General features: G+C 37.8%; 1 protein-coding gene across 1 annotated transcript; it reads right to left on the minus strand.

Moving 5' to 3' along the window:
- Positions 1-15,688: 15,688 nt before the first annotated feature.
- On the minus strand, positions 15,689-24,023 carry LOC6050139 (mitochondrial import receptor subunit TOM40 homolog 2). Its single transcript, XM_038263381.1, has 4 exons — positions 23,680-24,023; positions 23,271-23,614; positions 16,299-16,523; positions 15,689-15,896 (listed from the first exon to the last, which is right to left on the minus strand). The coding sequence occupies exons 1-4, from the start codon at positions 24,016-24,018 to the stop codon at positions 15,788-15,790; spliced, it is 1,017 nt and encodes a 338-aa protein (XP_038119309.1). The 5' UTR covers positions 24,019-24,023; the 3' UTR covers positions 15,689-15,787.
- Between the last annotated feature and the right edge of the window lie 48,066 nt (positions 24,024-72,089).

A 72,089-nucleotide genomic window follows, 5' to 3' on the forward strand; every position in this document is an offset into this window, starting at 1 on the left:
TAGTAATGATTCCAGCTAGATTAAAATGGTTGAATTTATTTTTCGCAAAATAAATATTTCAAAACTTTTAAAATACCTAAAGTTTTGTTTGGTGTATCAATATTTTCCTAAAAATGGAAGATCCGAGATGGTCAGCAGAATCCACCCTGATGCTTAGAATTTTTGGACATTTTTATCTACTGAATCTGGCATTTTCAGCATCTTAGTTTTCAAATAATTAAAAGTTATGCTATACAAAGTTAATGCACAAAAAGTTGTCCAACAAATGAGGGGAGGGAGATGAGATTGCCAAAAAGTGTCCACGTGGTTTATGGATGGACCCTAAAGTCACTTGAGTAAAATTTAATTTATTTTTCTAGTCTTTTTGAAAAAAATACTTTTTACAGAAAAAAAATGTTAACATTCATCAGGAAATGGTGACAGATTTTGTGTCCAAAAAATGTGTAATATTATATAAGGATTTCGTGAATATTCATCAGTTTCTGATAAATCTTCATCAGGTTCACATTTTTTAAGTAAAATTACTCAAAAATGTGGTAATATTCAACCAACCAAAATTTCAACCTTCTAAAATTCAACTTTTTTTCTGTGTAAATATTAATAATTAACGACTCACATTAATAAATAACGACTCACATTGATAAATAACGACTCACATTTCAATCTCCGTCAACTCACACAGAATCGACCCATTTTCGATTTGCGTGAAACTTTGTTCTGAGGGGGTAATTTTTGTCCTTGATTACGAATCCGAGCTCCGTTTTTTGATATCTCGTGATGGTGGAGCGTTCGGTTTTTTTTTCAACATTCGAAAAAAGACGTGTTTTTTCAATAATCTGCAATTTGAAATGGTGATGCTTTGGAAATTTGATGTTCAAGAGACTTTTATGTAAAATTAGACACTAGATTTGATGGCGTACTCAGAATTCCGAAAAAAACGTATTTTTAATTGAAAAAAATACTAAAATAGTTACAAAAAATCTGCCATTTTTCGTTACTCAACTGTAATTTTTTGTGGGACGTGTCATTTTATGAAAAATTTAATGTACTTTTCGAATCGGCAAGAACCCCAAAGGGTCATTTTATCATTTAGAAGAAAGTCGTTTATTTTGAAATTTCGTGTTTTAGTAACTTTATTTAGAGTGTAACAATGTTCTACAAAGTTGTAGAGCAGACAATTAGAAAAAAATTACACTTAAACATAAGGGGTTTGCATGTAAGCATCAAGATTTATCGCGATTTTACGAAAAAAAAAGTTTGGGCAGCTTTTTTTCGATTTCGTGTGAGTTGCCGGTGAGTTACCCATTTCAAAAGGGCCAAATAATATTTTTTTAGCTGAATATTTTCAAAAAACTTTTGTATGAGCAGCCCCCAAATCTGTATTGAGACTTGTATTGAGAAATCAATGATGCAAAGAGACGAAAAAAAGCGAAATGCTTGAGAATTGCTCAGTACCAGAATTGCTTGGTCAATTTATATTGATTGAATGCTTCAAGGACCTAAAGAAAAAAAATCATTAAAATCCACAAATTAAAACTGCGGTTAAGTTATTGAAACGATTTCGGCTGCAAACATCGGTCAACCATTTCCCCATTTCAGCCTTCAATTGACATATTTTGCACTATTTGACTGACCCAAAATCGTTGCGTGGAAATGCGCGCACGTGTGGTAAAATGTCACCCGGGGTTTGGTTTTGTTGCTGCTGCTGCTGCGGCATATTGGTGGAAGGCAAAAATTTGCATAACAATGTCCCCGGCACCGCATTATGCAATAAATTAGCATTCACGATTGCACAATCATCGGTGCGTTAATTTTACTGGCCATTTCCGGGTACCGCTTTTCCGAACAATGTGAAATTGTGGGGGGAAAATGGGGGTTGATGAACCCCGGGTTTCACACTCACACCAAGTGTGCTTTCATGAAAAAAATGAGATATATTGTAACTTCAACAGAGCATTTGAAACCATCCATTAATAAAAACAAATGTTTCATTTTTTTATCCAAAACTACACATACAATTGTGTCTTTGCAAACTCTGAAATTATGATAGAATTACAAATAAACAGCTGTTCTCCTAACTAACAATGTTGAGTAATTCCGTAGCATTCTCCGCTGTCAAATAACCCCCCAAACTCTAAACATCAATTACGTCCGACGAACCACCGGATAATTACCACACTTCCCAGCTTGATGAGCTGTTAATGGAGTGCGTCACCGCCAACAACATGTCCGGAGTGCAAATTAGATGCAGATTGGGTAGGGCGCGTAGTTTTGCAAATTTTGGGACTAAATTTTGTACAGCGTTGAGCGTTGGATGTTCCGGCCGTGATTGAGCGTGAGGGAGCCAAAATGAAGTACACTAGCTCGATTATAGAGTTTAGTTGAGCATTTCTATTAACTGACGCAACAACATTCTGCATTGCCATGTTGGCACAGTGTGTAGATGACTGAATCAAATGTAGGTTATTGAGTTTCAAACAAGCCAAGTAATTACAGAAACAAGACTGGAAAGCGGGGAAGTTTTTTTTTTCCTGACCTGAAACAATTTGAATGTAAAAGTAGATAAACTTTGTTGTAAATTCTTTTGTAGACCATATTTATATGGATGATTCAAAACGCATATCGATAGATTCAATTACTTTGAAGATATTGTCATCAGGGGTGACACCCCCCAAAATCAATGTAACCCCTGATGACGGTACTAAAATGTGTGTAACAAAATCAGGCAGCAGATAGCAGGCTTTGCCGACTGGTTAACCTTCGGGAGGTCGCGCTAGTGTACTTTGTACACAACTTTTGAAAATTGTTGAAAAACAATGTCTTTTCTTTATTCAAAATGCGTGAAACCCAGGTGTATGCTCAAGTTACACATTTTTCTACAAGAAAACATATGAAAAGTCAAATTTCTGGAGTAAAACCTATTTTTAATGATTTTTTGAAAAAAAAAATTTTGGGTGAGTGTACAAAGTACACCGGCGCGACTGCTCGTGTGAGCTGCTTTTGTGCAAATATAAAATATTTGCAGTAATTTGAAAATAATTCCAAAACTAATGCTCTAAGAAGCAAACAATGTCCAACAAAATTTTAGGAGAGGTCTTATAGAATACCATGAATAACCTGGCCAATCTATGGAAAGTCACGGTGGCCCCCGGGGATGTTCCGGAGGAGGGACAATTCCGGAATTGTGGTCCACCGGACATTATGGGTATCAAACTTCAAGATTTTCAAAGATAAACAAGACTATTGACATTTGGAGGACCATTATTGACCTGACAACCCTCCAGATTGTCCCGGTTACCCCCGGGGATGTTCCGGAGGAGGGACAATTCCGGAATTGTGGTCCACTGGACATGATGGGTATCAAACTTCAAGATTTTCAAAGATAAACAAGACTATTGACATTTGGAGGTCCACGAGTTACCTGACCACTCTCCCGATTGTCCCGGCTACCCCCGGGGATGTTCCGTAGGAGGGACAATTCCGGAATTGTGGTCCACCGGACATGATGGGTATCAAACTTCAAGATTTTCAAAGATAAACAAGACTATTGACATTTGGAGGACCAGTATTGACCTGACAACCCTCCAGATTGTCCCGGTTACCCCCGGGGATGTTCCGGAGGAAGGACAATTCCGGAATTGTGGTCCACCGGACATGATGGGTATCAAACTTCAAGATTTTCAAAGATAAACAAGAATATTGACATATTGAGGACCATGAGTGACCTGGCCACCCTCCAGATTGTCCCGGTTACCCCCGGGGATGTTCCTTAGGATGGACAATTCCGGAATTGTGGTCCACCGGACATGATGGGTATCAAACATCATAAATTTCAAAGATAAACAAGACTATTGACATTTAGAGGACCATGAGTGACCTGACCACCCTTCAGATTGTCCCGGTTACCCCCGGGGATGTTCCGGAGGAGGGACAATTCCGGAATTGTGTTCCACCGGACATTATGGGTATCAAACTTCAAGATTTTCAAATATAAACAAGACTATTGACATTTTGAGGACCATGAGTGACCTGACCACCCTTCAGATTGTCCCGGTTACCCCCGGGGATGTTCCGGAGGAAGGACAATTCCGGAATTGTGGTCCACCGGACATGATGGGTATCAAACTTCATAATTTTCAAAGATAAACAAGAATATGTACATTTTAAGGTCCATGGGTGGCCTGACCACTCTCCAGATTGTCCTCGTGACTCCCGGGGATGTTCCGGAGGAGGCACAATTCCGGAATTGTGGTCCACAATTTGGTTGGGCGAAAACTGCGCCACCTGCTGCCAAAATCCTGAAGCGATGTTTTTCCCCATACATTTTCGCGATTTTCCCCATACAAACTACAACAATAAAAAGCGACCCCTAAATGTTAACCGATTTGGCTCAAAATTGGCACAGTTGCTTATTACTAAAGAATCGAGCCAGGGGGTAACTCTTAAGATTTTACATATTTTTTTATTTTTTTCTTGTCACCCTTCTGGCCAACCATATTTCGAACAACGCAAAATTATACGGTCAGCAGATGGGGGGAGGGTGGGGGTTAGGAAATTGAAATTACAGGCTACGGTTTCAACATTTCAATGAAAAAACTGTTTTGAAATGCATTATTCACCTGTTCAATGGTTTAGCAATCATAAGTTTCCAATAATTCTTAGTATTGACGAAAATTTTATTTAACAAGCCCAAATGAGCTAAATATGATAATTAGTGCAGAAAAAGGCGTTTCAGATTGTTTTGAGTAGATTTGACTTCTATTTCCATTGAGATTTTCCAGTTTCATGAAAAAAAAATTGTCCCCTGATTATTCGAACCATTTTTGAAGGTAAAAGAGGCGGGGCGACATAAACTTTGAAAAATATTTGCAACGGCCGTTTCGGACAACAGAACTCAACGCGTCGGCGTTATTTATTTGAGAAATACTCAAGAATAGATTTCCAGATATTCCAGAATTATTTTTGATCAAACAATATAAAAACCTAAACTCCCAAGCTCGACAAAAAAGGGGGAATTTGTATGGAAATTCCCCCTTTTCTCGAGCTTGGGAGTTTAGTTGTCAATGTCAAAGTTCACCATTTTCAACATCAAGTACACTCATGATGTCCAAAATCAGTTTTTGACCGACCTGGCCACTTTGGAACCGGGTCCAGTAACCCCGGTGAAACCAGGAATGTGGCCAACCACGCAGATATTCCAGAATTATTTTTGATTAGGCGATATTTTTGTTAAAGTTCACAATTTTCAACATAAAGTACACCTATGATATCCGAAATCATTTTTGAGTTGACCTAGCCATTTTGGAACCGAATATTGGTACTCTGATATTTCAGATTACAACGGAGTACCTGGAATCAGTCTAAAAGTGGCCAGATTAGTCCAAAAATGATTTTGGACATCATGAATGATCTTTATGTTGAAAATGGTATTAGTAAATTCATAACTGTAGCAACATCTAAACACGACACATAAGCATTTGGACAGCTTGATCTATTTTGCAATTTCTGAAACAACAGGTAACAACTTATGAAACCCCGAGGTGCTGAAAGGCCAAATATTGCTTTACACTTCGAGTTTTGTGAAAACGTAACGTAATGCTTGAGAATAAGCAAACTTCAATGATTACCAGCACTTTTCTTCTAAGGGTCCGAATAATATATGAGAACAGTGTTTTATAATCAATAGTTTCACAAAAATATAATATTGATGAGACATATTTTTGACTAAATTTTTGACTAAGTTTAACTAATATTGAAAATATTTCTAATGGAGCCCAAACATGTAAAAGATAATAATCAAAGCAGGAAAATGCACTTTGAATTAGTGCTTCCATCCCGGGAATCCCCGGGATTTTTCCAAAACCGGGAATTCATGAATCCCAGGATTTTTGTATTTTGTCCCGAAATTAGAAAAAAATTCAAATTTTGGTCTGGAAATTCAGATTTTGTTGTGGAAATATATGAACAACGATAAAAAAAATTAAACATAAAACCAGAGTTTTTATCAGCATTGATTTGACTTATAAAGCAAAATTGTTGAAAAGACTACGTATATTCATGATTTTAAATTGAAAAAATAATATAATTTAAATTATTTTTCATGAAAATTTTTTGGCAAATAAAGGCGAATGTATCGAATGTTTTGTCAATTTTTTGCATAACGTTTTGATTTTTTTTATTGATTTCAGTTAAAACAAAAACAGAACAGAACAATTAGTACACCGCTCTTCAAATTAATTGGTCTAAAATCTCCTGTACCTACTGAGACGTAGTCCCGATTTTCCCTAGTTGGCAATAGCGACTTAAGATATTTTGTAAAATATTTTTTTATATAAAACATGAATGTCTAAACTTATCTAAAATTTAATTGTCTGGTTTAAATTTATTTGTTGTATTTTTATTTGTTATTTTAGGCATTTAAAAAGATTTTTTAAGGCTGTTCTAGTCATGCCATACCAAAAAACATATTTTTAAGGGACTTATTTAATTTGAATCATATTGGATTAGAAATTAGATTAGAAACTAAAGCACAACAAAGAACAAAACAAATCTTTCAAGCTATCTAAAAACTGTTATTCTTGTTTAGATTGAAGTGTAGAATATTAACAATGAATGGTATTGTTCTAATGCTATGATTTTAAGCTTGAAAAACATGACAAATATTTGAAATCATAAATTTAATTACTGTTTTAAAAATTTCCATGGATCCCAGAAATTCCCGGGTTTTCAAAAATATTTTTCCCGTTTCCCGGAAAATTCAGAACCCGGGAAAATTGGACGCCCTACTTTGAATTCTCGATTAAATTTTCAAAAGGCCCTATCTGCATAGGAAACCCATGAGGGATAGGTTGTTTTGAAGATTTAATCTAGAATTGATTTTAGTTGGAGGCACTTCTATTTCATTGAAGATTTTTCAATCAATTGATGGCGATTGCTACGCAGATTTTTTTATATGGAAAATTGTTCAAAAGGGAGGGAGGGATGGAGGGGGGGGGGGAGAGTGTCTCTGGAACAATCCGGTGGTTGGTCAATTTACCAATGGATTCTAAATATTAAAGTTTTTGTTTATCTTTGAAAATCTCGAAGTTTGATACCCATCATGCCCGGAAGACCAGAATTCCGGATTTTCCCTCCTACGGAACATCCCCGGGGGTCACCGGGACAATCTGAAGGGTGGTCAGGTCACTCATGGTCCTCAAAATGTCAATAGTCTTTTTAATCTTTGAAAATCTTAAAGTTTAAAACCCATCATGTCCGGTGGACCACAATTCCGGAATTGTCCCTTCTCCGGAACATCCCCGGGAGTAACCGGGACAATCTGGAGGGTGGTCAGGTCACTCATGGAACTCAAAATATAAATAGTCTTGTTTATCTTTGAAAATCTTAAAGTTTAAAACCCATCATGCCCGGAGGACCACAATTCCGGAATTGTCCCTTCTCCGGAACATCCCCGGGGGTCGCCGGGACAATCTGGAGGGTAGTCAGGTCACTCATGGTCCTCAAAATGTCAATAGTCTTGTTTATCTTTGAAAAACTTGAAGTTTGATACCCATCATGTCCGGTAAACCACAATTCCGGAATTGTCCCTTCTCCGGAACATCTCCGGGGGTCACCGGGACAATCTAGAGGGTGGTCAGATCACTAATGGACCTCAAAATGTCAATAGTCTTGTTTATCTTTGAAAATCTTAAAGTTTAAAACCCATCATGCCCGGAGGACCACAATTCCGGAATTGTCCCTCCTCTGGAACATCCCCGGGGGTAACCGGGACAATCTGGAGGGTGGTCAGGTCACTCATGGTCCTCAAAATCTCAATAGTCTTGTTTATCTTTGAAAATCTTGAAGTTTGATACCCATCATGTCCGGTGGACCAGAATTCCGGAATTGTCCCTCCTCCGGAACATCCCCGGGGGCCACCGGGACAATCTGAAAGTTGGTCTGGTCACTCATGGCATTCTATAAGACCTACCCTACAACTTTGTAGAACATTGTTTGGTTCTAAGGACAGTAGTTTTCAAATTATTTTGAAATTTCTGAAATGTGTACAAAGTACACGACGCGACTGCTCGTGTATTTTTTTTTACGCGACTTCCGAAAGGTTAAGCTATCCGCTTTGTTAGCGGATGATTCCCATCTGCTCCAACTTTCCATCGGATGGGGAAGTCCTGGCCTTGGTGCATTCCAGGTGTGGGAGTCGTCTTCCTGCTGTAAAGACAAATAATTGCGCACATCAAAACGTCTGCTTGATCATGACGCATTTTCTTTCCCGGTAAATGTAAACAACTTTTTGTTACGATACAAAACGAAACTGTATTTAACAGAAACTTTTTATTCGCGTTAAAACTAGACTGTATTTTGCAGTAACTGTACGGAACCGAACCGTTCTGACATGTTCTAAGGTCTGTCAGGGAATAGGGGGATGGCGTCGCTATTTTTAGACCACACGGAGATAAAAGAGTTCCCAAAATCGTGAACAAGCGTTCATGAAAAAGGGAACCACGAACAAAGTGTTCGAATTTCATGGTACGTTTTTCAAAATCGTACCATGGGATTTGAACACATTGTTCAAGGTTCCCATTTTCATGAACGATTTGGGAATTCTTTTTTCTCCGTGCATGTTTTCCACTTTTTCTCTATCGAAACCGACTACTTCATCGACTTCATTTTGCTGGGCGAGATAGAACGCCGTCTATTTTTAAACGATGACTCAGCACTTTTCCACTCTTGCACTTAAAAAAACCAGATGGCAGCACGATGTAACACCACGTCCCTATGGGACTGATCTTGGGATGTTTTCCTAATCTAATCTAATCCAATCGAACACAAGCGCAGCCAGTCCGAAAAAAGCATCCTGGAAGAACTTGTGGTAAGATTACGCCTCAAGTCCTTTCTTGTCAATATTAATGATTACAGTACATCCGAGTTACCCCGAAAATGTATAGCAAAAATTAAAGCGGCCAGGCCTACTGCGTTGCATTAACCGCAGAGACAGATTCTGTGAACGGATCACATTTCACAGAATCATCAGGGGAGGAAGGATGCGTGGACATACCGTACCAAACGCTCCGAAACAGTTGTGGTGTGGTGTGTAAGTGTAAATTTGGCAGATAATAATATTTAGGGGCAGGGTGGGGGGGAGGGGAGGGGGAGGAAATGTGGATAGGAGAAAAGGAAGGTGGGAATGGGATAATATGGATACATCATTTGATCAATAGAATATTATATGAAATAAGAGAATAAAATAATCTATCAAATAATGATAGATAAAATGGATAGATCTCACCAAGTCAAGATTCAACAGCTCCAGCAGGGTTTGGACTTATCATCAAAAGCCACTTTAATCGTAATTCTTCTAAGACTTCTGGACTTGAACAGGACTACAGTAAAGAAGCGGGCAGCAACAATCAAGGTTTCAGTTCTTCCAGCAGCAATCCTGGTACAGCTCGACCGGCAGCAAAGGCATAAGACGCCGCAAGTTGGTACTTCTCACCACACGATGCATTTAGTCTACTACTGCTGGCCGGATTGGTAGATTGGAACAGGAGCATGATGACCACTTCATAAAGTGCTCCAGCTGTTGCTGATCCTGCCTTCTTATTCGTGTAATCGTCACCCCCATGAAGAGCATCAAGCCGACGAGAAGTTGATTTTCCTCAACCGCTACCACCATTAAAATTGTACAGGAACTCCGGTTTAAAAATTGAAATCGAACGTTTTAAAAAAAAATCAAATTCCAAAAATATGACAGCGGAAAAAATATACGTCTGTTCACGCTCCCAGATTACTTCGATCCCTCGCTTCAAAAGGTGTTTTGTAGATCTAATCTAATCTAATCTAATCAGACCCTAGCGCAGCCAATCTTTCGAAGGGATCCTGGAGAGTGCCTTAGGTTAGATGACGCCTAGCACTCTTCTTGTCATTTATTAACATTTGTAGTGCGCCATTGCATTAGAATGCATTGAAACATCACAAGCGTTAAAGCAGCCAGGTCTACTGCGTAAAACCGTATCGCAGAGATGACTCGTAATTGGGTTGAGTTTGAGCACAGAGTGTTCGAACAACAACACAAATCTGAATCGACAGGGGAGGAAGAAGCGTGGGGACACACCACCATATGCTCCGAGATTTGGTTGTATTCGTTGGGAGCACCATGCTAAGATGGTTTGGTACTCCGGGACCCTCTGGGATGGGACATTGTATTTCCACGAATGCCCTGGACACTATTTGCCGTGGTTATAGCGCCACAACTCGCTCTCTGCAACAGTATTCCTAATTCCAGTCGACGCTCACCAATTTGTCATGGCCTAGTGGTTAGCATTTTTGCTTACCAATCCAAAGGACGGAGGATCGAACCCCGCCTCGAGCGACTTTGATTTTTCGTTCATATTCATATTTCAATTTATGTGTTCTTAACTTTCTCGTTGGGAGCAGATGGGAATCGAACCCAGAACCATTCGCTTACAAAGCGAATACCATGACCAGTCAGCCACGGCCGCTCCCGCTTCAAAAGGCGTTTTGTAGATCTGAACAAAATCTACAAATTGCTTATAAAAGATTTCAAGAATGTTGCGTCGTTCCAGAGAAATCGACAATTTAGATAGACGTAACGCACCGCGTAAAAAGAGGTTTCACCGTATTTCGAACAAAAAAATATTTCGACGACAAGGCAATGTTTCCACCTAATTTAGTCTGCACTGCTTTATGTAGAATGTTATCTATGTGTCATCTTTTTAAAGAGGTTTCGGGGAGGCCGGAATAATAAAACACGCGGTTTAACTTAGCGAATAGAAAAATAGCGTGTATTCTCGTTTGGTTTTGTCACAGACTGGTAGCGGAAGTGCAGCTGTCAAACAGCAGCAGCCCGCGTGTGCCCAGTGGGCTTGAGCGTCGTAGGGGCAAACAAAGTGCGGTGGTTGCCAACTTATCACCCCTGCTCAATCACAGCACGTCTCCTCCAATCCCAGCTTGGCGCGAAGATCCTTGAAGACAGCTGCCGATAGACCTTTGGTCATGATGTCCGCTTGTTGCTCCGCTGAGCGCACGAACTTGATCTCGATCGTCCTCTGCTGCACCAGCTCCCGCAGGAAGTGGAACTTGGTGTCCACGTGCTTCAGGCGCTTGCAGTCTCGAGAATCCTCGGCAATCCTGGTAGGGCTTCGACGTTCTCAGCTTCTCCTCTCCTTTCACCAGCCTCAGCCGGTGCCCCATCGGTGTCGAGATCGGCTTGCAGCCGTCCATCCGGAAACGCTTCAGGAGGCCATCGAAGTAGTCGCGCTGACTGATCTTCAGAACTCCTTTCAGCTTGTCACGTTCAAAGCGCATTCCTAGGAACTGCTTGATCTCACCTTCGTCCGTCATCTCGAACTCCTCGGTTAGCTTCTGCTTGACCGCTTCCAGCACTTTCAACGACGTTCCGGCCAGGAGGATGTCGTCGACGTAAAGTACCAGGATCAGCTTCTTGTCTCCAGCTCCTCGGGTGTAGAGACACATGTCGTTGGCGCTCCGGACGAATCCGAGTTTGCTGATGAAGCCATGGAATCGGTCGTTCCACGCTCGGGACGCTTGCTTCAACCCGTAGATGGAACGGTTCAGCTTGCAGACCAGACCATTCCCCTGCTGAAACTCTTCCGGCTGGGTCATGTAGATCTCTTCAGCTAACTCACCGTTCAGGAACGCGGTCTTCACGTCCATCTGGAGCACGAACATCCGATTCTCGTTGGCCAGCGCCAACACCGCCCGCAGCGTGTCCAACTTCGCCACCGGAGAGTAGGTCTCGGTGTAGTCGAACCCGGGCTTCTGCGTGAAACCTCTGGCGACTAGTCTCGCCTTGAACCGGTCCGGTTTCTCAGCGTCGCCCCGCTTCACCTTGAACACCCACTTGCAGGTAACGGCTTTGCGTCCTGCAGGCAACTTGACCAGCGTTCAGGCGTTGTTGCGCTTCATGGAGTTCATCGCGTCTTGCATCTCAGCTCTCCACTCGTGCCAATCGTCCCGCTTTTTCAGCTCAGGGACCGAACTCGGGATGTCCTCGATGAAGTTCATCGCGTTGAGTGCAAAACTGGCGTACTCAACCTCGAAATCCTTGTGCCAAGCGGGAGGGTTCTTCGGTCTTTGAGGTCGGCCGCTGCCATCAGCTTCCTCAGCTTCGGGTTCATCGGCAGCACTGCTGAACTCGTCTTCCGAAGTCTCTTCTCCATCATCGGCACAGCTCGCGTCATCGACGCAGCTCTCTTCATCGGATTCAAGTGGCACAAACTGCGAGTCGGGTTGCGCGACCTGCTGCTGCACCGCGACGGACTCCACGAAGTCCACGTCGCGCGCCGTGACGACCGTCCGTTTCTTGGGGTCCCAGACTCGATACCCGTTGTGTGAGTACCCGACGAGCGTTCCTTTCCACGCCTTGTCGTCCAGCTTTCTGCGCAACTCCTTCGGGACGTGGACGAACACATCGCTGCCAAAAACACGAATGTTCGACACGTCCGGCTTCTTGGACTCCCACAACTCGTACGGCGTTTTCTTCATCTCGAGAGCAGCAGTCGGGCTTCGGTTCGTCAGGTAGGCCGCCGTCAGCATGGCTTGCCCCCAGAACTTCTTGTCGACGCCAGCATCAGCAAGCATCGCCCGCGCCTTCTCGACTAGCGTCCGGTTCATGCGCTCGCTCAACGGGTTCATCTCCGGCGTGTAGGGGACAGTAGGCTCCATCCGGATCCCTTTTGCTTGCAGAACCCCTCGAAGCGCTTGTTCCGGTACTCGCCGCCGTTGTCGCACTTCAGCCGAGAGATCGGCCGCTCGAACTTCGCCGTCACCAAGGCCTCGTACTCCTCGAAACACTCCATGACCTCGTCCTTCGAGCGAATCAGGTACACCATCACGAAATGGGTCCAGTCGTCGATGAACGTCACAAAATATTTCATCCCGTCGAGTCCCTCCGGCGATACAGGACCACACACGTCGGTGTGTACCAATTCGAGCACTCGCGACGATCGACGACCTTCACGCGGTGGGTGAGGCTTCCGCGTTTGCTTGCCGACAACGCACGATTCACACACGACGGTATCGTCAGTCCCGGCGGTACTGAGGTCGAGTCCGGATACCATTTCCTTCTGCACCAGACACTTGAGGCTTTGCTCGTTCAAATGTCCAAAACGACGGTGCCAGAGCACGAACCCCTTCCGCACGCGACCGCACGTCAACAGCGAAGAATCGTCCGTACCGTGCCGAGCCAGAAAGTTCATTTCGTACAGCTTGTTCTGCACAGTAGCACACGCGACGATTTCGGAACCACTGTACACTGTCGCTTTCCGTCTTCGAACACGACGCGCATCCCGGCTTGTTCAACGCGCAGCACCGAAAACAAATTGCAGCGCAACTTCGGCACGTACAACGCGTCTTTGATCGTACAGTTCACTCTCTTACCGTCCACGACCGCAACCACCTTCACCGTGCCGGAGTGCTCCGCCTGGATCGTTTCACCGTCCTTGGCCACCGCGATCTCGATGGGCTTCTTCAGACGATGCAGCTCACAGAACAGCTCCTTGTCCCGCACTAGATGGTCCGTCGCACCGGAATCGATGAACCAGCGCGTCCGCGCCTGCTGGGGGTTCGCCTCGCTCACGAAGCAAACTTCCTTCCGGTTGCTACCGGAATCCGCCACGTTCGCCTTCGACTTCTGCTTCCTCTTGCTCTGCTGCGGCTTCTTCTTCTCGGGACAGTCGGCCACCCGGTGGCCCTCCTTGTTGCAGCCGAAACACTTTTGCTTCTTCTGCGGCTTCGCCCCGTGAAACGCAGCATCGCTCTGGGACGGGGTGGGCGATTCGATGCCCTTCTTCGTCTCTTCGTCCAAGAGCCGGTTCTTGACGAAATCGAGCTTGAGGTCCTCCTGCGACATGGTTTCCAGTGCCGTCACAGCACCGGAGAACGCCGATCCCAACGAGATGAACAGGTGGCAAATCACGTCGATCTCCTCCAGCTTCGCGCCGGCGGACCGATACTCCCGGATCAACTTCTCAAACTGCAAGAAGTGCTGCTGTAGCTTTCCTCCATCGTAGCGCATCGTCACGATCTGCCGTTGGATCCGCATCCGGCTCGCGACGCTCTTCCGCGCGTGGATGTTGTGCAGCTTGTCCCAGATGTCCTTCGGGGACATGTCCTCCTCCAGGTGGTCCATTTGCGCATCGCTGATCCGCGCCATCAACTGCGAACGGCAGTGACGGTCCTTCCTGATGCGCTTGTCCAGCAGCTTCATCCGGGCCGTCTTTTCCTCCGGCTTTTCTCCCTCTTTCTCCTTCAGTTCCGCCACGTCACCCACGTACGACCGCACACATTCCAAGAGCTCGTGCTCCTCCAGGAACGATAACATGCGGAGACGCCACGGGTTGAAGTTGGACTCGTCCAACATCGGCACCTGCACCGGAGCGGGTTTTGCGTCCGTCATGACGCCCGACGATTCCGCGCACTTTTTCCGTTTGACCGAAACGCGACTTGGGCCCACAACCTAAAGAGGTTTCGGGGAGGCCGGAATAATAAAACACGCGGTTTAACTTAGCGAATAGAAAAATAGCGTGTATTCTCGTTTGGTTTTGTCACAGACTGGTAGCGGAAGTGCAGCTGTCAAACAGCAGCAGCCCGCGTGTGCCCAGTGGGCTTGAGCGTCGTAGGGGCAAACAAAGTGCGGTGGTTGCCAACTTATCACTTTTAACCATTTTTGTGAATGATTTTGCTTGATTTTAGCTTAAGACGGCTTGAAGTGTTTATAGTTTCGGTAATTGTTTCATTAGACAGCAATTCCACGTTAAACCAGCAGGATGAAAATCAAAAAAGCTCCGATTTGGCTCAGATTTCACATGGAAGCTCCTTGGGCTTCCCCGGGGCTACCCCCTGAAAACTAAGATTGGCCTATCACTAGGCTAAATTCCAAATTTGAGCTCATTCTGACCACGGGAACCCCTACTTTTAATCGCTTGAAGTTTGTATGTTTGAGTTTCTTACCTGTGGTAGTTATCCGATTTTTACCATTTCTCAAATGTAGAATCTTCAATGCATATATAATAATTTTCCTCAAGACATCATATTTTTAGGATTTTTTTCCCGCGAAGTTATTAGAGCCCATAACTGAACATGGTGGTTCCATATCAAAAACAGAGTTTTCTGCGCGCTTGGTAGTTTAAGTGTAAAAAAAAACTTTTTTATAAGAAAAACTGAAATCATTTGATACAGATGGCATTTCAAGAAAAGCATTTCTATAAAAAAAAATGATAAAAAAATTGCATAAATGCATTTCTCAACTTCCGACAAAGAAAAAACCCTAGTTCGCTCATAATGAGTGCATTCAGAAAGCAATTACCACAATTAGCAAGTTTCAATTTAATCCAGTCACCGACCGGGCCCAATCCCCGCAAAGGAAAAAAATCCCCACAACGAATCAAAATCCAATTTCGGCGACAGTTGCCGAAACCGCCATCTGGGGTTCCCGCGCCACTTTTTGGCCCTCACTCGGGTCCACGTATCATCATCGCACAGGAGAGCACTTAATCATATATCTCGCACATCACTTTAGTCCCTCATCTGCATCGCCACGTGCAATTTGCAACGTGCCAAAAAAAGCTCTGCACTCGATAATCGGCTTTCCGTGGCTCGGCCTGTTGCCAAAATTTTATTTGATTTTTTTTCTTCGTCGGTTTCACTCGATTTTCGCACCCCTAAATTTCACAAGCCGATTATACCGGAAGCAGCTTCCTGGAAATTCCGTCCACGTTCACCAGCACGCACGCACGCACGCCGTGGCCGATCATTGCAAATTAGAGTCCAAATCAATTTTGAATCCGCTCTGGAATGTGTTTTTCGGGATGCAGAATAATAGACTGAGGCCGGCCACGATCGGCATCTGTGACAGCTTTCTGTAGGTGGGTGGAGGGGAAAGTGGGAGTTGGTCATCCGCGAATTTCCGCGAACAAAAGTGCCGTTCCAATCGGCGGAAAATTCATTTCGAATTTCACACCCCAGCCACAAATGCGATTGAGTGCGCGGGAAAACCGAGAAAGAATTCAATTAGCATTCGATCAGATTATTTAGGCACTGGAAAAGTTCAATCAAAAGCGGCCTCCCACTGACGGGAGGTCGGTTTTGGTTGTTGGCATGGGGTAGGGTGTCCAAATTCATCAATTGAAGAATTCTACTGCAAATTTTCAGCAAGGTCGAGGTCGAGGACAACAAAACATTTACTCAACACTTTTGACTTTATAGTTAAAATGTCAAGTTTTGAACACCCCATCAGCCAACATCCGCCAACACTCACTTACCTTTGATACGTAAACCCGATGGACCAGTCCGAGTCGAACAGGCCCCGCACGGTACAGTCCGGGTGCTCCAGCCGGTAGTATATGGTGCCGATGGCTTTGCCCTCGCGGTAGCTGCACGCCAGCGAAGATCCAATCTGCAGCCGACCGTTGACCCGCCGCCAGTAGCTCAGGTCAAAGGCTTCGCGCGAACCGGTGGCCGCAAACGAGTGCCGCTCGTGATTGTACCTGAAATAATGTTATTTAACTTAAGTAGTTTATGTTAAAAAAAAATACTGGATCCAATCATTTATGACATAAAAATTAACTCAGCACATTTTAAAAAAAATAAACAAAATCGTTGGAAAATGTTAGTTGTTTTGGAGCAGCAAAACATGAGTTTTGTTAAATTTGCAATCTAAGTTCAAATTAGATTAGATTTTTTTTATAAGATATTAAAGTGTAACAAAAATGACTTTTTGGTGGGTAGGGGCTTGTTCTATAAAAAAAATTAATTAATTGTATCGTTATAAATTTTAAGTTAATTTAAAAATAAATAACGCCGTCATTTAAGACTAATGAATGGGAAAACATTGAAAGTTGAGACACTGAAGAATACCCAAGTAACCACAAGCACTAAATTGAAGTATTAATTCAGTACTAAATCAGCACTCGAATATTTTGAAGTAGTAAATAAGCTTTGCGAATGCCTCAAAGTACCAAAACTTTGCAGCATTACAATCAATTGATAAACATCAAATGCTTTGAAGCACATTTTCAATGTCGTAAATGGTGATTTAATGCCAGTTGTAATGCTGCATACTTTTGGTACTTTGAGGCATTCTCAAAGCTTATTTACTACTTCAAAACATTCGAGTGCTGATTTAGTACTGAATTAATACTTCAATTTAGTGCTTGTGGTTACTTGGGAACAAAGTAACCCATCGATACGGGAAACATTTCAGCCAGGCACGCTCTTATTGACTTTAATCTTTCCCGTCATACCGTTCTAATAAGCGTGCGGGCTAAGTCGCAGTTCCCCCAGTGTGCATAAGTTTTTATTTTGCGTGAACTGGGTTCCATTCCCGCCGATTGAAGTGTTTTTTTTTTGTTTTTTAAAAAATAGGAAAACTGCAGCCTGTAATTAAGTCATTTTTTTCAAAACATATGTCCAAAGACAAAGGACATTATCAAAAGTCCCTGGTAAATTGAATGACTTTTCTCACAAGCAATAAGCTGCTTTCCGGAAGTCTGATACACTTTGTGAAATTTTGCCAACCGTGGACCAAGCACTCCTCGGAAAAGCAGTTCCCGTTAGCCGTTGGCCAGTGCTTGTCCCTATTAACCCCAAGCCTTCCGTAATTGATTGTACTGTACTTGACTGGATGGCCGCAATTTGCTGAGTGACTCGTCAATAATTTTCGTTCAACGAAATGACAACCGGTTTTCTGATGAACCAGAAACTCGATACAGCAGAATGAAAGTCTTCCTTAATGTTCGATGCATCAACCACATCGATTAAAACTTTCAAAACAAACACTCATTTCAGAATAAATCAGTTGGCTGGCACGCATCCTGGAGATCGACGAGAAAAATGCAAGAATAACATCAAAGTGTCACACTCACACATGAATCGCAACAGGAGAAAAAAAACAAAGGAGGCCCACACCAAGTTTGTGGAGCAGCTTGACGTCGATAAAGCAGTTTTTTTTTTTTGTTCGAGCTTTCGGTGAGGCATTAAATCGGCATCACTGTGCGCCACTTCAAATATTTCTCAAGGGAAAAGTGCTTATTTAATGTTTTGAAGCATTATTTGCTGGTATTAAATGCCAATATAATGCTGATTTAATGCCGCTATTTAGTGCCTCGCGGTTACTTGGGTAGGACAGGCATCGATCCTTAAGACATGTTAGAGATAGACATCATCCTCCCAGATGTATCACAATCTCAAGATAAAAAGCCAGCAATTCCCACAAAAATAGCTCGATTAAAAAAACACATTTTTCAGAAAGAAATATTATCATAATTCCATTTCAACCAATTTTAAATCCCTTTTTGACCTCGGGACCTAAGAGCATATCTAGAGATTTTTTTTAAAAGGTCTTATAAGCTATTGTGTTTCATATTCTTATATTATAAGATAATAATAGGACCCATTAAAAAAAACTCTAGAAATATTCTAAAATATGTTTATCGAATTTCTTGAAACATTTTAAATAACATACCAAAAAATTGTAGGCATTTATAACCAGGATTCTGAGATATATATTTTTAAAATTAAAATCTGAGTTTTTACAAGCTTGGCGCAGAAACTGGTATTATAAAAAAAGTTGTAATTCTACCATTTTAAATATTGCGCATTTTGCACTTTACTAGAGTCTTGCGCAATTATTTTCATCACAGTATTTTTTCATCACAGTGCCTTTTCATCACAGTGATGACGAAAATATCCGTTGCCATGGCAGGGTGTTAATGTTTATTTACTTTTTAAAAGTTTAGAAACCAATGAAGTGTCCAGTGCAGAGAAAGTGACTTCGATCGGGTAGTCCTAGAACCGGTGATTCAAGGGAGACCGTTACAACAGCATGTTCCGACTAGAAAAATATGGTCTTCGGTGCCGGTATGGCGGTACTTGGTCTTCTTGCCGGTTGGCTCATGGACAACCAGAGGGCGTTGCTGTCTGCATTGGGGACAGACGTCTTCACTTCTTGTTGAATCGTCTTCCCCAACATCTACTGATCCGGTGCTGTCGAGAGGGGAACCTTCATTACGATGAGGGCTAGTAGCCTGATGAGGCAACAGACGGCGGTTCTATTGGCCTAGCCGTGAACTAATAAATTCTTCCTAAACATGTGTATTTTATCTTGATTTTAGTACCAACAGGATACAAATGAGATGCTTAGAGTTTGACTGATTATACTGAAAATATACCGATTTCTTTCTTCCACAATGTATTGTTTTTTATTCAGCATATTATTGAATGTACAGTAGCGTGGTTCACGTTTCTATGAAAAAGACAAAAGTTGTTATTTTGTCTTGCATCAACCGGAATTTCGTTCTTTTATGTCCCCAGAAGCACTCCTGAAAATTTGAGCCCATTTGGTAAGGTCTAGGAGCTCCAGTTTTAATTTGAAATTTATATGGGATTTTGATTTATTTTCCATGGGAAACTATCTTTTTTTACATTGTATTAGGATTTTTTTTTTATAAATCGATGAAATGACTTGATTCTTATAGTAGGAGATAGGTTTTGAACTGGGGAACAACTTTGTAGAACATACCAACATGCTAGGAAGTGACCCTTTAAAGATACAGATACTTTTAGATGGTGGCTGGCCCCTTCAAAAGTCACCATCTAAAAGTATCTGTATCTTTAAAGGGTCACTTCCTAGCATGTTGGTATGTTCTTCAAAGTTGTTCCCCAGTTCAAAACCTATCTCCTACTATAAGAATCAAGTCATTTCATCGATTTATAAAAAAAAATCCTAATACAATGTAAAAAAAGATAGTTTCCCATGGAAAATAAATCAAAATCCCATATAAATTTCAAATTAAAACTGGAGCTCCTAGACCTTACCAAATGGGCTCAAATTTTCAGGAGTGCTTCTGGGGACATAAAAGAACGAAATTCCGGTTGATGCAAGACAAAATAACAACTTTTGTCTTTTTCATAGAAACGTGAACCACGCTAATGTACAGCCAATTCCCCATAATTTTAATTGACCTGCACCAAAAATTGACCAGAAATCGTCCGACAAAATCATGGCTTCGAACCGTTAGAATAAGAGAAATTAGCCAAGAGAATTATGCCTTCTAGCTCATTAAAAAAGAACCCGTTAAAAAACTCAAAGTTCCAACTACGAGAATCGAGCCAGGAACCTTTAACAGACCATTTCAATGACTTAACTGCCTCGACTACCACAGCTTGGTGACTAGATTGTTGTCAGAAGTCTATGCATTACATTTGTTTTGTTTTGATGGTGTGATGAAAAATCAGTTTGCCAACTGTGATGAAAATTATTCCGCAGCACTCTACTGAGGTGCAAAGTGCGCAAAGTTGACAGTTCTCAGTCCTGCAAAGCAGTGTGATGAAAAAATCTAGGCCTAGCACGATTGATACAAAAGTCTAGAAATTGCTGCAAGGCGCAATATAAGGCTGATTTTTTGTAGCTCTGATGTATTTTTCTCTAAAAGTCCAATTTATCACCTTTCATTTGCGTCCAAGAGAACTAAAATCGCTTGAAATTGCGTGGAGTCATGAGTCAAAAAAAAAATACGGGTCTAACTATTTCGGTCAAGAAACCCCTAATCCAATTCTGGGTCCGATAGGACAACTTTTTTTTCGAATCGTGCTTTTTTGTGGGTAATTTGGATCCTAAAATAAGGCTTAAATTTTTGATATTATTGATCACAACTGTTTAAACGGACGCGTCCCATGTACGATACGGCGCCAATACTAGCCCCCTGTTCAACGTCATTCGTCTTTGTTTGTGTTGATTTGTCAGGTGCCCGTGCTGTCGCTTGGCAAGAATCAGAAGTTGATAACAAACTGAAGCAAGCGGGAGCACGGGCGCAGCTGGGAACGAGAATCCGTGCTAGCTATGAAAAGACACCGAAGTTGTGAGTAAATTGTATCTTGTGAAATTTATTTGTTATTAATTAAGAAAATATAGCTTTTTTTCATTTCGTTGAGCTCAGAAAACTGGTGCCCGTCACTCTTCAGCCGCTCGTTTCAACAACAACCATAAAGCATTTTTTTATCAGCACAATGGCACTTTGTTAAATCACAAACCCCTTTAATAATGTTTTAATCACTTTGAAAAATTATCCTCACGTTAAATCTTGACAGTTAGCAACTTGCTTGACAGTTTGTTCCAAGAAGCCCATAGTCAGGCCTGCAAAAAGTTTCCAACCCAGCGTACACATGAAGCAAACCAAAATGTCTGTTCACTGCTAGCATGTGACTGCAAGCCTACTGTGTCTATTCAACCACTGCCGCCTGACTTGTGCCGGTCGGCTGCTGGAGAATGAGAGACGTGAAAAAATGAGCTACACTCACTCAATTCGTGTCATATGACTGACTCGTAAAATCCTCTTGACCATTTTCAAACAGTTGAATGGTTGTAGACTGTGCAAAACACTGAAAACAACCATAACTTATATTCAAAATTACATTTCCACGCATAAATACGAACTTTTTGTGTAAAAACTTGTTTCTTTATGTGTGTGCGTGCAACGTCGAATGAGCGTTGGTCGACTACTGTCTCTAAAGTGCCTAATAGAAAGTGGGGACACGAGTAACTGAGAACCCAGCGATTTTCTGTCAAAAAATTGAGCACCTCCAAGATCTTACACATAAGGTGCTTACAATCTTTACTTCGTCCATAGGATTTGTCAAAATATGAACACCTTCCATTTAAACGCTTGGTAAAATTTGAGTGACCAGCTGTGAGTGGCATTGCATTTTGAGTGCCTTGTCCCCACTTTCTATTAGGCACTTTAACTGTCTCGCATTGCAGCTGCTCAATGAGCTAGGGCACTCACGACTGCGCCGGGTTTGTTTATGTCACGGTTTTACGGTTCAGTGAATGGATCTCAAAAAATCGTGTAAGCGTCGCCGATTTTCGAGTCAGGACTAAAGTGCCTAATAGAAAGTGGGGACAAGGCACTCAAAATGCAATGCCACTCACAGCTGGTCACTCAAATTTTACCAAGCGTTTAAATGGAAGGTGTTCATATTTTGACAAATCCTATGGACGAAGTAAAGATTGTAAGCACCTTATGTGTAAGATCTTGGAGGTGCTCAATTTTTTGACAGAAAATCGCTGGGTTCTCAGTTACTCGTGTCCCCACTTTCTATTAGGCACTTTAGTCAGGACCCCTGACATTTTCAGCTCTGCCCATAGTAGATCAATCGAAAAATGTTGTCTTGTCAATTTATTATTTTTGTGATCATAAATGGTTTTCAAACGTTTTTTTTTACCGTTGTACATAGAAACTGACTTATACAGAAAAAAGTCAATTCTCGAAATCTTGAATTATATCAAACAATACTTACAACTTTGCCAAAGACATTGATTAGAAAATTCATTCAAAAGTAACAGATTTTCGAACAGACATTTGACAGATGCCAAAATTGTATGGAGACTTTTACGGGTGAACCAATGACACCAAATAGCTTATTTGGTCATAGGGAAGGCCCCGACAAAATTTGAGTCAAATAAAAAAATACAAAAAATATAAATGGTCGTAATCGGCCCAAGGTCCATAAAAAAGAAGGGTTTGAAAGAAATGCTGCATTTTGCTTCCTATTGACAAATAGGAAAGTGTTACCAATTTGCGGGTGCACGATAATTTAAATTAGGTTGTTTTTCGGCTCAGCAGTCAGAGACAAATTCAAAAACTTGTAGTTTTTTCTTTATTCTGACGTTTCGACGCGATATGCGGTCTTCTTCAGGGGATTAGAAAATACAGTTTTCATGTCCGGGGGCTTTTCAGCTAAAGCTGCATTTGTCAGGGAAGGTAGCATCAAAAGGTGTGTTCTGGAGCGCCAAAACAGCTAGATCTTCGATCAACAACGAACACGGAGCAATATCACCTCAAGACTAAGTCAAGACTAAGTCTTGAGGTGACTGACTGCTGAGCCGAAAAACAACCTAATTGTGTAATACAGTCGAGAACAACGCTTCGATAATTTAAATTGGACAAATATGTTTTGTTTGTTTAGCGTCATTCGAGATATTTTTTTCAAACTCAATCTAATTTTCGAAGGCTATTTGAAGAATGGAAAGTGGTTTATAATTTAATTTTCTGCAATTTTTAATGATGATTCCGTCTACTGGCGGATTTTGGTCATATAAGTCAGAAGCCAAACAAATGTTGTAGTTATTGCTACTCTTGTGAGAAATGCAATACAATCTCATCGAGAGCAAACTAATTAATTTACCGTTTACCAAACACCGTGCGAAGAACACGACAAACCAATGTCCAACTTACCTCGCTGCAAGTGCAATCTGAGCATTGCTGGTATTCCGGTACCACTCGTACAGCAACTCACCCCCGATGGCCAGCCGATCGTTGTAGCTCATTAAGTGGTCCAGCGTCAACCGACACGAGTCCCGACCTGGCCGGTAGCACCGAAGCGTGGTCGTGGTGCTAGACCCGGTGTGCTGCAACGATGCCTTATCAATCACCGGTCCTTGGTCTTCGGTACCAGAACCACCTCGAGGAGGCACTTGGACATTTATCTCACAACAGACGGATGCGACCGGCCGATATAGCAGGGACACGTTCGAGGACAACGTTCCGGGATTGACGTCGAACGCCACGAGTGGGGTTTTCTGCGAAATTAAACCGTCATCAAGGGCCTTCACTTGGACATGCTTGATTAGAACTGACAACTCACCAGAACACTGTCGCTGCACCGTCGCTGCAGTTGAGCGCCAACGCGGAAGCCCGTCGGCGTGACGTGGCTCAAATTCCAGCTGGCACGGACGATCCGGTGTACGGCCAACGTCTTGGACGCGTTCAGCTGGAAACCCTCGAACCATTCCGGCCGCAGCTCGTACGTTCGCTGATGTAGGCTGGCAAAATCGCCCGGATTCAGCGGAGCCCGAGCGATTCCTTCGACCGTAATGAGGGGCTTGGGGAAAATGAGCCGCTCGGTGCGGTGCTGGCTCGGAAGGCACGGTTCGTCCACGGGAGGAGAGTCCTCCCGGCAAGACGATGACGGCTTCTTGGGCATTTTGCTGACGGATGCCCTCGGGCGATGATTACTTGGATGGTGTGGTGCGACCATAGGTTGTGTGACATGCAATATTTTAATCATAAATATAATGATTCCACGTCAAACCATCAGGATCCTGATCAAAAGTTTTCCAATATTGGTCAAATTTGAAAAGGAACTTTCATGCCAAACTAGAGTCAAATTGGAGCAATTTTAATCTATCACAGCCATAAACAAAAGTTTATGTGTGTATTTTTTCATAATGAAAACTACAAAATTGTTATGGAAAAATTAGAGCTGTGGAATCAGAGTCGAAATCAATGGAATCTGGTAGGGGGAGAGGGGGTAATATGCACCCCCGGGGCAAAATGCACCCCCTGCTTTTCTCGGTATTTGGAAGAATTTTCCGGGGAAAAACTCATAGAAATTGGAAGCTTAACAATACTAAACCATGCTGAAAAAAATTGAAAATCGTAGTATAAAAACAGCTTAAGTTATTTGCAAAACTTATAAATGTTGTGTTTTCATCTAATTTTCATTGAACTTTCATTATGATTTTTGAACAGTTTAAAAAGCATTTATTGATATTGTAAGTGTTGAGGTATATAGTTTTTGCCATAATCTTCATTATTCTGTAAATAGATGAGTCCAAAAACATCAAAAAATGCATTTTCAATTAAATTTTCTGCAAAAAGCGTGGTCGGGGCAAAATGCACCGCTGTGAAGCTCCTTTGTAAAAACAGCGGTGTCATCTTGTGGTGACTAGTGAAAACTGATTTTACCCAGTGCATTTTGCCCCATGTTGTGGTGCATTTTGCCCCGTTGTTGTAGTGCATTTTGCCCCAATGTTGCGGTGCATATTGCCCCGCATGGTTGTTTGAAATGAATCAAAAATGTTTTTTGAAATTTGATATTTTCGAACAATTTTGAGGTTTTTTAAGACTTTTTTCACATGGATGACGAAGAATAATAGTTGTTTTAGAACATCGAACAAAATTCTTCCACAGTAATGCTGTAATGGTTAAGAAATCACAGTTTTACCTTAGGGGGTGCATATTACCCCCTCTCCCCCTACTTTATGAGAACCAGGAGATTGAGTTGGAGTCGGCAAATTCTGATAAGCCAACGGGGTCGCCCAACTTTCAACAGTGGGAGTCCACTTATTAACTACAACTTCGTATGGGAATTGTTGTTTTAGTCGGTGTCCCGAAGTCTATAGAAGTAGGAGTTTGAGTTGAAATCGCAGAACTAGGGAAAAGTGATTGGCAACCCGGCCGTTTAAGAGCGAGTCCACGAACAGGGCATACCCCTTTGTATGGGACGTCGTTTGGACCTCACCAATCTGCCTGAAATTTTCAGGGGTTGTTTGTACATATATAACTAGCATCTGGCCAAAATATGAGCACTCTAGGTCAACGGGAAGTGGGGCAAATCGGGACACAAAGTTTGAAGGTTCAAAAACGTCAAAAATATTAAAAAGGCTATAACTTAGGCAAAATTCAATTTAATTTCAAAACTCAAAATGCATCTGAAAGGGCTTAAAAAATGCAATAAAATGCAGGGAGAAACATCCCAATTGGTTAAATCTAAAGGGAGTTATTGGCATTTTAGTGAAAAAATAGCATAATTTTCAAACTCAAATAAAAAAGTGTTCCATCCAGATATCAACTCGGTTCGACCTGCAGCTTGTAGGGGACATCTGAGACTACCATCTGAGACTGAGAACGCTTTGGGTAAGGCAGTTTAACATATTAAATAGACACTTTTACTTTTATTGAAATTTTTGGTTGTAAATTTTTGCTCGGGGGACCCCTTAGATCCCATTTCTTGGTGATAATTTTATCATATTCGTGTTCCTGAGACAATTTCACAATAGAAACATGTATAAAAATGTTTATTTTGATCCATTTTAACCCTTTAAAAAATGAAAGTTAAAAAAAATTGAGAAGCTGCTTTTTTCTGGTGTCATCTAGTATAGAGCGTCCAATTTCCCGTCCCGGGAAAAAATTTCCCGGGAATTCCCGGGATTTCCCGAAAAATAATATTTCCCGTTTCCCGGGAAATTTTTAAATTTCCCGGGAATTCCCGAAATTTAAGCGGAAGTAACATTTTCCTTACTTTTTGGTCCTAATTTTTTTTTTATTTGAAAAAATATTAATGAGAGAACCTAACTTATTCATTTTAATCTACTGTGCATATTGAACTTATAAGAAAAACGGGGTTTCAATGATAGGATTTCATTCTGTTTTTATATTTTTTTTTCCAACTGGTAAGGTTTGTCTCAAGATTATTATTTTGTAAAACATGTACTGGGGTAGGCCACACAAGGTCCATGCACTATTGTTGGAACAAATGTTTTTCAATAGTATTTGAAAACTAGTGGCGTTGAAAATTGTATTTAGCATATTGGGGTAACTTTGTACAAAATATTTGTTGTTAAAATCAGATTTAATGTGTTCAAATTTTACACAATCACTAAGGCTGCTGATAAGTTTTTAAGAAGAAAAAGAAAATCAATGTGGAAATTTTACTTAACATAGTTTATAAGTTTTTTAACAATATACCTATAAATTTTTGGTGAAATTGATAAAAAGTCAAAATTTTGCCTAAAAATCCTTAAAATGAGTTTTGTTGATAAAATTACGGTCTAGAACAAGTTATTTGCCATGAAAAACATAATTTTTGCATGCTTTTATTTTTTGTTTTGTTTTATGAGTCAACGTTATTCTTAAACATATTCATTTGAAATGGTAACAGAGACAAATTTAAAAGCATTTTTATGGTTAAGAAGCATGGATTTTACTTACTGATTCAATATTTTATTTTAAAAAATAATACTTCTTAACAAAAAAAAATCAATTGATATAATAAGAAAATTTTATTTTTTTTACTAAGTTGTATGATTTTTATAAGCAGTTAAGCCATTATAATTGGCCCCTACACTCATTTTGAACATTAAAGTTGCCGTTCTATACAATTTTGTTGCAAAATACCAATCAGAAGCAGGATAAGATCAATTTTCGATAAACTTAAAATTTCCCGGGAATTCCCGGGATTTCCCGGGAAATTTGTTAAAAAATTCCCGTTTCCCGGGAATTTTGTAACCCCGGGAAATTGGACGCTCTAATCTAGTATCCTTGGAAACGAACTTGATTTTCAATGAATGTGAATCGAAGATTTTTTTTAACTTTTATTTTTTAAAGGGTTAAAATGGATGAAAATAAACATTTTTATACATGTTTCTATTGTGAAATTGTCTCAGGAACACGAATATGATAAAATTATCATCAAGAAATGGGATCTAAGGGGTCCCCCGAGCAAAAATTTACAACCAAAAATTTCAATAAAAGTAAAAGTGTCTATTTAATATGTTAAACTGCCTTACCCAAAGCGTTCTTAGTCTCAGATGGTAGTCCCAGATGTCCCCTACAAGCTGCAGGTCGAACCGAGTTGATATCTGGATGGAACACTTTTTTATTTGAGTTTGAAAATTATGCTATTTTTTCACTAAAATGCCAATAACTCCCTTTAGAAATAACCAATTGAGATGCTCTACACTGCATTTTGTAGCATTTTTCAAGCCCTTTCAGATGCATTTTGAATTTTGAAATTAAATTGAATTTTACCTAAGTTATAGCCTTTTTAAGATTTTTGACGTTTTTGAACCTTCAAACTTTGTGTCCCGATTTGCCCCACTTCCCGTTGACCTAGAGTGCTCATATTTTGGCCAGATGCTAGTTATATATGTACAAACAACCCCTGAAAATTTCAGGCAGATTGGTGAGGTCGATGCGAGATGGGTATGCTTTGCTCGTGGACTCGCTCTTAAGTGCGCGCACGCGATTTTTCTTTGCTCCTCAGACCCGATTTTGTTTGCGTATTTTTGTGTGATTATCGGCATTTTTAGTCAAATTCCGTAGAAAAATTATTTGGCTAATAGATAGTGCTTGGAGCAGCGATGGAATAATCATCATCAAAAGAAAATCTTTGGATGTTCATCAAGAGAAAAAATCCAAAGGGAGCATGTCTCTCCTCTCTCGTTCACGAAAGATCGGTAAAAAGAATCTAAAAACATCATCATCTTGATTATTCGGCGGAACTTCTTTTTCACTACTACACTTGCAAGTGGAACGTCACACGTCGAAAAATGACCTGTCACATTTTGTAGATGGGCAATGTGTGTAAACAAAGTGAAATAAATATTTTTGAGTGGTACTGACAAGGAAATTCACAAAAAACCATCAGCAGATTCATTTTCTTGGAGAATTTCGGGAGCGATTTTCTTTTGCGTGATTTGCCTCCTCTCTCTTTCGCGGGTGAAGAAAGTTCGCAAGCGAAATTGATTTTTTCGCGATTATTCCATCCCTGGCTTGGAGGAAAATATAAATTTCGAGGAAATACCCACAAAATGTGCTTTTATACAATTTCCTTTCCCCGTGTGAGGAATCAACAATCATGGCGTCTCTGCTGGCGCTGCGCCCTCCGGCTGGCAGTCAACGAAAAATGTTTAGTGCAGTGGTGTTGGTGACATGTGCTTTTTATCCAAAGAAAAAAAAAACAAGGAAGAATAAGGAGAAGGAAACAATCAACAATCAGAATAAGCAGTCGGACTGAGCTAGGAAATTTTAAAAATCTGTCCGAAATTCATAGAAAAATTTAATTTTGGTTTATTTTTTGGCCTGAAATAACCCGTTAGACTTTATCTCGTGGATCGATGCGTGTGCATTTGTCTATCTTAGTATGTGTGTTTGCTGGAGCTGTACACAGGCTGGTTTTGTGTTAGTTCTGTAGTGAAGTGTACTACAACCACTACAACCAAATCAGATTTTGGCCTGGTGACAGCAGATGGATTCTGCTGCTGGATGACAGTTGAAGATTGAAGAGCAGTTTTGAAAAGGGACAAATGCGTGCATGCAGAGTTTTTGCAAAACTCGCAGATTTTTTGTTTGTTTTGGAGCTTGGGTTTGTGCGTGGTGGATAGTGGAAGGAGGATGGGGGTTGTGAGCTCGTTCCTTGATGACATTTCAAGCATGTATGTGTGTGTGTGTGTGTGTGTGTGTGTGTGTGTGTGTGTGTGTGTGTATTGACGCATTTCAAAAAAAATTTCAAGTTTAATTTAAAAAATCTTACTCGCTATAATGTTGAAGTCTAAAAATGAAAATTAGTTTATGTGTGTATGTGAGTGTGAATGAGTTTATTTGTTCTTTTTTCAGCCCAATAAATGTTGAAAACCGCGTAAAATCTACAGAATCGGTCGATAAATCCAAATCATATCTCATTGAAAATAATCGTTATAGGGTCATTATTAAATAATTAAGTATACGCGTTCTTGATCATTTTGCTGTCGTTTCGTAAGTTTTTCAACTGTACCAGTAGATTGATACAATCCAAATAATGTGTAAAAATTTCGCGGTGAAAAACTCATTTCTATAGAATCGTTTATCGAAAGACACGCTGACATTTAGGATAGACCATTAGCGCGCGTTTTTGAATTTTGTTGATTCGATTGTGAGTAGCGGGACTTCGCGGTTACTCTGCAACGTTGATTGGAAGGCACGCCGCCGGTTTAGTTCGTTTAAGTTATTGTTTTAATTTCATTACAATCGGTTACGCGGTGTCCTGTTTTCTTTACGTTTATATTCTTTAATCGTAATAATTTATTCCAACTGGCAGTTTTAGTATTAACTCGTCAAACTATCGATTTTATGAAGCGTAAAGCGTCTTTTATTTACTATTTTTTGAAATTTGCCCGCGTTATCTAAATTATACAATCAGAACAAAAAACTGATAAGTCCAGCCCATAGCACTACTGCTCGGTTGGCACGCGTTCGATTTAAAAACTTTTTAAATAATCAATTATTTATCTTTCCGCAGCCGACTGCCTAAGATTTAAAAAAAATTCAACCGATAAACAAAATGCTCATGGTCACATCACTGCCACTCGTGAATCCTGACCTCATACCCATCTACTAACCCCCTCAAAACTCATGTGATACTTTGTCGGAGAAGCAGTCGATTGGGCGGTCTCTATCACTCAAGTATCGGACTAACATTCCCATCCACTTCCCCGTGACCCTACCACTGGTCGTGGCCGGCGCCGGTATTGATCAGCATGATAGGGGCCTTTGAGAAGTTGCGAAGCGAGGAAAGATAGCACCCACTCATCTTCCACGGCTCGTGGATGTAACTTCTGGAGGTCCTGGTCAATAACGGAGTAGCAACTGCGGGTGTAGGGCAGCGAATGACCAAGAAGGTTAAAGCTGCCAGAAATAAATGAATTAACAACAACAACAACTGCGGGTGGGCACCTATGCTTATGCTTATGCTTATGCTTAAATCGCAGAACTAGGAAAAAGAAAAAGTGTGTCCTCGGTTAATCGATGAAGTTCCCTATTGCTAAACCAGGGGAAAGTTTCAGAATCATTTTCAGAATTTTGTTCTGAATCCTCTGAAGTTATTTTGTCCTGGTTAAGTCCTGGATTAAACGTAAACAGATGGTAGACCATTTGCAATTTGTTGTGACAGGTTTATTTATTATTTGTTAAAACTAAGATTTTTTGAAAAAAAAAATTATTGCAAGACTTCTATAATGGTATATAGTGTGTTTAATAAAACTTTTGTTTTAAATTTTAAACGATTTCATACATCCAACTTAATCTATTAATTTAATTATCTTATTAAACAAAAACATCAGGTGTGAGCAGCAACAAAAATAGAAATTCTATAATATTTTTACCTTTTTTTCATATTCCCAAGCAGACAACCAAAAAAAATCAACAAAAATATCATCGATTTCCTCACAGATTTAAATCTGTGTCAGTAAAATCACTGCTCCGGAAGCCCCGGGTAAATTCAATTACCGAGTCACCAAGTCAACACAATACAGCCGAAACTCTGACAGACCCGGGGCCTGGCGAGCTTATCCTTTTTCATACAAAATGGCACCGCACACTGCCATAAATCGTTTCACTGGGTGGAGAAAAAGTTTTTTACACCGAAAAACCACACCACAAAAAAAAATACGAGAAAACCCCTTTCAACATGTCGGGACCAACTTTTGCGGTGAAGCCCCCTCCGGTTGCAACTTAAACCATCCAATTAAAGTGTGCGTTTATAAATCAACAGTAAGTGGGGAGGGAAGGAGGATGGTTAGGGGAGAGAAAGAGAGAGGGAGAGTTTGAGGTGAAAATAAAATTCTGCCACTTTTATTTTATTGGCCGGCTTTTTTTTTTTATTTGCGGATTTCTCAAACATGGTGGCACCGTCAATGTGTTTGTGAGCACATTGGTGTGCCAGCCTGGTGACCTCAACGTAAACCAATTTTTCCAGTAACCCATATTTGGAATCCTTAAGGGCTCACATCAGCCGGGGAAGTTGTTCTCTTCTTCTTCAAAATATGTTGCATGCGACATTACGCAGAAATGTCGCGCAACGTTTTGAGGTGGTTTTATTGTTCTGTAGAGTGATTTGAAGATGGTTGATTGAAATACTTTTCAACCTTTATTGGATTAGGACACATTTTTTTTAATAATTCGTGATTTTACAATATTTTTTTGAATATTCTGAGATAATGCAACACAATTGCAACAAGCAATTCAGTTGCGCAGCGCAAAAATGGCAACAGCGCACCATTCTTGGCTGCTGCTGCTGCACACGGCCAGCACAAAGCGATCACTCAAAAAAATATTCACATTGAAGTTACGTGAAAAGTTATGTGGTTTTTTTCCACTACAGTTTTCACGTAACTTTTACGAGGTGGCGCTAGTAGAAACGGGATTTGATTGGTCAGATTATTTCACGTTGATTCTACGTGTATCACACGTAAAAGCTAAATGAATCAACCAATGAGTTTTACTTATGCGTTTTAGTAAACATTATATGAACTTTATAGTAAAAGGTTCTTGTTTTTATGGGTTTTTTCTTCAAAAAAGAATAAAATTGGTGTAAAATTGTTTATTGATTAATTAGCATCTCCGGAACAATCTCGCTATAAAAGCCCGGCATAATAAACTAACATAACACATAACTCTTGCTGGGAACAAACAGATAAACGCATCCGGTATTTCCAAGATCACGGGACGTAGTCTTCCCCCCAGGTCAACGCAGCTCTCGACGTGCTAGCCGAGTACGATGACGTTCGTGCGAAGTTTGCCGATTCTGTTGACCTGCATGGCCGGAACCCGTTGTCTTCTGCCTTGACCTTCTGGCGGCGGAAATAGCCGGACCATGGAACCGACGGAATGGTAATCCGATGTATGAAATCGACGTCAGCCAGGTTGCCTTCCAGGAGTCCTTCAGGTCACCGGCCAGAAATCCAACGGCCGTCGGATACGAAAATGCTGGGTCCAGAATATAATTAATAATTAGTTATTGAAAATACTATTAAACTTAATTAAACATACCGTTTATGACATTGTAACTAGCACAAGTTCGGCAGCAGGTCTTCACCGTACGCCATCAATTTTCATACTAAAAAAATCACGTAGAAATTTGGCCGAATGACGTACTTGAATCTCGTTAAAGTTACATTTCCAAACACATAAAAGCTACATGAAAGATCCTAGTGGAAAAATACTATGAGGGTTTTCACGTAACATCAACGTGAAATATTTTTTTTGCCGGTACACTTTCACATTGTTTTTACGTGTGTCACGTAAAACGTGCCTAGCGAGGGGAAAATTGGGGTTACGTGATTTTTCACGTAGCATCTACGTGTGGATTTTTTTGAGTGCGAGGACAAAGGAGCGTTATAGGGTATACTTCACATTTGTGCTCTCTATTATGAAAATATATGTTAGAAAGTTGATATTTTTTCATCAACATTTTTACTAATATAATGAAAATACATTGCGCAATAATGTATCGTATGCTAATAAAATTTAGAGATGTCTCAAAAAGACCAAAGCCCATTATCATCTCTTTTGCTGAGCAATTTTTCCTTCTCAAGCACAAGTCAAAAAAAATAAAATGAATAGAAAAATGCAAAATATATTTTCAATTGTTAGAGCACACTTCAAAATAATACAAATTCTATATTCTAGTTTACTTTTTTTGTCACTGACCGACCGAGTACTTGACCCTATTCCAGCAGCAGAGGCTCGCCAGGAGTATTGTTTTGAATTTGATCCATTGTGATTGGCTGGAACTTCAAGCACGTGGTTCTCGTGTGTAAACAAACTAACATACTCTCGCGCATGAATATCTCTATACGCATCCTGTCTTAGTAGTTGAATTGTTTCTAATTTTGTTTCAATGGAATGCATGATTTTTGGGTTTTTCGGCAACCTGTGACTGTCCACGTGACTGGTAACGGAGTTGTTCACGTAAGAGTTTTTCAGGTGATTACTCACGTGACGACTCAACCACGTGTCTAGCTACTCACGTGACTGACTTATGGAAAGATGACTTTGGACGTTAGGGGAAGTGTCGTGAAAGTTAGTAGATTGTTCCAATGTTGTGTTGTAGTTCAAAGTAGATAATCGAAGAGTTTCCAAATGCTTCGAACCTTCGAATCATGAAAAATAACGTTTCAGTAAATATTTTTAATTTTTAGTTCAGCAGCCCTGAATAAGCAAATTTTATTAATTTGATACGATACCAAATAAATATACTCTACAATCCATCAGTACCATACAAAAACAAAATACAAAAATACAAAATGGGACCATCCACAAACCACGTGGACACTTTTTTGGGAATCTTAATCCCCCCCTCCCGTGGACAATTGTCAATAAAAAAAATGTATGGATCGTGGACAATCGCCATACCCCCTAAAGTGTCCACGTGGTTTCTGGATGGTCCCAAAATACAAAACTACAAAAATACAAAAATACAAAAATACAAAAATACAAAAATACAAAAATACAAAAATACAAAAATACAAAAATACAAAAATACAAAAATACAAAAATACAAAAATACAAAAATACAAAAATACAAAAATACAAAAATACAAAATACAAAAATACAAAAATACAAAAATACAAAATACAAAAATACAAAAATACAAAAATAAAAATACAAAATACAAAATACAAAATACAAAAATACAAAATACAAAATACAAAAATACAAAAATACAAAATACAAAATACAAAATACAAAATACAAAATAAAAACAAAAAATACAAAATACAAAAATACAAAATACAAAATACAAAAATACAAAAATACAAAATACAAAAATACAAAATACAAAAATACAAAATACAAAAATACAAAATACAAAAATACAAAATACAAAAATACAAAATACAAAATACAAAATACAAAATACAAAATACAAAATACAAAATACAAAAATACAAAATACAAAATACAAAAATACAAAAATACAAAATACAAAATACAAAATACAAAAATACAAAAATACAAAAATACAAAATACAAAATACAAAAATACAAAATACAAAAATACAAAAATACAAAAATACAAAAATACAAAAATACAAAAATACAAAAATACAAAAATACAAAAATACAAAAATACAAAAATACAAAAATACAAAAATACAAAAATACAAAAATACAAAAATACAAAAATTTGTATTATTTGTGTTATTTGTTTTATTTGTATAATTTGTATTGTTTGTATTATTTGTATTATTTGTATTATTTGTGTTATTTTTATTATTTGTATTATTTGTATTATTTGTATTATTTGTATTGCTTATATTATTTGTTTTATTTGTATTATTTGTATTATTTGTATTATTTGTATTATTTGTATTATTTGTATTATTTGTATTATTTGTATTATTTGTATTATTTGTGTTATTTGTTTTATTTGTATAATTTGTATTGTTTGTATTATTTGTATTATTTGTATTATTTGTGTTATTTTTATTATTTGTATTATTTGTATTATTTGTATTATTTGTATTATTTGTATTATTTGTATAATTTGTATTATTTGTATTATTTGTATTTTTTGTATTATTTGTATTATTTGTATTATTTGTATTATTTTTATTACTTGTATTATTTGTATTATTTGTATTATTTGTATTTTTTGTATTATTTGTATTATTTGTATTATTTGTATTATTTGTATTATTTGTATTATTTGTATTATTTGTATTATTTGTATTATTTGTATTATTTGTATTATTTGTATTATTTGTATTATTTGTATTATTTGTATTATTTGTATTATTTGTATTATTTGTATTATTTGTATTATTTATATTATTTGTATTATTTTTATTATTTCTATTTTTTAATTTATGTTATTGTAATTTTGTAATTTTGTAATTTTGTAATTTTGTAATTTTGTAATTTTGTAATTTTGTAATTTTGTAATTTTGTAATTTTGTAATTTTGTAATTTTGTAATTTTGTAATTTTGTGATTTTGTAATTTTGTAATTTTGTAATTTTGTAATTTTGTAATTTTGTAATTTTGTAATTTTTTAACTTTTTGATTTCGTAATTTTGTATAAAGTATCTCATTTGATCATTCTTTTTACCAGTCGATGACGACGTGAATGCCAAAATAACTCCAAAACCATAGGGCTTTTGTTAATTTGATTTGGTTAACCGCGGTGGATTTTCTTGAAATAATTCGAACTGTCAAAAATCCACCAAAACATCTACCACATTGATCACACAAAAAACTGTGGTAGAAAAGTATCCACCGGTAGATCCTTTGGTGGATTTTTGACAGTTCGAATTATTTCAAGAAAATCCACCGCGATTAACCAAATCAAATTAACAAAAGCCCTCATGCCTTTGATTGCAACAAAACAAGCCTACACACACGCACACACAATCACACACCGAGGCCAGCCGGGCCGGCAAGTTAGCAGAGAAGAAATAGGGTCAATAGTCCACCAAAATTGTCAAAATGTTTTATAGGATAAACACTGTTAATTTTTGAAATCACGTGTGTTATTTGAAGTTTCAAATTACATTATTATTACATAAAATTTCATTCAGTTTTCATCTTGAGGTTTCCAAATGCAAATGTTGAGCCGAGTACGAATTTTGCGCCTCCATCTGGCTGTAAAACATCAATAAATTTTATTAGAATGTAAAATGTTATTGCATAATTTACTATTGCCATTATTTCAGTGAAAATTATCTTGAAAGATATTAGTCATTCAATATTTATTTTCCTAAAAGCGTACAAAAATATGAAGTCGACCCTATCTGGTTTCTTTGTTCTCGCTCTGTGCCACGTGCTGGCCGAGTGCTGAGCAGCAGGCTAGCATGGCGCGCTGTTGCCACTTTTGTTGTACGCAACAAAATGGCCTGTCGCGCGCCTGTTGCATGATTTGAATTGGATAAAAATATTTTTTTGTAGAATATTTACTATAAAAAAACGAAAACTCAAATCAATACAAATTTATATTCAATGAATAGATAATTGTCTTGCAAAGCGCGTACCAACTTCCTTTTTTGGACTGGCATTGTGGTTTTTGCCCTGTTGGGGTTACACGACCAAAAAATAATATGTAGAGTGCAAAAACAGACTGCAACATTGAACTCTCGGACCCAACATTGAAACAATGGTATTGTAAAAATAGTTTAGCTTAGTTGCAAATTGTTCAGAAATTAATACTCTAGGGGCTAAATCAAAAACCATATCGATATGTTTTGTAGTTCTCGAGATATACCAGTTTTAGAAAAAAAAATTTCGAGGACGGGTTTCCGGCTGATGTGTCTCGTTAAGGCGGAAACGAATATCAGTTTTTTTTTTCTTGGTCGTGGGATAATTTCTAACATTTTAGTTAGTCTGCTCAACAATTTTGTAGATCATTATTACACTCTAAAAATTATCCCACAAAGTTAGAAAAAACACAAAATTTTAAAATGAATAAATAACTCTTCCGAGTTTATGTAGGTTCAAAAAGTACCTACATTAAATATTCCTTAAAATCAGGGCTGTGGAGTCGGAGTCGGAGCCGGAGTCGGTGGAGTCGGGTCTTTTTGGGGACCTGGAGTCGGAGTTGGAGTCGGAGTCGCCAAAATTCGAATAGCTGGAGTCGGAGTCGGAGTCGGAGTCGGCTAAATTGTATGAGCTGGAGTCGGAGTCGGAGCCGGAGTCGTAAATTTCTGATAGACCCGGAGTCGGAGCTGGAGTCGGAGTTGTCAAAAAATTTAATATAATTTATGACCTTATTTATTGTTCAATATGTGTTATAATTCAAGTTAATTCCCAATTTTTAAAAATATTTTAAATTTATTTATTGAATTGCGTGCAACTGCGTTGACATTTTTATATTTAATTTATTTTTTGGTTCAAGATATTTATCAGATACCATGATGTTTTCGAAGCATTTTTATTGTGATTGGAAAGCTCTTATTGTGTCATTTCACAAAGATCACTGAATGATAATTTGTTAATCCACTCTTGTCAATGTTTGTATACACTATACTATAGCTCATAAAATAGTAAATAATTGTCGCTGTGTAGTCATAAATTTAAAACATATTAAAATGATTCTTTACTTCTTTTTTTTTAAATGATGCCATTAGGCCGATGCAAATATTAAAAAAAGTTTTTGTCCCTCGGCCCTGGCCGAGGTCAAGGGGGGGGCAAAAAAATAAAAAAAATATAAAAATTTAAATAACAAGCCATAGTCTTCACATTTAAATGAAAAAAGTGTTTTAAAATGCATTTTACACTAGTTCAGTTGTTTTGCAATCATTAGTTTTAAAAAAATCTAAGATCTGACAAAAACAAAAATTGCATCGAAAAAAAAGATTTTGCATCGAAAATTTTCAAAAAATCTTAAGATTTTTTAATAAACCCAAACATGCTAAAAATGATTTTAAACGCAGGAGAATGTATTTTAATTTGATTTCAGCTGGTTGCACTTGATTTTTATTGAAATTTGAAGTTTATTGTAAAAATATTTTTTTTGATATAATTGATATAATTTTAATTTATTTTTCAATTATTAGAATTTTCTCATGATTTATATGTTTGAAGTGTGTACTGGGCTGGATCACACAATGTCCATATAAGTCTTCGTAAAATTGAAAAAAAGCTTTGAAAAAAAGTTACTTTGAAAATTGTTTATTTCAACACCAGAGTATCTTTGATAGTTACTATGTTTCTTTAAAATTTCAGCCAAAAAGTGTGCAAATTTATTTGATATGTCAAATCGATAGCTAGCGTTCTTTTAATATTTAATTTAAAAAAAATGCAATTGAAAACTAGTGTAGCTAGCTTACTAACTTCAAAAAATAATGTAAATTTAAAGTAGTTAAACAAAATGTTCCAATTTTTCAATGAAATTTACTTAGAAAATTGTTGTGCTGAAAATGCGTTTAGATCTGAAGATATTTTTGATTTTTGTTTCATTTCGTTTTTTTGAAATTCTAAGTACGCCATCAAATCGGGCGTCTAATTTTACAGAAAAGTCCCTTTGACACCAAAATTTCAAACCATTGAAAATACGTCTTTTTTCGAATGTTCACAAATGGAAGTCCCAACGTCACGAGAAATCCAAAAATGGAGCTCGGATGCGTGATCAGGGACAAAAGCTACCTCTTAGGACAAAGTTTCACGCAAATCGAAGAGGGGTCGGGGCAATTGCTGCGTGAGTTGGCTGAGAGTAAGCCACCTTTAACATCTTTAAATATTTCCCTTTTGTAATTGTAGGACCTCCTACATTTGTTATCACTGAATAGCTAAAGCTGCAATAATTCTTGAATAAATTAAAGTTGATAGTAATTAAAATTGAGGTGAAAAGTCACCGATATGAATATTTTTAACTGAACATGGAAAAGAAAATCTGAATAAATATAAATAAATAAAAAAAAAACATCATTAAATTTATTTTTTTTGCAATTCCGTCGTGAAACTACCCAGTAAAACAGCCAAAATCCAAGTCGAGCCAAATTAGTTCGCGTTTCCAAAAAAAGGTGTCGCATGGCTCAAATTATGGCGCCGCCTAGCGGTGAGACACACCAACTACTGTGAACAGGCTGAAATATTGCATGAGTGACGTAAAAACGAGCTGTCAGAACCGGACTTAGCCATTTTTAGATTTGTTTACTTCCCTGCCACGCACGTTTGCAACTTCGCTTGCCAAATTAATTTTGTTTTCGCGGAATACTTACTTTTCCTGTCATTCTTGAACGACGAAATAGCCTACTTTTCTGTACCAAAAATAACGGAATCGAATAGCAACACTTTTCAAAATAAATGCTGAAAAGTTCTACTTTTCAGAACTGAAATGGGTGCTGAAAAGTTGAAATTTTCAGCACTTGTTTTGAAAAGTAACACTTTTCAACATTTTTTTGATTTAAATGATTTATTGACAATATACATGAAAATTTGACTTAAAATTTCACTCAATGGGTGTTTTTCGGAATTGCAAAAAATGTTGTATGGAACTCGTTGCAAAACTTGATTTTTTCAGCACTCTTCGTATTTATCCAACTCGATGAACCTCGTTGGATAAATGTACGACTCGTGCTGAAAAAATCCTCATTTTGCAACTTGTTGCATAAACTACTATTAAAAACATGAATTATGAAATGTCTTCTTTCAATTTCTATGATAGCATTTTTTTATAATTTACTTCTAACTTTGATTGCACTTTCAGTTTAATCCATTGATATTTATGACTTGTCCTAAAGGAAATAACTCGTCTTAAGGGTAATAGCCTATCTATAATCACTAAAGATTTTCATTTTTAGAGTGAAGCTAGGAAGGTTAAAAGGTTTTAAGGTAGCATAACACAATATTAACCTTTTACTGACCATTTTTTTATTTTTCCCGTGTTTAGGAGGTCATTTTGAGTAACTTTTGTTCTAAGAAAAACTTAACTTCTCTTGTTTTATGTTTTTCTTGTTTTTTTTAATATTTCAATTTGCATTTAACTTGTTTAGTTTAAATTAGTTTTTGATAGTATTTGGCCATTTCTACCACCTCCTATCATTACATTTTGCCTTTCTAATTTTTTCATGTTTTTACAGTCACTTTTTCAATTGTTTGCTTGTTTTTCACATTTTCTGCTATAGGGTGGCACCATTATCTTTTAAATTGCAATACAAAAATTACTACATACCTCTTTTTAATTAAATATAGGAAGTGTTAGTAAAAAACACAGCCAAAATTGACTTCTTAAAAAAATGGCGTTTTTAAAAACATCCCTAAAATTTTCTAAAACTTGAGTTCTGCTTTCCATTGCTTTTCAAAGATCAAAAATTGGTTGAAAAATAGGTTTTTTTTTGTGAAAATTCATGGCATTATTCTATCTGAGAATTCATTGAGTTCATCTTTTATGTCAGAAAAAAATGTAGTTCAGCCAAAGCGACATCATACAAAAAGTAATATTTCACAATCTCCTTCTCACTAACAAAATTCACAAAAAAACAATACTTTGAACATTATAAATATTTCTTTTACAAATATGATGAATATGATGCAAATTTTAAAAATATCAAGTTATTTTTTAATGGAAATAGTTTTTTCAATAGTTTAAGATTGGTTGATATTTTTTACAATCGATGGTAAAACTATGAAAAGTTTACGTCGGATTTATATGAATTTTCTAAAAGCGTTCGTAAATGACCGCTTCACCGGCACACAACGCAATAAACATGAATGCTCTTCAACATAAAAATGCAGTTTTCATTCAGAACTATTTGAGTCGGAAACACAACTCATTGTACAAATAAAAGATCCAATTTGTGGGCGTAAATTAGTTTCACCCTAAAAAAAAAACGTAAACTTCGGAAGCAGAAAAATAGGGTGCAAGTGAAAAAAGCACAGCAAGACAAAACTCACGATAATTGCATTTTCAGTTACAGCAGCTGCAAAATTTTCACCGCGCAATATTTGCGAAAATCCACCCTCGCAGGGGGTGGCAAGCAAAAGCAATTAGACGCATAATTGTATGCAATGGGTCCTCTGACTTCGGCTAATACACATTTTGAGAGCATTTGGGGCTATTTTTGGCAATTTTATTTTTATAAGGGTAAACTCATAAATTGGATTCTCCTTTTTTATCACTTTTTTTATGCTCATGCATATAAGTTAATCTCTTTACAATTCTCAAGATTTAAAATATAATTAAAATTTATAACTTTTAAAGATTCGTAAAATTTTAAAATTTATCTTAAACTACCTTATAAGTTGGACCTTACCTGCCAGCAACGAAAGGACCTGCCTCGACGATGGTTTCCTTCAGCAGAAGTACCACGCAGTACTGTCTGTAAGACATTACCAAGAAAAAAAAATGAAAGAATGCACACTACAGCCAGCCCGAGTGCTTCGCAGGGACGAGGAACCAATTGTAAAGTATCACTGCATTTGAAATGAATTATTGCCGCCAAAGCTGCTGGCCCCGGAACGAGCTGAAAAGTGGCACTAACATGGGCCGTTTGGAGAAGCTCCTCCTCGAGGACTTGGTATCCTTTCTTGGACAGGAATGGACGGTACGAAGATTGGGGATTATTTTAAGAGACTTGCAAATTAAAAAAAAATAAGGGGAAAGATCTCTTAAAAGTTTAAAATGATTTTTTCCAACAAGTATCAAACATAGCTATATCTCGGCAATGATACAACCGAATGTCTTCAAATTTGTTTTGATAATAGATGAAAATGTATATATTAATATCCCTGAAAACAAATTTTAAATAATGTTCAGTGTGTGCTCACACCAACCTCTGACTTCTATGTCGATTCACATTTATGTAACCCCTTAAGTAAAATGTAATTACAAAAGCCGACTCGGTCCTAACCAGGTCCCAGTACCGAAAAGGACCTAATAAAAATAGTTTTATGAAAAAAAATTGCCTTGTCGTCGAGATGTTTCATTTTAAGTTTAAACATAGTGGTGCTCTTGAGCAAACATAGGCGTAAGGGGGTAATGTACCGAAATCCGATATTATTTTTTCAAAAAATCATATACCAGAATCCTGTTAAATGGATATTTACCATCTTAGAAAATTATACGTTATAACACTGAAAAATCATGGAAAATTAACAATATCATTAAACGAAAAAAAAAACGAAACTATTGGCACTACGCCCCCCGGGGCATGGCCTTCCTCTAACGTGGGATTTCTGCTCCAGCGCCTCTGACGAGACAGGAGAAACCGGGACCGACGTTTTACTTCACCATCCGATAGAAGCTCAGTGGATAAGGCGGGAATCGAACCCGCGTCTCATAGCATCATCGGGAGCGGCAGCCGAAGCCGCTACCCCTGCGCCACGAGACCCCCATCATTAAACGATTATTTGTTTTTACATAATTCAAAAGTATTTGTGCCTACTTATATTTGCCCACCGAGTCATGGGCTATTCAAAACCACTTAGCTTAGAACATCTAAGTAAAGTACAATAGATAAGATATTTAGAAAAGCATGTAACTTACGGCCGTCATCTACAATCAACTTATGGGCTATCTACAATCACTTAGCTTAGAACATCTAAGTAAAGTAGTTACTTAGGAAAGTACGCAACTTACGGCCGTCATCCACAATCAACTTAGAAATTTTGCTGGGCTGATATACGTTGCTATGCAGTTGTTTGTTTACCTTTGATATTGAAACGTCAACTTACCGTAGATTTTGAAATTTTTCAAACCATACGTCAGTTTCTAATTTGATTACTTTTCCATTGTAGAAGCTCGGCTTCATTTCCATTGATTCAAATTCCTAAGCTAAGTGAAATTTTCTAAGCTAAGTGATTGTAGATAGGCCATTAGTAAATTTGCTAGACTGATATACGTTGCTATGCAGTTGTTGTTTACCTTTGATGTGGAAACGTCAACTTACCGTTGATTTTGAAATTTTGTAATCCATACGTCAAGTTTCTAATTTGATTACTTTTCCATTGTAGAAGATCAGATTCATTTACATTGATTCAAATTCCTAAGCTAAGTACAATTTTCTAAGCTAAGTGGTTGCAGATAGCCCATCATTCCCTGAATAACTATGTTCAAAAATACCTGATTCATGAGGGCTTGCCCTGATGATCATTCGCAATTCGCAATTTTCAGTGTAAGAACGGGCCTTGAACGATCTCATGCACTAGGTTCCCGACGAACACGCACTGCCCTTACACCTACACAGCGCCGTACCTAGGGGTTGGCGCGGTTGGCGACCGCCAAGGGCGCCAGCCCTTGGGGGGCGCCGAAATCGATGATTGTACAAAATTTTCATGTCAACTATAACATCCTCATTAGATATTTGAAACAGAAAGAGCGCCGAATTATGAAATAGAATTTCAAATAACTAGATAATTTGGTTTAAAATATTTAAAAAAAATATTTAGGGGCGCCAAAATCAATTGTATGAATATTTCTATCGAAATGTTTTTTGAAAATTCATAACTATATTTATTTTTTCATCAAAGAAGGGGCGCTCAAGTGGCAGAAAGTTAAAGAAGTTCTAGTACCTAGAGCTTCTCAAAATAAATACACGTTTAAGTATGGACCGTTGTATAATGCAGTTTAAGTCATACCTTCCAGACTAAAAAAATGTCCAACTATACGTTATTTTCACGTTAATTTGGCTGTGAATCACAATCAGCCAAATTGAGAAAAAATAAGGTCATATTTTGAGCTTCTTTTAAATAGGAATTATTTTAACCTCAAAATATATACCTTTCTTTTGAAATTTTTACGTTCTCGAGTAAGGGTCCTGATTGCTCAAAATCAACCACTCCATTCGCGAGCACAAATAGCAGGCGACGCGATACTGCCCTGATGAATTCCTTCTGTTTGTCACTTTCACACCATTCGCTCCCGTACACTCTCTCTCTCTTCTACTCTCCTTCTCTCTCTGATCGGCTCAGTCTCCGAACGGCTCAGGCAGTTCGAACGTCACCGATCACTCTGAACTGAAAACATTTTTTCTCTGATGAGCTGCGTTATACTCATTGATTTGGGTTGCCTAAAATCAATGTTATCACACAGCTAAAAAAGTAGTAATCCAGCTGCGTGTAAAAGGCCTGGGTGTAAAATAAATATTGCATTATTTTATTAAATTTTATGTGATTTTACACTCTGAAATATGTAGCCCATCAGTATGGGAAACCTACTTGACCGAAATGTCAAGCTCTTATATGCGTTTATCCTTTCAGCTTTACATCGGTCTGATGGCCGAGTGGGCTAAGGGGCCAGTCCTTACTGTTGGTGCTGGATTTGAATCCCGTCGGTTGCAACTTTTTTTTTGTGTTTGCAAAAATTGTACATGCAGTGTGTAATATTAAGTGTTTATTTTGACGAAGGTGATGTGCATGCTTTTGCATGCGATTTTACCATTGGATTTTTTGCTGTGCAGTTAAATTGTGCATTCATTTTGATTTCATAACATTATAGACACCTTTCAAAGAAACTTCCACCAAGAAAAAATCAAATTGATGGCAAACTGAGGGCGTGAAGACAAAAAGACTGCCGAGCTGGCATTTTGTGAGAATGGCTCTTCGCTGAGCATGGTAGTGTGTGAGTGTCGTCGAGCGACGGAGTAGGCAAAAATGTATTCACGATGTATTTGTTCGCTGAGTGAACAGTTCGGGCCACTCGCTGGCTGCTTGCGAGTATCATTCGCTCATGAATGCTAGCGGGTTAGAATAGGCGACGAATGGATAGGCGATGAGTGAGTGGTTTCTGTTCATTGAACTGAAAATCAGGACCCTTGTAATCTCGAGTAAAAAAATGGCCTTTGAAATATTTTGAGCTCGATTTCCCCTTTTTTAATAAACTTCGTGCATAGAAATTTACAAACTCTTTTTCAAAAAGCTAAAGTTTTTAATGTCGAAAACTGCTGTAAATTTTCACCGATAAGACCAACATTATTTGTTCAGAGCGAGTTGTGGCGCTTTAACCACGGCAAATGTAAAAACAAAAAAATAATATTTTATCGAGGTTTAAAAACATTTGTATAGTTTTGCGCAAAACATATTTTTCTGAAATAAAAAATTTAATTTTACGAATTAAAAATTAATCAATGAATACTTATGAATATAAGATCAATGCAAAACATAATTAAAAAAAAATAAAATTATGAAATACGGACAAATTACTCGTCAATCCTTAGAAATTTTGGAAACTTCTAATTACAAAACAACTGGACAGGTGCATAATGCATTTTAAAACACCTTTTTTAATTCAAATGTTGGAACCGTAGCTTGTAATTTCATTTTTTTTACTTTTTTATTTTCTTGGGGACCATAAATTTCAAAAAAAAAAATTGCAAAGGCCTAAATTGATTTTGACGAAATTTTATACTTCGATGAACTAAGCTTGCTGGGATTCCTATCTAGATAGAACAAGATAGCTCACGGGCATCGAGTTATTATTTTTTTTCCAATTTTTAAGAAGATTTTTTTTCTTTTTTCGTTGTAATTAACAAAATAAAATCCAAAGCTAAATCAGCTAATGAATTTACGAATCCGGGAAAGTTCTTTGCTTATACAATCAAATACTAGATCAGATCAAATTATGCAGGCTTAGATATATAAATTTAGCTGACAAGTTATAGCAAAATTTATCATTATTGAGCATTTAATTCTGTGCATTTGTCTGAAAAATAAATAAATAAAAAACAAAAACCTGCTATCATTATCGATTTTATGAAATCTGAGAAAATATTCAGCCAACTTAACTCCTATAATAAAATTTCAATTCAACCAATCTTATATTATCTGAAAAATAAAACATAAAATAACTGTGTTTATGAATTTGACCATATTTAGGTCTCCAATTGCAATTATAAAATCAAAACTCATATTGAAGCAATCATTGAAAATTAATATCAATTTATTCAAATGCTTGTAAATTTGGGAGGGGCGCCAAATTTATGTTTTGCCAAGGGCGCCGTAGCCCCAAGGTACGGCTCTGCACCTACATCTCACCCTTGCTCTGAGTCAGTACGAGCAACACGCTAGAACACGCTTTGAGTGTTCGTGCCAGGCATGCACACCTTCTTTTCCGGTTACGCATTTTAACTCGGCCGGTGTGGTACATTGCGTAGGGTTTGATGTAAGTATAAGCGCCTAACCATTTATAGTGTGCCTATCAATTTTCATTAAAGCAAAAACTGTTTTATTTTTAGTTTGAATTCAAAAACTAGTTGTTATTTTACTGGGTGTTGTTTTTCTCCTGAAATCTTTCCTAGTGTTGAGTCGGGTTTATCTGTTGCTATTTCTTTTGTCGCGGTGTTTTTTTTACAATTTTTGGTCCTAAGCATGTTATAAAAGTTTACCAAAAGTACAATAGTAATGTTTGTGTTAATCCTTTATCCATTCCATAAATTGAGTAAGGGCTCAAACCTAACTTGTTTGAAAAAAAGGGTGAAGATTGAAAACAATAGACAGTAAAAGAGAATATATTTTATAAAAATCAAGAATCAATAGTCAGAGAATGATGATTGTATTTTTATGAATAAAAATAAGAAGCTGGATGTAGTAGATGTAAAATTAGACAATAGGTAATAAATAGAGATAAAAAAACAAGCTTAGATTATAGTAATGATAATTTATAGGACAGATAAAGAATTATTCTAATAAATTAATTCGCAATAAAATCAAAAAAGATAAGGCAAATGATAAATAGACTTGATATTACAAGTATATTAAGTATATTTTTAAGGAAAAAAACAAAGATTGTTACAACAGTATCAATTGGTAAAAAAGAGTGGAAAAGCTTTGAGAGATAAGAGAATCAAAAGTAAGTAAAATCAAAATCAAATGATGGATATTAAATAGAAGAATCAGTGAAAAAGTGAGAATCAGTAGAGCAAAATAAAAATAGGAGATAGGTGGTAGCTGAGAATGAAGAGAAGAGAAAACCCGGTTGTGCGATGTTTCAGGTACATCCACAGCAGTTGACTCAACATAATGCGAATCAAAACAATACCGTCTACAATCACAAATTACTTCCCTTTCCCACATTGTCGCGCCCCTTTCTTTTAGCCGTCTCGACTATGACCCGCGGTGGTCAAAGGTTTACGAGCCGTTTCCACAGGCCAGGTCAAAAAATAGGACACTTGAAAGGAACCAGAGCCATACTGTTCTGATCAAGATAATTCGGATGATCTAACAGAACTACGGATGTAGTTAGTTGCGCTCCTTCCAGGATGTTCCTTACCTGGACGTCAACCGAAGAGCACGCAACAAGATCAGTGCCATTGGTGCCATTGCATGCTCTTAGGTATCTGGTATCTGGCCTGCATGAGGGCTTGCCCTGATGATCATGATCAAATAAGTCGTAGGCACGTTCAACATTTTTCCAGAAGAGAATAAAAGTTCCAAACATATTCCAGCATAGTAAGATGTTCTTCAACGCCCTAATGATGAACCACACTAATTTTCAGCTAAACCAGTTGCCCCTTTCCATTTGCAACGACTCTTCCGAAGATAGCAAAAGTATCAAAACTGCGTCAGTTTTGGGAAAATCCAATTTCCACTTAATTTTACGATCTGATACAGACTTCTGTGAATGTTGAGACCAAAAAGTCTGTAAAATATAGATTGTTCAGCATCCCAATGACTTTGTTAAAAAAACCTTGTTTTGACTACAACATCTATTAAACAAAATTCAAAAAAATATGTAAAATTCCCAACTTTTTCCAAGAATGCAACACCGTTGGCATCGCTACTGCAAAATTGCAGCAACAACAAAAAAGTGCAAAGAAAAGAAAATGCTTTCGCTGGGGAAAACTGTCGGCAAGCAAATGCATCTGCAAACAAATAACAAATAATAACGCAGAAAATGTCTTTCCGCCACTGCTGCTGCTGGTTGGCATTCCGGAGTGTGCACTTGCAGAGAGCATCGTTCTTTTCGTTGGTTTTGTTTTCATCTTGTCCCTGCCCCCAAAATGACAAACTCTGCGGAAGCGTCTGCAAATATCTGCTCTGGAAAGGGCGGATTTGGATGCAGTTGGCATCCACGCGAAGAGGGGGCTGGTGGATAACGAGGGCAAAGAACCAAACGGAACGCGATAAATGCAATTCGTGAAAATGTGTCCTCGCACTTCCAGGGTGAGTAATTGAAATTCGGTAACGAGAGCGATATTTGTTCGATTGGCATGGCAGATGGATTTGGTGATGGAAATTTTTGGGAAAGAGAAATGTTAGGAACGGTTAGGGTAGTGAAACTGGAAAGATTTTCCAAAAAGCCTTGAAACAATGTTGCATGATACAATATTACTTATCTTGGTTTTCCGAAAACATACAGAGAACAACAGTAATGTCAAAACACTTTTCTTCAGGCTCCCATGATCTACATATCGACAAGGCCGGCGCCGTTGGTGGTCAACTACAGTTACCTTTTTACACCTGCTCTATTTTTTATGATCTTTTGACGATCTTATCGTAAACAACGACATTCCTTATTTTCCCTTTATTAACGCCTCTTCGGCCTATTCTATGCAGATGAACCGCCCGACTGCGGGATTCAAACTGAAACCACCAGATTACCACACCCGTTTGCATTTCTACCGGCAGCTGCTTTTGTTTTGCATTCCATTCCGTTAGCGGAGGGAGGGCCGTTTTTCAATTTTTCATGCCAATCCAAATTCATGACACGGGCAATGCGCCACAGTGTCGCATAGCAAAACACTGAATCCTGCCGGAAAACTGAGAAAAAAAAGAAATCCAAAGCAGATTCAAAATGAAAATCTTCTTTTTTTCTCCTTTCAACGACGAGTACGTCGATCGCCAACAAAAACAGACGGTTCCACTGCGCCAAACTGTTTCACGATTATTAATAATAACTTTTTCTTCGACGATTCAACCCTTGTTGTTTTACGCTCAGTACCCAGCAGCAGCATCAGCAGGGCAGTACTCTCCCTTTATTCCACTGCAGACGTACACTTCAGATGGGTACTGCAAAGCAACTCTATCCTCGTAAATGATTAGTGATTTCCTTACACTCCGTTGAAAAAAAAAGGGTAATTCTCCGCCAACTCTCACAGCAGTTGCCCCGACCCCTCTTCGATTTGCGTGAAACTTTGTCCTAAGGGGTAACTTTTGTCCCTGATCACTAAGCTTAGTGATTTTTCACGCTTGAAAATGGCAAATTTCACGGGGACCTCAATTTCAAAACACCAAATTTCACGCAAATTTCGCGGAAACTTGAAAAATGGTAAAAAAAAACTCTGAATATCCTATGTTTAAATCACAGAAACTACTTTTTATGCTTCATTATATATTATTCTTCAATAAACTAAAAAAAAGTTCACTAAGTTTAAATGCGACATAAGAAAAAAATTCTCCTGATTTTCAAAAAAATAATCCTCCTGGTTTATGGATGGGCTCTACATATATTTTGAAACAAAATGTAGGGCACGCGTATTCTCATTTAATGAAACTGCTCTTTTAATATTCGACTAACAAAGCTAAAATGTTTTCGCTAATTTGCTTCTGTTAAATAATTTTACATTCTATTGAATTTCCAGTCCAGTCAAAATGAGTAAAATAAATTGAATTTCCTGCGACATTTAGCCCATTAAACATATTTTAAGGGTTTTAGCTCACTTTTCAAAAACAAAATTTAAAATCAATTTGCAAAAAAAAATATAATTTTTAACAAAATCGAAATTTTTATTCTAAATGAGAAAAAAAACAAAAAGTAGTGTTTTTTAACTTTCACGGGAATCATCCGCCAAATAATCAAATATCGTTAAAATTAAACAGGCCCAAAAAAAATTGATTTGTTTTTAAAATGTGATTCCAAAGATAAAAAATACTCTTCATTTTATTATGAATAAAACAAAGCTTGATACTTTTAATTTCTTTCAAAACTATACCTTTCAAATAAAATAGCAGTAAAATTTTTAATACCGCGAATGAAAATATTACTAAATTCAGTAAGTTTCTAAAAAAACTCAAAAATCTGAACATATCTTCAAATGGTTTATATCAACTTGACATACATATTTATTAAGGCTTTTTAATTGAAAACTAATAAAATTTAATTAAATAGTCTTTTTGGATGAAATATTTATTTAGTTGCTATTTAAAAAAATGATTTGAAAAAATTGATAAATTTCACGAAATTCACGCCGTTTACGAAATCGTCAAAAATCACTAACCCTATATTAGTAATTAAACCAGGGTATTCACTCGCTTAATTCTACAGTAGTTCATAAGATTATTTTTATTCCTTTTTGAGTTTGATAAATTATTTAGAGAAATCGTTATATTTTTACACAAACATAAAATTTCACGGGATTTCGCGGAAAAAGCCAAATTTCGCGGATTTCACGCTGTCCGCGAAATCGTGAAATTTCACTAACCCTACTGATCACGAATCCGAGGTCCGTTTTTTTGATACCTCGTGACGGAGGGGCAGTACGACCCCTTCCATTTTTGAACATGCGAAAAAAGAGGTGTTTTTCAATAATTTGCAGCCTGAAACGGTGATGAGATAGAAATTTGGTGTCAAAGGGACTTTTATGTAAAATTAGACGCCCGATTTGATGGCGTACTCAGAATTCCGAAAAAAACGTATTTTGCATCGAAAAAAACACTAATTTTTTTTTAAAAATTCTCCTATTTTCCGTTACTCGACTGTAAATTTTTTTGGAACATGTCATTTTATGGGAAATTTAATGTACTTTTCGAATCTACATTGACCCAGAAGGGTCATTTTTTCATTTAGAACAAAATTTTTCATTTTAAAATTTCGTGTTTTTTCTAACTTTGCAGGGTTATTTTTTAGAGTGTAACAATGTTCTACAAAGTTGTGGAGCAGACAATTACAAAAATTTTGATATATAGACATAAGGGGTTTGCTTATAAACATCACGAGTTATCGCGATTTTACGAAAAAAAGTTTTGGAAAAGTTGGTCGTCATCGATCATGGCCGTTCATGGTCACCCGCGACAGACACGGACGACGAAACAAAGAGAAACGCAAAAAGTAACTTTTTCATTTGTAATTGTCTGCTCTACAACTGTGTAGAACATTGTTACACTCTAAAAAATAACCCTGCAAAGTTAGAAAAAACATGAAATTTTAAAATGAAAGATTTTGTTCTAAATGAAAAAATGACCCTTCTGGGTCAATGTAGATTCAAAAAGAACATTAAATTTCCCATAAAATGACATGTTCCAAAAATTTTTACAGTCGAGTAACGGAAAATGGGAGAATTTTTAAAAAAAATTTAGTGTTTTTTTCGATGAAAAATACGTTTTTTCGGAATTCTGAGTACGCCATCAAATCGGGCGTCTAGTTTTACATAAAAGTCCCTTTGGCACTAAATTCTATCTCAACACCGTTTCAGGCTGCAAATTATTGAAAAACACCTCTTTTTTCGCATGTTCAAAAATGGAAGGGGTCGTACCGCCCCTCCGTCACGAGATATCAAAAAACGGACCTCGGATTCGTGATCAGGGACAAAAGTTACCCCTTAGGACAAAGTTTCACGCAAATCGAAGAGGGGTCGGGGCAACTTTTCCCGATTTCGTGTGAGTTGGTAGAGAATTACCCAAAAAGAATCAACATTTTATGTGGATCTAATAGAAGTTTATGCAACAAGTTGCAAAAAGGATTTTTTTTTTCAGCACGAGTCCGTTGGTGTAGTGGTAAGCGTGGATGCCTCTCACCCCAGTTGGTTTGGGTTCAATCCCAGTTGGTATTTTTCGAGACGATATTTGTCTGATCATGCCATCCGTCAGATGAGGAAGTAAATGTTGGTCCCGGTCTAACCCAGAGGTTAGATCGTTAGGCCAGTCCAGATGAGGGAAAAAAAACCTGTCTAGGTAGAGTAACTGGTCGGCAGTTGGACCCACAATCAAAAGGTCGTCAGTTGGAATTCCACGATGGATGGTACCTTAGGTGTAAAAGAAGGTTTGGATTGTCTCACCATTTCAAGCCTCCGGGCGCCTAGTTCCGAGTAGGAATCTAGCAAAAGAGAATGCCAAGGCAATGCTGTAGAGCGAACAATTTATTTATTTTTTTCTTGAACCTGAAAACCAAGTTATCGATAAAATTAGTATTATAGAGTTTTTTTTTCACCAAAAAAATGAAGATAACATATATTAGTGTCTTTATTGTGTTTGTTTGTGACCTTTCTTTAATGTAGGAAATTTTTATGAGTTTGAATGCATGACTATTTAGTAAAAAAACGATAAAAAAAATAAAAGGAACCTCGCAGAGACAATCGTAACCCCGAACGTATTGAACTGCATTTCTCTCACTCTCTCGCCAAGCATTCCATAATAATGCCTGCGCTCTGCACTCATCTTTTACTGCATAACCATCAACTCTAACTGGAATGTCATAAAGCAAGTGCCGAGTGCTTTGGCACCGCCATCGAATATGGGGTAGGAAACCCTCTCTCGTTGGGGTGAACCGGCGTTGCTGCTGCAGATACTTCACTCCTTGCGGAAAACATTGGTCCGGCAGAACGATTGATTGTTATCACTCTGGCGATACTTATTCCCGGGGGGAAAGCATCTGATGCCAAAAAAAGATGCTGCACTACGTTTGTAAGAGAAGTAATTTTAAATTTTCATAGATTTTTTTTAGCTAAATTATATTTTTTTTAAATTGTTAAGAAACCATTACAAAAATTTAGGAACAAGAAATATCCCAAATTTTGGTCGAGTTGAGAAAAGATACAAGCCCTCGCTCGAAGCTTAGAGGACTGGTCGGGTGTTTAAATGGTGAGAAATCAAATAAGAATAACTCATCAGTTATGGGTAATTCTCTACCAACTCACACGAAATCGGGAAAAGTTGCCCCGACCCCTCTTTGATTTGCGTGAAACTTTATCCCAAGGGGTAACTTTTGTCCCTGATCACGAATCCGAGGTCCGTTTTTTGATAGCTCGTGACGGAGGGACCCCTTCCATTTTTGAACATGCGAAAAAAGAGGTGTTTTTCAATAATTTGCAGCCTGAAACGTTGATGAGATAGAAATTTGGTGTCAAAGAGACTTTTATTAAGATTGTACTCCCGATTTGATAAGATGACTTGCCAGTATTTTCCAATATTTATAAGTATTAGTTGTATTTTTTTTTTTTTTTTTGCAATTCCACTGTGAAACTGTCATCTTTTCCTGTCCTACTGAAGAAACGAGACGGCCTATTTTCAATAACAGTGCTGAAAAGTTCTAAAATGGGTGCTGAAAAGTTGAACTATTCAACCCAAGTATTATAAAATAACATTTTTCAATATTTTTTTGGTTTGAACGATGAATTTACTAAACACATGAATGTTTGACATAGAATGCCATTAAAGAAGCGTTTTTCGGAATTGCAAAAATTGTTGTAAGCAACTCGTTGCAAAACTTGATTTTTTCAGCACTCGTCTTATTTATCCAACTCGGTAAACCTTGTTGGATAAATGTACAACTCATGCTGAAAAAATCTTCTTTTTGCAACTTGTTGCATAAACTACTATTTTAGGAAGTCAAGGTACGTTGATTCTTCATCCAATGGTATAGAAAGAATCAATTGTTCTTCGATTTTCAAACCGTTTTAAATAAATATTTTTTTGGACTTTAAAACATAAATTGCATAACCAGAAGAGCGTACAAAAATATTTCCCTTTTCCAGGGATTTATGTTAACACGAGAAAGAGCGGATAAGCATTTTGATGATTTGAACAATTTTACTTATTCTCAGACTTAAAGTAACTTTTTTGCAGAACTCGAAGTCAAAAACAATAGCTGGCTTCACTAAGTACTTTTCAGTACTGCGAAATCACGAAAGTTTTCTGGGAATTTGCGAAATCGTTCCACTTGAGCAATTCTCTACCAAAACCGGAAATGGATTTTATTTGTATTTTTTGATTTGGCTCAAACTTTGTGGGGGCCTTCCCTATGACAAAATAAGCTATTTTGCGTCATTGGTTCACCCATACAAGTCTCCATACAATTTTGGCTGCTGTCCATACAAAAATTGTATGTAAATATTCAAACCACTGTAACTTTTGAGTGAATTTTCTGATCAATTTGGTGTCTTCGGCAAAGTTGTAGGTATTGTTGAGGACTTTTGAGAAAAAAAATAGGTACACAAAAAAAAATATGCAGATTTTTTAATCAACTTTTTTTTCACAATGACTCAATTTCCCAAAATACGTATTTTTTGATTTTCGAGATTTTTTGATATGTTTTAGGGGACAAAAATCCACAACTTTTGAGCTATAGAGAAACATGGTCAAAAAATCTGCCGCCGAGTTATGATTTTTTGAAAAAATAGTGATTTTTGGAAAAAATCGTAGTTTCATACAAAAACAAGTTTGACATTATTTTTTAATGCAAAATTGAATTTGCAATCGAAAAGTACTCTACAGATTTTTTGATAAAGGGCTCCATTTTCAAGATATAGCCACCAAAAGTTTGATTTTAGCGAAATATTTGCAGTTTTTCGATTTTTAAAAATAGTGACTATGAGTGACCATTTCTAAAAATATTTTTTTTGAAAAGTTCAGAAAATTTGCTATAAAATTATCTAAGAGACATTGAAGATTGGACATCGGGTTGCTGAGATAGAGCCGCTTTAAGAAAAAGAAACACGAAAATTGAAGTTTTCTAAATCTCACCAAAACAACCCACCATTTTCTAATGACGATATCTCAGCAACTAATGGTCAGATTTTCAATGTTAAAATATCTAACATTTGTGAAATTTTCCGATCTTTTCGAAAAAAATCAGACTCGTTCACTTCACTTGGGGGGCTTCGGCAAGGCGATGGGATCTCTTGTCTTTGTTTCAATGTCGTGCTAGAAGGTGTTGTGAGACGAGCGGGCTTCAATATGCGGGGCACGATCTTCAGCTAGTCCAACCAGTTCATCTGCTTCGCCGACGACATGGACATTGTTGGCAGATTTTTTGACCATGTTTCTCTATAGCTCAAAAGTTGTGGATTTTTGTCCCCTGAAAAAATATAAAAAAATCACGAAAATTAAAAAATACGTATTTTGGGAAATTGAGTTTTAGTTAAAAAAAAGTTGATTAAAAAATCTGCAAAAAAAAATTCCGTGTACCTATTTTTTCTCAAAAGTCCTCAACAATACCTACAACTTTGCCGAAGACACCAAATTGATCAGAAAATTCACTCAAAAGTTACAGCTGTTTGAATATTTACATACCATTTTCGTATGGACAGCAGCCAAAATTGTATGGAGACTTGTATGGGTGAACCAATGACGCAAAATAGCTTATTTGGTCATAGGGAAGGCCCCCACAATGTTTGAGTCAAATCAAAAAATACAAAAAATAAAAATGGTCGAAATCGGCCGATTTCGTAGAGAGTTGCTCACTTATCAAAACAAACAATTTTAATAGACGTAACCTAATAATTCTTGAAATGAATATGTCATTTTTAATAAATGTATTTTTCATCGCTATTATTGGTAATCTTAATGCTTTTTAAATCATTAAATCAAAACCAAGAACAGAACAATTTCAATTTCCCGGAAAATGTGCGAAAATTGTTGGTCCCGTTGGTTTTTCTACCCCGGTAAATTAGCCGCTCAAATAGCAAGTTGAAACTTTGTTATCAATGAATTCAAAATGTTATACAATCATTGCATTCAACTCCAAACGTCGAAAAATTTCCACCCGAGAAAAGTTGGTCACTGAACCGTTCATTTTTTTTTGTTACGTCATTCTAGGGATTTTTGAAAGAATGAAAGATAAATCATCTTTTGTCTTTAACTTCTTGCAGTATTTTTGCATGTCATGGCAGATGGTAGCGCCACAATTGGCTGTCTGTTAACTTATTAAAGTGTTGAACATTGTTTATCAAACGTTTTAAAAGAGTAAACTTCTATTTTTGGAATTGTTTGAGTAGATTGATCCCTAAATGCCATGAGCATAAATAGAGTTGAGAAGGTAGAGAATCTCCTTTTAAAAAATCTATGAAAACTATTGAAACTGTGAATAAAATTTATAAATGCAATCAAATTAAAAACTATGTCTATTCTTTACTACAAGTTTTTCTAATAAAGCAACTCTTACCCTCTACCTGATAAAAGAAAAAATGGGAATCACAATTTGAAATAACCTGCTCTGTTTTTGAACGTCAACAATACCTATATATTAAACTATGGAACAACAATGCACGTGAGTGCATTATACCATTCGCACGATAAACTATGTAAACAGTAAGTTATAGAGCGTTCTTCAATTCAATTCAATTCGGTTTTATTAGTGAATAATCATGTTACAATTAGTTCATTCGCAGTACATAACAGAGTTTTAGAGTTCCTTTCAGCTGTGTGTTAAATCTCAATCCATTTTGGAACGATTATTGCTTATGACTAAGAGATTACCAAAAGTAAGAAAAAAATTAGAAAAAACTTACTGAAATTGCAAAAGAAAGGGGATAGAAATAGAAAAAGCTTAAACTAGATCACAGTATTTTTTATCTATTGTAGATGTGCTTAATCATTAGCTCCCCGAGGGCCAGAAATTGCTCCGCCTTGTTACGGCAGGTCCGGAACCGCGTCATCATCTCACCCGCTAGAGCAAAAAACTCCGGCAAGGTGAAGAGATCTTCTCCGGTAACCTCTTGCTGGGCCGCATCGCCGCTACCGGCAGCGACCACGCTGGCGAACGATCGCCCCCATCCAGGAGGGAACGCTGAGTTGTCCGCTGGAACCGTACGCTGTCCAGCTGCAGGAACGGTTGCGCTCGAATTCCGCTGAGAAGGGTGGGATGCTGCTGCTTTCTTCTTCCTCTTTTCCTGCTCCTCGAGGTACGCCTTGCGCGCGACGCATCCGCGGTAATTACCGGTATGGTTGCCGTCACAGTTGGCGCACTTGATGCGCGCCTTGGTGTGCTCTGCCTTGTCCCCCAAGTCCGCCTTGCACGGCAGTGCACACTTCTCCGAGAGGTGTGTTTCACCGAACTTCACGCAGCGGGGCGGGAGGTTGCAGTTCCGCGAGCCGTGGCCGAACTTCTGGCAACGGTGGCATTGCGCTACGTCCATTGGGTTTTTGGAGTAAAACCGCCAGTTTACCCAAAAACCTCCAACGCCTTAGTCCGTCGCAGGTCTTGGATTTTGACGGTGCCGCGGTCGAAGTACAACAGGTACAGAGTGTGCGTACCTGTGACTGTTGTCTTGCGCGAGAGCACTTTTATCTCCCGTGGCGTTATTCCGGCACCCGAGAGGTGTTCCTTCAGGTCGGCGATTGGGCGGTCTTGGTAGCCCTGCAGGACTACCTTAACCGCGGTCTTCTCAACTGGATCGAATGTGTAGAACTTGAAGTTGCTACACTTCAGTTCTTTCACCACCAGGTCGAAATTCTTTTTGTTGAAAGTAATCACTTGTACTTTCGATTTTCCAATTTTCAGACTATATTGGAGGCCTTCCAGCAACTCGTCAACATCGTCCGCCAACGTATCCAAAACAAAAATTGGAGGTGGTCTTCGTTCCTTCGGAGAATTATCTTTTTTTGTCGTACTACCTTTTTTGCGTGCACGTCGATCATCGTCGTCGTCGTCGGTAGTGCTGCTACCGTCGGTGTTGTTGTTGTTGGTTTCCGCGTCACTCAGCCTCGCGAACTTGTTACTGGTGGGAATGTTGGCGGATGTTGATGCGCCACCGGTCGACAGATTGCCGGAAGTACCTGAGCGGAGTCTGCTTCTTATAGGGCTGCGATCCTGGACACGGTAATTAGCGTGCAATAACTCCGGATTGAAACCATCAGCGCACACGCTCCCTGCGCGATGGCGGACGACGCGGCGGCGTTGTTTTGTTTACCTTTTTGCACTCGGCCGGTAGACGAACTTCGCGGGTTTTCGAGGCCGCACTCGAACTGCCACGGCCACGGCCGGCCTTCGGCATGCTGGTGGAGCAAACTCGCGGGTAATCACGGTCGATTGCGGCGGAAAATTCGAAAAAACTTCTAGAGCACTGAGCACTTAACTGCTGCTTGCTCTGGAGGATACACGCAGAATGATAGAGCGTTCTGTTGTGATGTAACACAAAATATGGGATTTTTAAATTTTGGATTTTGTAGTGTTTAAGTTCGGTACTGTTTCAGCCTATTATTAGTTTGAAGTAAATAGGACGTCACAAAACATGTTCTAACCATAAAAAAAACTATTTGATATCTACAGGCCCAAACTTCTAAAAACAGACAAAATTTCTTAGAAACTTCCACCACGGATGGCTTGCTTAAAAACCGGTTGCCAGAGAGCACTAGCGCATAAAACATTTATAAGAAAACTTAATGAAGCAAACTTCCGCATAAAACACTCGGTTTTGCTCAGCTTTCACCATATCACTACCCAACCAAAACGACACGCCACACTGCTCGATCAATGTTGTGTATAAACTCTGCTTCAAATTAAGGTAAATGAGCCTATTTTGGGCAGATTGCAGCAAAAGCTGGGGATTGCAAGAAATGCATCTCAAACTTGAACGCACTCACCCTAGACGCGCAGCATCCTTGGCCAAACGCGTGGGGCTCGGTGTTGAACTTTCGACTTAATATTTTGGCTCGGAAGCAATGTTTCGGTTTCTTCGCTGCTGAAAACCAAATGAACCGTGCAACTGCAGCCATTTGACGCCCCTCCTCCCCCTGCAGCATCGTCGTGCAGTGAGCCAAAAGAAAGCAATAAGAAGTTTTCCTTTTCCACCCCACTTTTCCGCCCCAAGATGGGCGAGCTTGAGATAATGCTGTGCAAGTAATGTTTCCCTCTCGTGCAGTTTGAACTGGATTTGTTTTCCTGTTGCTGAGCTGAACTGCATCGTTTCGAAAGAGTTGGATTGTATAGAGATACATTTTTTCTCTTATTAATACTTGAAATAAATAACAGGAATGTACCAATCCTAAAAAATAACTACAAGGGCAAAGCCAGCATGTTCAGATTTGGCACTTATTTTAGTTGGAAGTTCAATGGTAGAATCAAGTATTATTTTGTTTAGCAATTAAGGTATGTTCTGTATCTTTCTGCGTATTTTTTTGGCGGTTTTCTAAAATTCATTCTTTTTGAAAAGTCTAATTTATCTGAATTGTGATTTAAAAAAACTTATGCTGAATCGTATAAGACCTAATAGTATAATAGTTTGAATGCAAACTGATAATATCACTTTGAAGGTATTGAAACACGTTCGTTTTAATTTATTGTTAAGAAAATGTTAGGTATTATGTTCAAAACTGAAGAGATTTATTAACACCATTCCGAGAAATAATGGTTAAACTAAAATGTCGAAAACGACAGAAACAGTAAAAAACTACTTTTTGTTATGAAATTATATATAATCACGATAGTTTCGAAACAGATGTGATTTTAGCGTGAAAATTATTGTTTTTTCACGCCTTTCCTTTTTAATTTTTTGTCACTTAAGGGAAAGCAGTACGAGTTCGACAAATTACTTGCTTCCGATTTATTGGCTTCTCTTTTCAAAACAAATATCTGAAAATTTTGTTTGGATTGTTTTCTGAATTTTCTTCAAAAATTTAAGTTTTATAAACATAGATTTGTGGAAAATAATATTTACATAACTTTTTTGCAGCGATCTTTGAAGTATAATCAAAATTTCAATTGAAAGTCACTATCCATCAATTTGAAAAAAAAAAACACAATTTTCTAGATGTTGAAGAAAAATCTTCGATCCAAGTAAAACAATGTAAAAGGGTCAGTGCCGAACTGGAAACAGTTTCTCTGTTCGTTCCTAATGTAAACATCGACTTAAGTGAGCAAGATAGACTGATTGTTAACACTTCATCTTTGGCAAATTTACCCTGTTTCGAATGAATTTTTCATTTATTTTACGTGTTTTTGGTATATTTTTTTCAAAAGTGCTGAGATAATTTCCTTTACAAGAATTTCCAAAACAATTTTTTTCTGTTCTTTTTTGTGCCACACGAAAAAACCAAACACAAACAAAAGTTTACCTAAACTGCACTTAAGTTTCAAATGCTGATTAATATCTCAGAAACTAAATATTTGAAAATATTCATATTTTTTGTCATAATGAGTAAGAAAAGACACCGTTACATTTAAAAGTAATTTAAAGCGAAAATATTCACATTTCAACTAACGATAGCTCGGAATTTTTCAGCGTGATTTTAAATGAAATTATAGATAAATTTTATGCTCTCTCAAAAATACAAAAAAATATGTAATCTAAATGTAAAAAGAAAAAATCACGAAAGTGTTCCCTTTTTCAAATATATTTGATGGTTTTAATCAAATGACCAGAAAAAAGTTATTAAAGATTTTTTCATCTCTCTGATTTTTATTGTCTTTTTCAAAAAACGACATACACGCTTTTAAAATATCGAACATAGTCTTATTATACCTGAAATGAATTTTTTAATACGTTTAATTTGAAAACAGTGCATTTTATCAAATTAATTGTAGAGTAAGTTTTGACTTAAAATTTGATATCACTTGTAAAAGCTTTATTTTGTTGTGTGCTTGTGATATTTTTAAACAAATCATGATTTTTTCAACAAATTTTTGGTTCATACTATTGTTTAATTCAAAAGTTGCCCTTTTTAATCCCCTAAAAATATCACAACAAAGTGCATTTTTCAAGATTTTTTTTTAGTTTTCCCCATTGTTACGTACAACTAAGCCGAAGACAACACATCGATCAGAAAATGTATGCTCGAGATAAAGATTTTCGAAGATTTACAAACATTTTTTGTTTGGATTGTTAGAGGCTCGTACGGACGATCCAATAATGCAAATGAAGCATTTAAGATTAAAGATTTGCGAAAAAAAACTTTTTGCGGTTTTGTACATCGAAAATTCACTAAAATTCAAAAGATTTTTGAACTAACCCAAACATGCTAAACATGATTCTAAACGCATTTGAAATAGATTTCAGTTGATTGCACTTAAAATCAATTGAAAATTCGATATTTTTTTTGAATTTTTTTTGCCTCCTGTTTTTTTTGGCTGATTTGAAGGGGGGGGGGGGGCTGAGGTGTGAAAAAAAATAATTTTATTTAAAAAATAAAATTTGAACAAGCCTTAAATGTCATGAATCGTTGTAGAACTGATTATTATCTTTTTGCTTATATTTTTAAGAAAATAAGGTTGATTGTTATTGCAAATCCAAAGTACAACATTTATGTGAACAATTTATATGGCCTTAAATTATTATCTTTTTTCTTAAAAACAAGACAGCATAGAGAAAAATGAATATTTTCAACACCTTATTCAGCAATAGCAGTACCTGATAATAGAATTGACATTGACGCAAATATAAATAAAAAATGTTTCAATATTTTTTTAATAAATCAAAGGAATGTGAAACCGTGCCAGGCCCACTGGCTTACTAAGAACAAATTCTGGTCAATAGTAACTATTGTTTGGATAACCCCCAAATAAAGTCCAAACAAAACGACCACAAAACTGCAAAAAACTTTCGGTATTATTTATAGTTTATGTTCCGATCCAATTGGTTTTTTCTAAGACCAAGCGAACTCCAATGATGTGGCAACATCCTCTTAAGATAGTGGCGTCTTTCTACGAGCTTTTTGGGCAAGGAAGAAAGCCCCACAATGTTTGTCGGTTAGTTTATATTTACTACTGTTTCCGGGCTGCAAAGTTGGGCCACGGGAAACCGACCGCTATCGGAAAGTCTATTTTTCCCGCTTAATAGTTTCGATGAAAGTATTAAATTGATTCCTTGGAGGAGCGCTTGGCCGATACAAACTTGTGGAGCGCCACTTTTCGAAAGGGAAAATTTTCCGAGAAAACGACGGTGACGGCATTCGAGAAGTTATCATCGTCCGGACAACCGGGGAAAAGAACGTCCAACTGGGAGGACTCCCTCTTCTGGTCGAGTTCCGAATTTATGGAGTGGAAAATTGAATCTCCGCTTTTGTGTTGAGGTTTTAGTTTGTTCAAGTGTGCGTGTGTGTTTTCGTGTCTGTTTGGCTTTGGGCGGTGTTGGGCGTGTTGTATACTTTCAGGAGGGGCGGTGGTACTTTAGTGCGACTTTTGCCTGATGGCCTGCGGGGCTGCTGTTTTGTGTGTGCTGTGGTTTGGCCATCAAACATGTTGAGTGCTGTCATAAATTTCGGTAACCAGTGTGTGCCTTTTCGATGGGTTCAGATAGAGCGGTTATTATGACCGTATGCCACATAGATATGAGTGGTAAAATACGATCATTTGTAGTATAGTCATTACCTTAACATTCTAAATAGTTTTTTTTTATCTTTTAAACTCAACTAAAGCTTAAATTTAACTGGAATTATGCTCAAAGCTGCCAATTCAAATTGACTGTCCTAACACCAACAAGAAACAAATGCCCCAGAATGTTTCTCTTAAAGTATTTTTTTCAATGCAAATTTGTATACTTAATACTTTATGCAGAAAATGCCATGAAACAATGGACCATTCACGAATCACTTTGACACTTGAACAATTCTCTACGAAATCGGTCTTTTTTCTTAAATTTTAATGTTTTATTTTTTAATCCGACTGAAACTTTTTTGGTGCCTTCGGTATGCCCAAAGAAGCCATTTTGCATCATTAGTTTGTCCATATAATTTTCCATACAAATTTGGCAGCTGTCCATACAAAAAGGATGTATGAAAATTCAAAAACCTGTATCTTTTGAAGGATTTTTTTGATCGATTTGGTGTCTTGGGCAAAGTTGTAGGTATGGATACGGACTACACTGGAAAAAAATGATACACGGTAAAAAAATTTGGTGATTTTTTTATTTAACTTTTCATCACTATAACTTGATTTACAAAAAATCACTATTTTTTTTTTTTTGATATGTTTTAGAGGACATAAAATGCCAACTTTTCAGAAATTTCCAGGTTGTGCAAAAAATCATTGACCGAGTAATACATTTTTTAATCAATGCTGATTTTTTCAAAAAATCGAAATATTGGTCGCAAAATTTTTTCAACTTCATTTTTCGATGTAAAATCAAATTTGCAATCTAAAAGTACTTTATTAAAATTTTGATAAAGTGCACCGTTTTCAAGATAAATCCATATTTAGGTGACTTTTTTGAAAATAGTCGCAGTTTTTCATTTTTTTAAATTAGTGCACATGTTTGCCCACTTTTGGAAAAAATGTTTTTGAAAAGCTAAGAAAATTTTCTACATTTTGCTTCTTCGGACTTTGTTGATACGACCTTTAGTTGCTGAGATATTGCAATGCAAAGGTTTAAAAACAGGAAAATTGATGTTTTCTAAGTCTCACCTAAACAACCCACATTTTTTCAATGTCGATATCTCAGCAACTAATGGTCCGATTTTCAATGTTAAAATATGAAACATTTTTGAAATTTTCCGATCTTTTTGAAAACAATATTTTCAAAATTTTCAAATCAATACTAACATTTCAAAAGGGCCAAACATTCAATATTATGCCCTTTTAAAATGTTGGGGAGGGGCTACATTGGGAGGAAAAATTTCCTTAGTGACTTATAGAATTCTTCCAATATACTGTGACAATTAACTGATGAAAACATTTGCTTTAATGGTGTGAGTTGGTAGCATTGATCCTTCGAGTTTAGCATTGAGCGCTCATTAAATTTTTGAAGATCTATTCTCGCGACCCTGTATTTTGGGTGTAGGAAAGCTTCTTAGGCTATTCACCTTCCCAAAACCCATTCCAATTCCAAGTGAAATTACTTGTGGGTTCCGTGGAGAAATTCCCTTATCCGCTTAATAAAGCGAAGCATCAACACTTAACATGCGTTGGAGATGGTAGCGGCCGGCTACGGCTGTCATTGTGTTTGGAATCTGGTTAAGGTTAAAATGGTTTTATTCCCTATTATCAATTTCTAGTCAGCTTGGGCTTAGACAACATTCTTGACCCCGTGCCTGCAATTCTCTTTACAGTTTATATGGAATTCCAATAACAATGTAACAGATATTGCAGGCATGGCAAAATCCAGAGTGACAAGAGAATTAAATAAAAAAATAAAAGCTCAAGAGATACTACTGCCTCTATTCTTTAGGTAAAAATAAGTAATTGTGCCGATTTTGAGCCAAACCGGTTAAGCTTTTGATCGTTGAAATTTGTATGGGAAAGTTCATAAAAGTGTATGAGAAAAAACATTTCTTAAGAATTGCATACTTTGTTCATTCTATGCTTTTTTGCCTTCCTCACCTCACTGAAGCAAGGCTATAAAATCACTCGAAAATTGAACTTCTTAAATATACCTTCTAGATATACCTTCACGTATATATAACGACTCAGAATCAAATTCTGAGCAAATGTCTGTGGGGATGTGTGTAGACATAGTTTTTTTCCACACGATTTTCTCAGAACTGGCTGAACCAATTTTGGCCGGGTAGGCCTTATTCGATTCTTTTTAGGGTCCCATAAGACCCTATTAAAAATTATTCTGTTTAGTGAAGTATTTAAAGAGTTATGCTTAGAAAAAGATTTTTGTATCTACAAAAAAGGGTGATTTTTTGCATAACCTCAAAAGACCGGGTCTTTTTGTTTACGTGCGAGAGTCGCGCCAGATGCGAAACGCCTGGTTACCACATTGCTTCAAATGAGAGTCTGCATGTTTTCTGGAAAAGTCTGTATCAGGTATATTTTTTTTTTCATATACTTATTTTCATTATTACTTTGTTAATGTGAGGAAGGCACCAACCACCTAATGGTGGATAAAGAAACGTTTTTATTTATCCTATGAAAAAAAGTTTCAAAAACACAAATTCCTACTTCTGAACAATTTCAACAAATTACGTCAAACCTCAGCACCCACGTCGACAAAAGCTCCCTGATATCCGAGGTCTCAACTTTCTATGCTATGTTGTTTATTACTACCGTTCATACCGGATTCCTGGAAGAGTTGCACCGCACATACTCGGAGCTGTTCCCTGATTGAAAGCACCATGATCTCAGTGAATGAGCTGCCACTCGTGCTGGATAGCCGGACAAACTTCTCCAACGGGGACGTAGGACTCACATCACATGTTGGATGCTGTAGAAGCCATCTAATGACAAGAGCAGCAGTAGCAGTGACAGGACTAGAAGCAACGAGATATTAATGCATGTCTAAATATGATTTGTTTGCAGCCGTTGTACACCCAAAATTCAGAGTCGAGATAATCGTTCTCTCAAAATTTATTGAGGGCTCAGTGCCAAAATCGATAGAATAATGGTACCAACTCACACCATCATAACAATTGAGTTCATTCGTTAGTTGAATCAATAAATCTCCAACAAGTGTCATACATCGACTTCTGACTACTCCTTGGTCACCAAGCTGTGGTGGCCGAGGCAGCTAAGTCATTGGATTGGTTTCTCAAAGGTCTCTGGTTCGATTCCCGTTGTCGACAATTTTGGTTTTTTGTTTGACGGATGAACTTTTTTTGCAAATGAACCTCGAGAGAATAGTTCTATCGCCCATCTCGAGCTGTGTTCTCTGCGTCCGTGAATGGTACCACTATTCTCTCGACTCGAGACCATCATTCTCTCGGACTAGCGCTGCCAGTTTTGGGTGTAGCCCTTGGCACCAAGGATCAGAATAGGGCACACTCACAAACACACATACATACACATTCTAAGTGGAAACTATTCCGGAACTAACGGGTCGGTTCGGTTCGGTGGTTCTAAACTAGAGTGTAATTAAGTTCAGTACTCTCGGTCACCACCAGCTCTCTTTGTGCATTATGGGAGCCACTCTCGATGAACGAAAAGTTATAAAACTCGTTGTTTGCCACAAACCAATTCGAGGCAAGTACCACAGTTACCTTGTATTTGATTAGGTGTGACTACCCATTGCGGACTCAGTTCATAACAACTTGGAACAATGTCACAGCAAAGTTTGCACTTACATATATATCTCCAAATGTGTACGACAAGCAGTTATCTCTTGGAAATCAAGAGGCTATAGTATTGTCCAAACAAACAAAGCACCGAGACTCGTTACGGAGCAACTTTTTCCATTAAAATTTTGTTTTCTCGTGAAGAACATCTACCCACCCCCTGAATCTAAGGCTAAAATGGGGGACGTAGACTTCAAACCAAGTCGTTCGTTTACACGCCCAGATTGCTTGAAATAAACAAAGTCGCGTGAAACTTTGGAGACAATAAACCAAATGGAAGTTTCGTTAACACTCGAAAAAGATTTTAAGACTTTGAATTAAACAGAGTTAATGGCATAAGTTAAATGGGTTTCCATGCAAATACCATGTAAAACGTTCTGGAAACTTTAATGATGAAAGCATTCAAACAATTTGAAACTTGAACAATTTTTTAGTAGTCACAACTTGAGTCTAATAGCAACTTAGGCGTGACAAAATCTTGGAAACAATAAAAAACATCCTGATTTTCTGAAAGATAAACCAAGTCCAGTCTTCTGTTTATTTCTACAACGGGGTATAAAACAAAGGGCTAAACACTACAAACCACCTTTCAGATTTGCAAAATCACAAGAAAAGCATTAATAATACCCAGAAGTGAAATGCAAATTCTGACCATTTCCAACAGAGGTCACCACCACAACCACCAACTCTTTTGTAAAACCCGCGCCAGTCTCAGTCTCGGTAAACAATAGAAAGGCGCGACGTCAGCAAGAGAAAGTGAAAAAGACTAAACTGCATGTTCCTTCTGTGTGCACTCGCTAGACAACAGCTCACAAATCACAATAGAAATGCGTGCATGTTAGTGACGTTGTGTGTTTTTGTATGCTTACGAGCCAGACGTGGACGGTTTTATTTTTTAGTTCACATGCTCAGATTCAAATAATGGGGACCGTGATGGGTAGTGGAAGCCCAAATGTTTACTAAATTGTAGGGATGAGTACGTTTCAATTCAAAGTTTTTTTTTACATTGAAATAATGAAAACAAAAATACTTCAAAGTATTTTGTCAATAGAAAATGTCAAAAGCTTATAAAAAATCATCGTCGAAAACAAACTTCAATTCAATATTTTTTTTTAATTTTGGCTAATCTTTATAAACTTTTATCTTGCTAAATTTAAGCTTATTGAAACCCTCTGAAAAAAGTTAAATTATAGATGTTAACAATCGTTTGTGGAGCTTTTTGTTAATTTTCAACTTGCAAAACTTTTGTTAAACAAATCCAGAGTTTTTTTTTTAATAGGTCCTATAAACATATGAAAGACAATAGACAATAGGATCTTTAAAAAAAACTCTAGAAATGAACTTTTTGCGTTTCCCTTTACTTCGTTGTTCATGCCTGTCGCGAGTGTTATTAAACGGCCATGATCGACAACGACCAACTTCTTCAAACCTTTTTTATCGTAAAATCGCGATAATTCGTGATGGTTACAAGCAAACCCCTTACGTTTGTAAGCAAGCTTCCCTGCACCGTGCGGTACACGCGGTTCGCTTGCACCTCGGGTTTGCTTTGCGCCTGCTTTGTTCGGTTTACACCCGTACCCGACTCACACGAACCGAGGGTATTTTGGTACATCGTACCAGCGCACCACGACACTCTCGGTTCGCCGCGTCGGTTTTGTGTCTGGCACTCACCCATGGCATGAACCCGGTATATGAGCCAAGGTGCTTCACTCGTTACGAGCCGAGGTACGTGTCGTGGTACGCGCTGGCGGTACAAAACGGGTTCAATACCACGACACGTACCACGGCACGCTGGGTTCATGCCATGGGTGAGTGCCAGACACAAAACCGATGGGGCGAGCCGAGAGTGTCGTGGTGCGCTGGTACGATGTACCAAGATACCAATACACAAATGGGTTCAGGCACACAGCAAAAAATCCGATGGTAAAATCGCATGCAAAAGCATGCACATCACCTTCGTCAAAATAAACACTTAATATTACACACTGCATGTACAATTTTTGCAAACACAAAAAAAAGTTGCAACCAACGGGATTCAAACCCAGCACCAATAGTAAGGACTGGCGCCTTAGCCCACTCGGCCATCAGACCGATGAAAGACTGCAAGGATAATCGCATATATCAGCTTGACATTTCGGTCAAGTAGGTTTCCCATACTGATGGGCTACATATTTCAGGGTGTAATATTACACAGAATTGCATAAAATAATGCAATATTTATTTTACACCCAGGCCTTTTACACGCAGCTGGATTACTACTTTTTTAGCTGTGCACGTACCGAAGCTAGAAAACCAAACCCGCGGTGTGCGTTGGCACTGGCGCATGGGAAGCTTGATTTGTAAGTAATTTTTTTTGGAATTGTCTGCTCTATAATTTGTACAACATTGTTACACTCTAAAAATTAACCTGCAAATTTACAAAAAACAAACACGAAATTTCAAAATGATAATTTTTGTTCTAAATGAAAAAAATGTATGTAAAATTGTCATTGAAAACCCAAAATATGACCAAAAATCATTTTTTTGACACTTTGGCTCAATTCTGAGGGCAGATTCAGATTCAACGAGCAAAATTACATAGTTAATCATATAGTTGGGCAATTTTCAAATTTCGTTAGGGTGGTCCCATACACTTTTCTCATGAAAATTAGACATTTTCAAATGAAGATATCTCGAGCTTAAAGAAAAGTACCCCTGGGATTTTTCAGCGTTTAAAGTGCTAGATCTCCTCTTTCGAATGCAACCGGGCGCTTAAAATTTGGCTAGCGCCTTTTCGAGATATTAGAGTTTGTATCTTTTTTACCCTAAAATGGCTGTAACTTTTGACTCTTAAGTCCAAATTGACATGTCAGAAAATAAAAATGTTTTAATTTTTTTAAGTTCTAAAAGTGCTCCGAACAACACTTTTCTCTAAAACTTAACCCTGAATTGCTACGTTCAAAAAATTGATTTTTGTCCAGATGCTTTTTCTAAATTTGCCCCTGTCCATTTGCAACAACTGTTCTGAAGACAACAAAGCTCTAAAACCTAATTTTGCGATCTGGACCACTGTGTAATGTGGTATATTATATTTATAGAACCTTTCCAAATAAAAGTCAAAACTTGTTTTTATTGTTCAAGAAATTGTGCGATTTGAATTTTTATTCGATAATTTGTTTTTTTTTATTTGAAAACACTTGAAGTGTTATTGTTTTTGTGTTAAGACGTTTACTTTGCCACAAGTTATGCTGAAATGCGGTAGATTTTCTAGCGAAAAAATGTATTGTAAATGAATATAGAACAATTCCAGCTCAAATCAGTAATTTGTCTGGTACTTATGTACCCGCCCCCTTCCGATTTCAATGAAACTTTGTAAACATGTTATCCTAGGTCTATATAACCCATTTTTGTGTATATGGAGCCAATAGTACTCGAAAATAACATTTGAGAAGGGCGTAAGGTATTTAAATATTTTTGTATTTTGCAATTTAAAAATTACCGTATCTCAAAGCCGTTGCATCGTATCAAAAAGTGGACAAAGGCAAACTTGTAGGAAATTGGACGGACTTTCTGAAAAAAAATACACTGAAACAAAAATACACGCCACTTCTATGAGATTTTTCAATTTTTAAGCATAAAAGTTGAATTTTAAGGTCGTTCAAAATTTTTGAGGAAATAGCCTAAGATGACGAAAAATGCGTGATGGTATGTCTCTCCTAAAAAAAGTTTAACATGTCTACAAAGTTTCATTGAAATCGGAGAGGGTCGGGTACAAAAGTACCAGAAAAATTACTGATTTGCGCTGGAATTGCTCTATATTTCATTTCATTGACACAATTTTTATTAACTTGAAAATGTTTGTATTCTATGTTTCATTCAAACATTTATTAATTTTTAAGGAGAGTTTTTAATAAACAAAAATAAACTGAAGTTAAATGAACTAGCCCAGTAGCATTCCTATTTCTCCAAAATTTACTCCAAGCCTTCACGACCATCAAGACCTTTGTACACTGTTTGTTGTTGAGCTGTTGAAAGTTCCCTCCCCAAGGCACAATAATGGTCCTCGCACAGAGGTTTATCGCGTCGCGACGCCTCTTGCTGTAATTATTCATCCCGAATGCAGAAATCTGTCCCTTCTTTTGACCTGCCCCGGCCAGTCGGGAACGGCTAGACAAAAACAACTAGCCAATTCTGGAAAGTGCGAATTTGAACCTTTTTGCTGTGCGTCCTTTCGGAAATTATCTCCAAACAATGCAGCATTTATACGCCTTGGCATTTGCCGATGACGGCACCCAAAATTCAATTAGACCTGCGCTATTTCCAGCGGTAAACAATGCGAAATGGAAAGTTTGTCCATAAATTAGCGCAGAAATACATTCATTTCCATTAATTAGTGTCCGGGTGAAACCGGCAAGAAATGCTGATCCTGGCAAAGTCCACCGCCGCCCGGTCATTGGCAAATAGCTTGAACCAACAGAGCTTTCTCGTTTTTCACTGCGCGTACAAATAATTCACCGCGCCCGGAACAACAACTTTTAACAAAGAAACAGAAGTTAATATATTTATTGATACAATTAAAAACTTTGCTTTCAGCGGAATCTGGGCGGATGTACACAAAAAAAACGGAAACACGGTCCAAAAATGGGAACGAAAATCCAGAAGATTTAATGCGATACCAGAGCGAATAAATTGGCCCCGTCCCGGAAGGTTAACGTTGCGTACATTTTTAAAAATCTTTAAAAATATTGAGCTGGAAATTTCTTTCATAATAAATTTTGTACTTAATCAACGCAAATTCATTTTTCGTAAAGCTTTCAGCTTTGTAAACCCACCGTGCGATGTGGGCTACAGGAAGCTTGATGTTTAAATCGTGGCCATGTGGACCACGCAGATGAATTCAGTTTCTGGCGGTATCTGGTGGCGTCGGAGGGGGGTTTACTTTCAAAGTTAAATAAAAGTGAAAACGGATATAATTTTAAAACAATTGTTTCGATTTACTATTGTGGGCAAACATAGCAGCAAGGGAAACATCCTGGATTAAAAAGGAAATAAATAAAACTTTTGTTTTATGCAAAATTGCATGGGTTAGTTTTTAAAACTTCACAAACTGCATCTTTATTAAAATGTGTTCATTTGTCATTGGTGTGCCATAATATCATCTCTGCAATTTTATGATCATATTATTCGATAATATCTCAGAGTGCTTTCAGGCCATCAGTTGTGTTTCCACCAGCTTCAGCTTTAATCAGTTCTTTCATCCCTCTGAAATCTTGACTGTTCTTGACAGTGATGCTTAAAAATACTTTTAAAAAAATACTTAAACTTAAAAATATTTATATAAATTCTCCAAAATTGTCAATTCAATCGGACTCTAAAAAGATGTGTAATCAGTAGGGTGACAATAAAAAAAATCGACATCAGAGATACCCTCTGACTCGATTCCTAATGCAAAAATAAGTATCTGTGCCAATTTGAGTGAGTTCGAGGACTATAACTCGCAGTCGGGGTTCGATCCGGACAGACCTCAGGCGCCAGCTACAGAGCAGTCCCAGATGATCGAAGAGCAGCAGCCGTTGGATCCCGTGCAGACCCAGACGCTGACGGTGCCTGTACAACAGACCGTTTCACCTGCCAACCAACCAACTCCGGCCGATGTCGCAATGGAGACTACCGAGTAGAAACTGCTGCCACATCCAACTCTCCACAAATTGCTGCTTTAACTCAACCGACTCATTCAGTGTTATTACCTCGACGCCAACGCCGACCGAATCGAAAGCTTGTCCCTTCCAGTCTCCTCGTTTATTACCAGAACGCAGGTGGTATTCGAACCAAAACTAACCAGTTTAACTTGGCCTAGCCAGCAGCGATTACCATGTGATAGCGGTGTCTGAAACGTGGCTTCGTGATGGTATTCTGGATTCAGAGCTCTCATCCAACTATCAATTTTTTCGAAAAGATCGTAGTCCTGCTACGAGTGAACTGAGGCGAGGAGGTGGTTGCCTTGTTGCCGTGAAGAATGGACTCGACGCAACTCTTGTGAAACTCGCCGGCTATGATCATCTGGAGCAGACCATAATTCGTGTCAAAGTTCGGCGGCAAAATGTATTTTTGTGCTGCATCTACATAAGACCGAACAGCCCGAACGATATCTACCTTTCGCACTACGCAGCTGTCCGTGAAGTGTTATCGAAAGCTGGCGTAAACGACTTAGTGATTGTAGTTGGAGACTACAACTTGCCTGGTCTGCGCTGGACTTTTGACGACGACGTGAACGCATTCATTTCCAACAATGCCTCGACCGAAATTGAACTTGACCTTATGGAATCCTTACTGACGTCCGGAATGCAGCAGGTTTGTAATCTCTCCAATGCTAGAGGCAACATACTTGACCTAGCTTTCGTGAACGACGCAGATAGAGTTGACCTGATCGAACCTCCGTCGGCTATTCTCAAACCCGACCGACAT

Source organism: Culex quinquefasciatus, chromosome 3, assembly GCF_015732765.1.
Source record: "Culex quinquefasciatus strain JHB chromosome 3, VPISU_Cqui_1.0_pri_paternal, whole genome shotgun sequence".
NCBI lineage: Eukaryota > Metazoa > Arthropoda > Insecta > Diptera > Culicidae > Culex > Culex quinquefasciatus.

Coding starts and splice junctions, on each gene's coding strand:
- LOC6050139 (XM_038263381.1), bottom strand. CDS start 24,018: ATGCCCAAGAAGCCGTCATCGTCTTGCCGGGAGGACTCTCCTCCCGTG. Junction 16,524..23,270: donor CAGATTGCACTTGCAGCGAG/GTAAGTTGGACA, acceptor ACATTATTTCAG/GTACAATCACGAGCGGCACT. Junction 15,897..16,298: donor ATCGGGTTTACGTATCAAAG/GTAAGTGAGTGT, acceptor ACCCACCTACAG/AAAGCTGTCACAGATGCCGA.